The 54441-nt window shown below is 42.8% G+C and overlaps 3 protein-coding genes across 4 annotated transcripts; 1 reads left to right on the forward strand and 2 right to left on the reverse strand.

Annotated features, from left to right (window-relative positions):
- Positions 1–1424: 1424 nt before the first annotated feature.
- On the reverse strand, positions 1425–5609 carry MCAT (malonyl-CoA-acyl carrier protein transacylase). The gene is made up of 4 exons (XM_075759794.1): positions 4985–5609; positions 4671–4758; positions 4172–4389; positions 1425–3897 (listed from the first exon to the last, which is right to left on the reverse strand). The coding sequence occupies exons 1-4, from the start codon at positions 5429–5431 to the stop codon at positions 3475–3477; spliced, it is 1176 nt and encodes a 391-aa protein (XP_075615909.1). The 5' UTR covers positions 5432–5609; the 3' UTR covers positions 1425–3474.
- TSPO (translocator protein) lies at positions 5606–18112 on the forward strand. The gene is made up of 4 exons (XM_075759807.1): positions 5606–5743; positions 12913–13113; positions 16349–16487; positions 17361–18112. The coding sequence occupies exons 2-4, from the start codon at positions 12926–12928 to the stop codon at positions 17535–17537; spliced, it is 504 nt and encodes a 167-aa protein (XP_075615922.1). The 5' UTR covers positions 5606–5743; positions 12913–12925; the 3' UTR covers positions 17538–18112.
- Positions 18113–19855: 1743 nt separating this feature from the next.
- TTLL12 (tubulin tyrosine ligase like 12) lies at positions 19856–50697 on the reverse strand. Of its 2 annotated transcripts, none has more exons than XM_075759863.1 (14): positions 50492–50697; positions 43711–43880; positions 41442–41640; positions 39494–39653; positions 38721–38854; positions 34160–34236; positions 28615–28731; positions 28313–28507; positions 26379–26490; positions 25376–25527; positions 25210–25291; positions 24670–24738; positions 22309–22447; positions 19856–20388 (listed from the first exon to the last, which is right to left on the reverse strand). In XM_075759863.1, the coding sequence occupies exons 1-14, from the start codon at positions 50609–50611 to the stop codon at positions 20237–20239; spliced, it is 1878 nt and encodes a 625-aa protein (XP_075615978.1). In that variant the 5' UTR covers positions 50612–50697; the 3' UTR covers positions 19856–20236. The 2 variants fall into 2 exon arrangements, with proteins under 2 accessions (XP_075615978.1, XP_075615969.1); XM_075759854.1 differs by lacking the exon at positions 50492–50697 and adding an exon at positions 49786–49875 and having other exon boundaries at positions 20093–20388.
- Positions 50698–54441: the final 3744 nt, after the last annotated feature.

A 54441-nucleotide genomic window follows, 5' to 3' on the forward strand; every position in this document is an offset into this window, starting at 1 on the left:
CCTCGAGCCAATTTGCCCTTTAGCAGGAGGTAGGGAAGTTTTTCCTAGAAAAGCACAATTAGCACCTGGAACTTTAGTCTCCCTGAGGCCAGAAGCTGGCCAGCTGAACTGCCCACGCAACCAAAAGCCAGACCAAAGTTTCATCAGCAATTTGACTCCTCTGTTCAACTCTAATAGCAGTGTGATAGAAAATATGTTAAAGTTACTACTTGGCGAAGGGTAAAAATTCCTATCAATCAAGAGGGTCTAATAAACAATCGATGCAAGTGTAACAGAAGTACCAGCTGCCAAAAAATTGATTCTTCCTGGCTGAATCACTTTAATGCTACAAAATAATCTCAATTATTTCTAGATAAATAATCTTTATGCACAGGGAAGCAATGATAAACAGCAGACTGCCACACTGCCTGTTCTGTCTGAGAGCTGCATGGGATGACTCTGCTTTTTCACGCTCTTGCAATCAATAATGTAACATTTTGAATCACAAGAGAGGGGAAGTTCAGCCTCCAGCATGCACAGAGCAAAACAGAGTCTCAAGGAACATAAAACGCAATCACACCGACGAAGCAAGCGAAACACAAAGCAAACAGCATCCGCAACAAGAATTAGCACCAACTGGAGTACCGCGGCGAGCAGTAATGACCGGGCTCCCCTCTCACCTGCAGAGCTGAGCAAAGAGCCTCTTAGTTACGGCTCTGCACTGTGACTCAGGAGACCCACATTTAATTCTTTTTTTTTTTTTTTTAACTGCACACTTCCTCACGTGACAAGAGTTTACGGCACTTGGTTTTTTTCCCACATCCTGCTTCTGTTTGTTCCTAGGTGAGGGAACCGTGCCGACTTTTCATGTCTTAAAACACTTCCAGAAGCAGAAGGGATAGATGAGTAAGCACATAAAAGAAACACAGATAACAATACTAAGATCCAGGATTCTTAATTACTCTGCGTGCCGCGCTCCGCCTGTAGCCACAGACAAGTTTTACAACACGAGACACCCTTCCGCTCATGTACAGCCATACACCAACGTGACGTCGTGCTACCAGGCACTACAGGAAAGCAAGCCCCGAGCGCTCTCGATACAGAGGTACAATGACCTCCATCACACTTTTTTACTCAATGTAAACTGCAACAGCAACACAAAGAGTACGATACCGCTTGGCTTCTGGGTTTGGAGACACAAGGCTCACTGAGGAGCAGCCTCAGCAACGCACGGCGTGCTACCTCGGCTTAGGCTGAAACGCTGCACGGAAGAAAAGCAAACGCCCGCAGAGTGGCTACGGTTCCTTCTTGTCACTAGTTAAACAGGGCCCACTAGGGTGGGATGCTCTTAGGATACAGCCATCATCCCTTCAGCGCTCTGCACCTGATGAAGCTGCAAATGTTATCTAATATTCTGCATTTGCAAACAGAGATTTTTAGCAGGATTTTCCCAAAGAGCTTTTATTCCAGGCAAAGTGTGCAACAAAGTGAAATGTGGAAAGAAAAAAATTAAATATATATTTATAGTAAGAACAATACAAACAGAAAACAGGTCTTAAAAATTTCCACCAAAAAAGTAAAATAATTTTTAAAAAGTTCAGAAACTATAAAGCACTATGCTAAAACCAAAATTAGTGCCACCATGCCATGCTTAGTTCCAACTATCATAAAAGCCAACTTCAAAGTCACTGACATCACATTTGGTCTTAAAATACGTAGTCAGAAACTTCTAACACAGCACATAATTCAGTGTTTAATAGTACAACTGGCATTTGGTTGAGCTATTCTAACCATCTAGCGATGTCTTTAATATTGCTTTACTGAATAATTAACACCTTCCCTGTAACACAGGAGCCTTCACTGAAACAATTTTCTTCACAGTAATCCCACCTGCCTTAACTGGCAGCCTCTAACAGTCCAATGATTAAGCTGACAAATTCTTCTGTATTTTACTAATAGTTAATGTTTACACATGCCAAAAGTAGAACTTGGACTGTAAAGGTAGGCTTAGCTGCCAATTTCAGTTCACAAAAGAACTGTTTAATAATACACTCCACTGAGCAAACATAATTGAGGCTAGTATTTTTTAATTCACTTTCCCTTTCAGAAATGTGAAATTATGGAATTATTAATACTGTAATTGGAATTTATTCCGCATTTCATAACAAATTATTGCAGACGTGCATGGTCATTTAAGTAATACATCCCAATTTTTTTCCTATATATCTGTTAAAGATACCATTAAAATACCAAAAATAAAAATGAAAAAAAAAAAAGTGTTAGAGTTCATTTGACGCTTCTGGTCACACTAGAATATGCACAATATAACCTCTCCCTGCTCGTTTGCACATGATTCCCTAGCAAACACTGGTGTCTCATATTTCCTAAAGCCTTCAGTACCCCTTACAGACAAAGGGCAAACAAAGCAAGAAGACATTTTCCGTGCACCCTGCCCGCACGTGTCTCTCACAGGCAGCGCGATGTTGTAACACAACAAAACACAGTCAAAAACATCAGAGACAACCAAAATACCGACATTCCAATCCTCCTCCCTGGCAGTCTGTTACCACAGGGTTCACCCTGTCCAAAGGTGTCTCCCAAAAGATCTTTCCAGAAAGCTTCCAGTGCTGCTGTTTTCTGCTCCGTCAAGAAAAGTCACGCAAAGGGACAACTCAGGCCACGCAGCCTCAGAGGCCGGGTCCGGGACAGCACAAGCCCTGCACCTCTGGGGAGGTCGGGAATTTTGGCAAGCTGCTTCATGCAGCGAAACATTTCTTCTCCCTTAGTACAACTAAGGCGGAGGGAATGTTATTTCCATTCACGTGTGGACTACAGGCCAGTAATCATGCACTCCACAGCATTAAAAATATCAAGAAAAGCTTTATAGTTTATTTATAGTATAACCTTAAGAAAATCATGTACTTAATAACATCTTCTGCCTTACTGCAATACGGACACAAGATAAAAGAATTTTTACACAGATGAACGTCCTACAAGTCAGCAAGTTAGCAAACAGGATCACCAATGTACCAAAAGCCGTACCAACCGGACGGCTTCGCTAAACGCGCCTGCGCAGAGCCCTCCGTAACTCAGAGCCAACAGCCTGGTTCTACCCCTGTACCCCTGAAGACCCCTGCACCAAGACAGCCGAAGTTACCGACTTCAACTTGAATCCACACCCCAAAAAAATTTAAAAAAAAAAAAAAAAAAAAAGAAGAGTGGGGAAGTTGCTTGTAGGATTGAGGCCAAACAGGCAGCTATTTGGCATGTTTATTGGCAGTTTTGCAATCTCGACACAGATGGAAGAGGCAGACTTTGCTTTCCCCTTCCACACCTGAGGCACACGGGGAAGGAAAACGTTCATTGTGATTATGCACACGGTGTTCTTTTCATCATGAGAAACCCTGAGTGTTTAAAACTTCCTCTTTTGGGAGCACAGTTATTTTTAAATTAGGCAGAAAAAACAAGTTGCGTGGATTTTTCGCAAAAGGCTACTTAGGTCTCTGCTGCTTCCTCATCTTCCAGAGCATCTACATGGTTATACTGTTTCCAGGCCTTTAAATTACATTTTTTGAGAACGGCTCCTAGTTGCTTCCCGGGCCCCACTTCGTACGTGTAAGGAAATTCTGTTCCTTGCTTTCTTTCATATACAGAATGCATGGTCTGTTCCCACATAACAGGTGAAACCACCTGCTTCACTAACAGCTTCTGAATGTGCTTTGAGTGCATGTACTTTTTGCCATCAACATTGGAATAGACACAGAGCAGCGGTTTCTGAATCTCAGTCGATTTTAGGACTTCAGCCAGTGGCTCTACTGCTGGTTCCATAAGTCTGGTATGAAAAGCCCCACTGACGGGAAGCATTTTTGTACGTGTAAAATAATATTTTCGGGCATTCTCCTGCAAAAACTCCAAAGCCTACAAAAGAGAGAGAGAAGTGAGAGTCTTGCACGGCAAACGTTTACTCAGATACCCCACAAGAACCACCTCACCAGACTTAGCGCGGTAAAGGGGTTTCTTTCCCTACCCAACAACTGAGCACACGCTGGGAAAAAAACCCCCACAGAACAAATACTTTTGTTTGGACAAACTAAGGCCATACGGGTTAACCTCCACACAGAACTGCAAAGTAGAAGTTTTAAAAAATGTAACATTAAATGCAACCAAAGGGATAGTTATTCTGAAGCAATACCTGTAAGTGTCCTGCAATGACTCTGCTGTCTGGAAACAAATAGTTTGAAATTTCACATACAGGGTTTTCTATACCCAGCGATTCACAGTGTTTACGGGCTTCTGAACAGGCAAATTTGTAATTTGCCTCTCGCCGACCGATAACCGATAGCATTCCACTGGGGACAGCTTCCGACGCCTTTTGCATGGCTTCGGCGCGCACTTTCACCGCGTACAACGCTAAGGAGAAAAACAGAGATGCTCGGTAAATATAAACCCCGAGAAAACACTGTTAAAGGCGCCTTGCATTTGCACGCAAAAAAGGGCGGCCGTTTAGTCTCATGAAACATCAAAGCTTTTAATGCCGTGTTACGCACGTTAAAGCGAACAGTGGAAGTAAAAAGTAAAATTTATCCTCTAAAAACAACAAGCGGGAAGGAAATAGTGGGAACAGGCGATGCTTTGGAAAAAAGCACGGGGGTAGGGATCCTACTAAGGGGTTCAGCACATTCCACGGCCACCTTCGGCAAAGCCCAGGGCTCCAGCGAAGACCAGCGCCGCGAACTCCCCCACGCTGTACCCCGCCGCCGCCACGCAGCTCTCTACCACCTGCACGGAGACAGACCCGAGGCCAAACATCAGCCGGCTCCCGCGGGAGAGGCCCGACACGCCCCGTGTTCCCATCCCCCCGGGGGCCACCGAAGCCATGCGGGAGGCGCCTCGCAGCCGCCCAAGGGGGCCGAGGCCCGAAGCCAGGCCCGGCCTCACACCGAGGAGGCCGCGCCGGCCCGGCCGGGTCTTCCTCCCCCAGTCCCCGCCGCGGCGCGCCCCTCACTTCAGGCTGCTGGTGGTTGAGCTTCTCCACGGCGGCCAGGGAGGCGACGAACACGGCGGGCTGGCAGTGCCGGGTGCGGTCCAGCTCGTCCCGCGGCCCCTCCAGGGAGAGGGAGAGCAGGTCGTAGCCCAGCACCTTCTCGGCCAGGCGGTACATGTCCCGCACGGCGGGATACCGCAGCAGCCCGCGGCCCATCCCCACGAACTGGCTGCCCTGCCCGGGGAAGAGCAGCACCGTGCCCTCCTGGGGGGACCGCCACTGCCGCCTCGCCGCCGCCGCCGCGACCGGCTCCTCGGCCCCCACCGAGCTCTGCAGCAGGTCGCTCAGGGTCGCCGCCCGGTCCCCACCGCCGGGGAGGGAGCTGCCCCGCCGCCGCGGTACGCCGCGGAGGCCGCCGCGCGCGCTGCAGCCACCAAGCCGCCATGTCGCCGCGGCCCAGCTGCCCATGACCGCCGCCCGGCCGCCTGCGCCGCCGCGCCCCGCGTTGCCACGGGAACCGGGCGGTCCCCGCCGACAACCGCTCCCCCGCCGGGCGCAGGGAGGGGGGGACAGGGGGGGATAAGGAGGAAGGTCGGCCAACCAGCCCCGGCACTCGCTGCCCTGGGCCTAGCCCGCGCCGCTCCTCCCGCTCAGCGCCGGACGTCCCTCCTCGGGGCGGGCCCCGCCGGCGGGAGGGACCTGGGCGGCCCTGGGGGGCGGGCGCCGCCGCCGCCTCACGGCAGAGGAGGTGCGACGGGCGGCGGCAGCGCGGGAGCGGAGGTAACCCCGGGGCTGTCCTGTGCCCCTCCTGCCTGCGGGACGGGACGGGACGGGACGGGACCGGACCGGACCGGACCGGAGAGCCCGTGGGGGGAGGCGCAGCCCCGCAGCGGCGCCCGGCAGAGCGGCCGGAGGGGCCGCTGCGGCCGGGCCCGGGGCCCACCCGTCCCCGCCTCACCCCGGGGAGCCCCTGCGTGGGTCCCGGTGGCTCCCGGAGCGGTACCGCCGCCAGGACGCCGCCGCACCCCCGGGCGGCCCTCGCCTCCCCCGGGGCCGGACGGACGGCAGGGCGGAGCGCGGGCTGGCGGAGGAGTTCGAGGAGGGCGTCGTGCGGCGAGCGCGAAGCAGCGGGCGGCGGCCCCCTGCGCCCTGGCCAGCAGGTCCCTCGCGGGCAGGACGGGCCCGGCCGCGGGCGCTGGGTGGAGACACCGCCCGGGAGCGCCGGGACCCGCTCAGCCGGGCCGGTACCGCGGCTCATGGGCAGAGAGGGTTTAGTCAGGCAAACGCTGACTGCTTTCCGTGCCGCCGTTTGGCCTGGAAAGTGGTGGTTTGGCTTTTTTTTTTTTTTTGTTTGGGTTTTGTTTTGTTTTTTAAAAGGAACTAAACAAGGAAGCTTATTATTAATTCTGGTTTTGCCTATGAGTTTTCCAGTCGTTCACAGCTGTCCAGCTGTGCAAGCACACAGCCTCGCAGCTCTCAGACACGGTGACTCAACAGGAGATGCATGCTGCTCGCTTACCCCTCTGGTCTCACGGGGACCGGCAGTTCTGCCATCTCACACAATGCACATTTACTCTGTGCACTCAGGTGAAAATTATTTCAGGCTGCTATTTAAGTAAAGGTATTTTCTTTCAGTGTTGCTGTAATTTGTTTTTAATGGGACATTTCTTTAAGGGCGAAAGAAAGGGCTTGGGTTTTTTTTTTTTTTGTTCTGAATTTCCAAGTAATGCTTATAAATCAGCATGAAATACACTTTGAGCATTCAATAGTAGGATTATTTTAAAAAAAAAAGTGAAAGTTGCCATGCCAAAGTTGCAGTTGTGCAATGACTTTGCATCACTTAAGGTTATGAAATGGTATCAAGCAGTGAGTCAGACTTCTTCATGGAGCAGTTTAATAAATTAGGTCGTATGAGTTTAACTCAGCAGAAGGAAAATGGATCAGAATAGCAAGAAACTCTGTTGACTTTTTATCCGGGCTGATTCAAAAGGATCAAGGTGAGCAGGTTTTGCTCTCTTTTCTGATCTCTATCCTATGCTGCTCCATAAGCAGCCTCCAGGTAAAATACTTGGACAAGCCAGTGAGCTTTTCAAGTTAGCTGAAATATATGGGCAGTAATAGAGGATATATATGATGTATGTATGACCACATCCCACTCTGTGGCTGCCTCTACCTGTAATGTAAGCAGTAATTACTCTTCTGCTAAGCTGAGAGGAGACGCTGGGTGGCAAGCTGTCAGCTGGGCCAACTGAAGTAGGACCTCAGTGAAAACCCTGAGAGTAACTGCTGCTCTCATTGCCTTTAGCTTGTGTCCTAGAGCTTTTAGGCACCCTTACTACCAGCTGCCCCATAAGCCCCGACAGCAAGGGGCACCCCTTTTGTGCTAGGCCACCGGATTACAGTTCACCCTATCGGACACCTGTCAAAGCCCTGCGAAGATTCACAGTTGTGACCTGCACATTTGATGCTTTCAGAGGCAAAGCTCGGGGCAGAGTCCAGTTCCTGCAAAGCACGGCAGCAGCCCAGGTAGTAACGCTGTGGCTGTGAACGTGCCTCAGCGCTGCCATTTTATCTCTGGTTTGCTGTGAAGGGCGCAGACCACCTGTAAAGCGCTTGAGCATTACCAGCGGTGACACCTCATGAATGTCCCACTGCTATTAAAGCATCTCTCAGATGTGGTGCTTGTCACATTTTACCTTGTTAATACCTGGCAAGCTGAAAAGAGTCGCCCACGCTAGGCAGCATTTAAACTGGAAATGCCCAAGAGAAGCTTAACTTTTTTTAAGAATAGATGTGGATGACACTTTCCAAGTGGGTGGACAATGAAGAAGAAAAACCTAGAGCAGGAGGTTGGGTAGCTGTTGGGAAGGAAGGCAGTCAAAGGGATATTTGATCTTTAAAGTACACTGCGTTCAGAGAATTTTATACAAACATACGTGGGGAAAATTAGAAGAGATTGAGCAGTAAATGGCAAATTATCACCTGGGAAGATTTTGTTCCAGCGTGCATTTCAGTTCCCAGTATTTGAATCTACAATAAATCACAGATGTATTTGCACAACTTGTGCTCTGACATTTGATAAGAAGTGTAACCTGGGCAGTGAGATTTGTTGTCTCTAAACCTGATGAGTACACCTCATATTATATCCTTAAATAAATACCATAATTTTTAGTTATAAATACATATTATAAACATATGCTATACTTATTTGTTATATATTTATATTTTATTTCTATTATATACTATATACTGGTTTAAGTTTCTTTATTACTTGAGATTAGATAACAAAGACAACACTGCTTTTTTGTGGTAGCCGTACTCTGTGTCACAGACTGTGATACAACTTCTAGTGTTGCGGTTTCCCAGGAGTTAAAGCCACAACAGACATCAATAGTTTATGAATATAAATTAAGTATGTACCCCTTAATTCTTCAGCTGTCTCAGGAAGAAGCCTTTTCCTCAGGGAAAAATCTGCATGCTGCCTCTTAGACCTGGGTAGAAACTTATCTGCCCTCAAAAAAAAATACACAGTAGAGGATGAGAGAAAGAGTATATATCTCGGACACCCCCCCCCCCCCCCAACCTCCAGTACTTTCACAGCTTTGTGACTCTACCTCAAAACAGCGGGGACTAGAAAACCCAGAACTGTGTGGGTGATTCAACCCTGCTGAGAGACTTTCCTTCGTGTTTTTAATGTGATAGTTATAATTTAAGCCCCATGTGATTGGGTGGCCAGCACTAAGTTGCACAAGAAAGGGATTATTCAGAGGTTTATCAGAACAGAGGTATAAGAAAATGCAATGAAAGTAGCCTGCCTGCCTGCTTTCCCCTTTTTTCTTCCCTTTCTTCCTGGGAGTGCCCAGGGAAGGGACCCACCTGCCTTTTGTGGACCTGCTCGAAGCAAGTGTTTTAGTTCATTTTTCATCAGGCTGAAGCAAACCAGCTCCTCTGCCATGATATATTTAGACCCTGTCCCGGCATACCCCATCCCTTTTTTTTGGGTGCACAATGTTTTTTTCCAGAAAGAGGACACAGAAAGCTTCTCTTTGATTTCCTGCATGTTGTGCCACCACAGAGAAACAATGTGCAAAAAGATAGAAGCCCATTAGGCAGCAAGTTGCAGTACTGGGTCCTGTCCCCCTGCTTTGTTTCTCCTGTTACTTTATGTAGCTGGAACCAGCTCTGGGCAAGCTGGATGTTTTGAATACCTAGAAAAAATATTTTAACACATTTGGAAAACAAACTGGCCTGCTACAGCTCTCACTGCACTGCTGAAGCTGCCTGAAGTCAGACTAGGGCTAAATAGAAAATGGGCAGGATGATGAAGAAAATGTTGCAGGGTAGAGATAAGAGGTAGAAACAGAAATAAACAAGTTAAGTGTATGTGTGGAGAAAAGATTTCCAACTGTGGTGGTTCTTACAGACAGATACCTGCCAGGCATGCTGCAGATATCATCCACAGACATCCAGGTTTCTTCAGTATGAAAATCAGGGTGCAGAAATATTGTGCAACCAGATCTCACGCTGAAGTGGGGCTGGGATATGATCGGGAACGTAGTAATTATTTCTAGGTTGTGTAATACAGATGCAGCCAGAGGGGCTGTGTTAGCAAGCCTGTGCTGTGTAAGTTATCACCAAGTAATTTCAGGATTGTCAACTGCACACTGAAAGGAAGTCAGGGCTGATAATCCTTTATATATTCTGTGATTACTTTCAAAAAATGTACTGGGTGTTCTATAAATGTTGCACAGCTCTAGTGCTGCAGAGTTAACCAAACAAGCACTGACCAAATGCATGGACTCTCCAGTGCATCCCTGCCTTCTATTCTCTCACCAAAGACCTACACCACATAACCAGAGGAAGACAGACATGGCTTCTTCCAAACTCAGCTAGTGCTGCTCCCAGAGTTAGCTACTGCTTTTTATGGGAAACTGATATTACTATTTAATTTATTGAGAATTAAAATACAGGAACTCCCACTGCTGATGGTCAGCTGTGGTCTACTAGGCTGAGCCTACCAGCACATTCTGGTCTTGCTGTATGGCTTCGTTCCTCTTTCTCCTTGGTACTATGCAAGAGAGTATTTTGCCATGCTTGGGAAGTTCTGAGAAATACTATTGGTACAGTATACAATCAGTAGTAATAGCAGGCAAAAGACTGGGACACCAACATTCAATTCAAGCCAGTACGTTCAATATCTTTACTTCCATTTCTTCCCCTTTCCTGTTGCTGCACAATTGCACTTTCCCCCTTTGCTTTGTGCCTTCCCCATTTCTGATTTTGTCTCGTCACTTAAGAATTGCTTCAGTGTTCTTCAACTTAAGAATTACTTCAGTGTTCTCCAACACGCAGAGGGACAGATGCGTAGCTACATCATTTATTGACTAATGACTGCAGCAGAGCAGTACTTTTCCAATTTGATAGCATTTAGCACTTTCAGTTTGCAGAACACTTTCAGACTTTCTTCCCTGGGGAGGAGCTGACAGAACCCCTGACAAAGTCCAGTTGCTTCCTACCTGCAGGAAACCACCCTGATATTGTTATGTCCAAATAAAGCATAAACCCCTTTGGGTCCTTGCTTATCACTTAAAAAAAATAAATCAGCATTTGACAGCTGCACTGGAGCTGCACAGATGACCAGCACTTTACAGCATGTGTAGAGAACTAAGCCTAGGGTTCTCTCTGTAGGCAAAGCAAGAGTGACAGAGTTAAGAATTAGTGAGATCTTAGTAACTCTAAATTTCTAACTTAACCTTTGGGAATTACTTAGCTGAAGGGACCAAAGAGAATCATTGTACTTGGAGCTCTTGTTGCCATTACACCTTGTTGCACCTGCACACAGAAATTCCTTCACGTCCCAGTAAAAGCAGAGCCTTTCATGCTGTCAGTAGGGATGACAAGTAGTGTATACTGCACCTGACGGCCCGCTCCCTCAGGAAAGTAACAATACAGATCTAGGCGTAGGAGAACACGTTAACTCCTTTGCTCCATTTAAAATGCTCCCTAGTAAATAGCAAGTAGAATCCATTAGGTAGGAAGTATGGCAGCAATGACTATAGCAATGAACTATGCAGAGTTTTTTCTCCCTTCCTTGTTGTCTATCCTCCGCCCAAGAGCTAAGTGATATTATTCCAGCAGACAAGCACACTCGTTCTCCTACTTCTCCCCAACCTTAGTTCTGAATTCTTCCCTAGTTTTTCTTTCACTCTTCATTCTTTTGTTCTGTTTTTGACTTTGTTACACCACTTTGCTGCTTTTTTTGTGTGCATTCCTATTCATTGCCCTCCCACGATTCTCCCGAGGCATGCCCACAGCCCAGCAGCCTACATGCCCTTTCTTGTTTACTCCTTACAAACTTTTCTACTCCTGCGTGCTTTACCAGTCCCTCCACACTGTTTTGCCTTCAAAATTCTGCTTTGCTTCTATCACCAGGATTTTTCTTGATCTCATGCAACCTGGCTTGTGGTCCCAGCCACTGAAATCCCTTCATTAACTCTGCATAACTGTATGGGCAGACCCTTGAGTACAGGGACAAAAACCATAATGCAAGAGAGCTCCCTTGCTGGCCAAGCTTATACCTATTCTCCAAACAAATCCACTGTACCAGCAGAACTATGACAATGCAACGTCATCTGTGTGCCATTTCCTGTCAGTTTAAGCACATCTGTTATGAGTGGGATTTCCTCTTCCCTGCTCCCTGCCTCCTCATCCCAACAGCCGTAACTGTAGCAATAAAAACTTTTAGACATAGGCCAAGACAACACCCAAGTCAATAAGGCAATTTTCTTTGACAAGCCTCTGAAATGCTGGTTGCTCTAAAACTTTATTTTCCCTCCTGGGGCTTCCACAGTTGCTCTTTCCCCACTGCTGCAATTTCTCCTATGATTCTTTCCTGCCACCTCCCCCTCTTGCATAACAGATGAACAGGAATTGGGTGTATTTGTCTACTGTATATTTGAAAAGAATAACACCTTTCAGTTCTGCCCTTTTTTATCATACCTTTAATCTGTTTACATTTTAAGCAAGCTAAACACAGCTCTTCCGTAGCATTTGGCTTTTGGCGAGAAAGTCTGCAACGAAGCTTTTTCCTGATTACTTGTTTACCTTTTTTGACTGCCGCCTGTACTCTTAACTATAGCACTGTGGCCTACCAGAACAAGGCATTACTTCGTCTTACTTCTGTAGGCAAGTTAGGCAAGTTTAATCCAGTACACTTTATGGGCTTGGCAGCTAGGATTGCTGCAACTGATTGAATGCTTCATGAAGCCGCCACAGGTGTACCCGCCATTTATCCACTGAGATCTCCTTCCTTGTTTAACAAAACAACATAGAAAGTACTTATCTTCTCATTGTCCTCCCTGGTGTTTATTTTCTGAGGCAGCTTCTTAAGTGTCTGCTACTAATTCACATCCCTCTTACTAGCTATTGAGCATTCTTGGCATCCTTTGGAGGCTAAAAATGCAAGAGAAGGCATACAATTATTTTGCTTGAGCACAAGGAAAGCACACGCTCTTTTCTTAGCCTTGATTACACCATTTCATTGAGTGAATGTAGGCTTTTTGGTGAATACAGAAATACACACTTTTTGTGCATTTTTTTTTCCCCAAGTGCAGTTCATATAACATTAAACTGCTTTATTCCTCTGGTGTACTTATGGGTGAGAATATTTATGTAGGTAAAATTCAGTAATCTTAGTGCACAAAGCTGAGAGGGAAGTAAAGGCCTCACCCTCCAATGTAAACAATAGGTTCCTTTATGGGGGTGAGTATTGTCCAGCCAACCTGGTACAAGATCCATTAATTTCCGCTGTGGTCTTTCTCAGTGACAAGACTAGGCTGTGGATCGGATCCTACACAGATGTATATTTTTAAAAACTGCTACAAATGGAAAATAGGTGTAGCTGCATTTTAAAATTGCTCTGCCAATCGCCACGTTTGGGTTTGTTTCAGATTCACTGTCTCAATGGAAGTGGTACCAGCCTGGGTCCCAGCAGTGGGTTTCACACTCCTGCCCCATGCAGGAGGATTTTTAGGAAGCAAGGTAACCAGAAAGGAAATCCCAGTGTGGTATGAATCTCTACAGAAGCCATCCTGGTGTCCACCAAACTGGGTGTTTGCTCCTGTTTGGGGAACTCTCTATACATCTATGGGGTATGTTTTTCATGTTGCTTATTGTATAATGCTGGACCAGAGAACTATTATTGTATTCCTGTGGCTGTGTGTTTGTAAGAAACTGTGTCAAACTGCCTGTTTAACAGGTAAAAATGTGTTTTGGGAGTTGTGTGTGGGTTTGATGGGACATTTTGTATGCACAAGTATCCACATCAAAAGTAGGAGTTTGAAAAGCTGCCATTAATTTGCTTTCCTCATTCATTCTGAGGGGAAGACCTGCTGAGCTGGCAGCAGCAGAGCACGGCAGCACTGGGATTTCTTGTGTGTCCTTCAGTAGTTTTAGGAAAATTAAAAAAAAGGAGGGGGGGGAAGCATTAGGATAGAACTGTTCTAACAGCTCAACTAAAAGAAACCAAAATCAAAACATTCATGACCTTTCAAATAAAACTGCCAGGGTGTTAAACTGTAAATGTTTGAAATCATCTACTGTCTCCTTAACTAGTTTAAAATACCTGACAGCACAGCAGTTACTGTCAAATGAACAAGGAGTCACAAGGCCAAATACCATTCCCACAGGAACCTTAAAAGTTTAATAATACTGTATTTTGGCAGCTGTTGCTTTTAATAAGATGTAGCAAAAATATTTATAGAGGGAGGTTGTCTCAGGAGATTGGGCAGTTTTGATACTCCTCAAAGACTGCTCTAGAAGCTGTCCGTGCAATGTTGCATGTCTTTGTGTTAACTCTGATGAGCTGTGCCACAGAGGAAAGAGAGCACTCTGCTCCTAGAGCCTCAACAGAGGTCAGTGCAGCCCTCAAGCATGTGTGACGCTTTCTCCCTCTGCTGCAATTGGTCATTAAGAGCTAGCTACATACCAAGATTCAGCACCTTTATTCTTAGCTATCAAATACACATTGTTGCTAACCCCAATAGTAATAGTTTTTAGGCTGCAATATGCTTTTTATGGCTTACCCCTCCTATTTCTTCCATCATATCAGTACATTTTAAGTGATCTGTAGTTTGTATGTAGTGCTAGCTTAACTATATAAAATTTTAAAAAGACCAAATCTTTTCCAAGTTAACTTGCAGGATGACTATCTAATGTTATCTTAAATACCACACCACCTGTTGCAAGATACAGCAATGATGCAATGTCTGAAACTGTACCTGAATGCTAAATTGGCGCTCTCCCATTCTCTCATTTTGGTTTCATTTTCTTTCCAGAAAAGCTTTGTAATTTTTATAGCCTCACATACTGTCCCTCCTTTCTCATCCATATTCTCTTTTCTTTGTCCTCTTACAGAGTGTACTTTTAAAAATTGCTCTCTACTCTTGTATATTCCATGAGTTAGCATTTGAATCAGGTCATTACTGTCCTGTGAATAACAAAAATGCCTTTTATCAAAGAGGCAAGAGCTGAGTGGCTTTCCCATGAAGGGCTTCCTTCAAGTTGCCTGCACACTTTGTAATCCTTTTTCTAGATTCCTCATCATAAACCTGGATATCAAGTTAAATATTTTAAAAATCCAAATTGTGACAGGTTATCACTTTGATAAGATCAGAATCAGTGTATTCTCAAGTGGATGGTCCCAGTTATGTACTATACATGTAGCTCAGTGAAAAGATCATATTTATTACCAGGCCTTTTCTTCTGTAAGATGTGCACACACTCCTTAAATGATCAGGACATCTCATTCCTTTAGAATCTATTGAATATATTAAAAGCAAAAAATAACTAAAAGATTTAGTAAGCTTACATGCCTTTCTTGACAGTTAGCTTCCTAGCTGATCTTGGTCTGAAGTCAAAGTTAGATGTATGAACAACCATAAGGCCACACTGTGGCTCTGTAAATCATTTAGGAAGAGATTTGGGTCCTGATGCCTTTTACAAAGATAAACTGCTACATTTCTAATGCTTCCCCCCTCCCTTTTCTTTTTTTAGTAGTTTCTGCAATCAAACTGCCAAGATAATCAAAGCTGCATTGTTCAGTCCTTATGAAAGTAAAGGCCAAGAAACAAGCTTTGGTCACTAACTAGGTTAAACAGAAAAAAATCCTCCTTGTACAACCTACAAATGAAGACAAACTCCTTGCAATTACTCCAATGGATGTTTGTCAGCTAAAAAAAAAAAAATGCTTACAAGTTGGTCTCCATCTTTGCTCTACTGCCAGCAGACACATGCATGAGCCCCCTGCTGTCCATCACAGTGCACAGTCCAGCTGACATTCCTACTGGGATGGAATCACTATAGTTTCTAATTCTGAAACAAGGGTATGATTCCAGGTGCTGGCATTGTATCCAAGGATTCTACTGTAGTCACTTGGAACAGCTGTGCAGTCAGCCAGATTGAAATCTGGCTAATGTCTAAAGGGGGGGGGGGGAAATCAAGAGCAAAAGAAATAACCTTAGGTGATGAATGCTCCCCGTTCTGATCAGGCTTCTTCAGTGCAAAAGTAAACCTTACATTAGTAAATCTCCCAAATCCTGAGAATTCCTTTTTAGCAGCTTGGATTCTGGGATCCCTTCAGGGAACTGTTTTTCTGTGGCATTAAGAAGATTTGTTCAAAGTCTTCACAATATTTTTGGTAGATCTTTCAGTAGCCAGGATCCTGCAGACAGGAAGGGTGCTGGATGCTCTTTGTGGTTAATTCTTCCCACAGAACTCCTAAAATCTTTGTTCTCCCCATCTTCACCCCCTTCCTTCTGAAAAGGGACTATAGGGTTTCCCCTGCTCCAACACCATCCATTTATCCCCATACTCACCTGTGTTTTGGGATGCCACTTAATTCCTACTTCTATATTAATTTAATCCATTTAAAGTTAGTGGGTTGTGGGTTTTGGTTGTGGTGGTGGTTTTTTTGGTTGGTTGGTTGTTTTTTTTTTTTTAATTTCTTGTTAAAGCACCATCTCCCAGTACCAAAATTAACAGTTTCTTCACTATTTAGAGACTTACCTTTCACTGTTGCATCTTAGACTTGCTTCCATTTGAACAATGCTTTCTCTTTTAAGACTGAAATGCAGTAGGTCATCTGTTCCTCTGCCCCTAGGAGTCAGAAGGACCTCTAGCAGGACAGGGAACTTCTCTCTCTCCATATTGCTATCTGCAGTAGGTGACCAACCCTGTGCAGTCAGTCACTCTGCCAAGTAGTACCTGGATATCTACTTTTCCAAATGAATTTAGACCCTAGCACTGAAGCAATTCCATTTGCTCAAGAAGGTGCAGTTGCTTTCTAACCCAAAGTAATGAATTACACCTTGCATTTGCTTTCTCCAGATATGGCTCCTACCTGGTATGGAAGGAATTGGGGGGCTTCAATGAAAAGTCAGTGGTTCCTCTGGGTCTGTATGCAGGGCAGCTGGCATTAAACTGGGCATGGACTCCAGTATTTTTTGGAGCTCACAAAGTGGGATGGGTAAGTAGAAAAGTAAGTTTCTTAATCATAGGCTTCTGCTGTTATTTGCAAGGCGCTAAGATAAAAGTTTTGTGTCATTCTTTTCTCCCTGAAAATGAGCCTGAGTACAGAATATGGCTCGCAGAAGTTTTCTAAAATTCTATTTAATGCATCCTAGCAGCCACTTGAGAGAATTTACATATCTACAACATCCTTAAATATTTAGATTTCAAGAAGCTCTTTCTGCTACCCTTTGATAAGAGCTTTGTGTGACTAGAAAATATAAACATTCATGTCTCACTAGAATTCCTAGGTATCTCTGGCAAACAGCAGTGATAAGAAGCTTATCATAACATTACTCATTAATTGGCACCCATTTTAGACAAGACATTTTCTGCAGTCTGATGAGAAACAGCTTGCCTCAAAAATAAAAATCAGTAATAAAAGTAAATATTTCCCTGGTTCTCTAAATATATATGCAATGCTGTAACAGTGGAAGACTTTGCAATCCACCATTGATTCATTCATGCCACATCCCTTCAGGTGGCTTCTATGACATGAAAAGACTGGATAAGCTTACTTAGCTAAGTGACTTGCTCAAAGTCACACTGGGCTTGTAGTGAATGTGGCACTTCCTGCTACCAAAAAAAGAGGGTACGGGTGAGGGGGATTTTATTCTCCTGTAATGCCCTTTCCTGTGACTGTTGTATCATTTTATGAGACCACTCCACCCATAACTCAGCAGAAATCTATCTGGCTGGTTTTCTGAGAAGTAATTAACTCACACAGGGATCCCACAAGTGCCAGAGCTAAGTGGAAAGAGCCACACAAAGACTATCTAGTCAAGAAAATGCAACAAGTAAAACCAACACTAACCACCTTGCTGTGTTTCAGGGGTTGGTGACTCTTCTGCTTACGACTGGTACGGCAACAGCTACTACTGCTTCCTGGTATAACATCCACAAAACAGCAGCTTATTTGATGGTTCCTTATTTAGCTTGGCTAACCATGGCTTCTGCACTCAATTACCGTATCTGGAAGGACAATCGCAGCAAGAAACAACCTGAATAAAGAGTTCTCAGGGAAAAAACATTTTTTTTCCACAAGACTTTTCTAAATAAAATTAAGGCCATAACTTTATTTTTAGCTAAACTACTTTTATGACTAGCTTGCTAATTACAAGTTGACAAAGCAGTAGTTGTTTAAAACAAATATGCCTTTACTAGGCATACAAAGGTGTATGCATGACTGGGTTTTATAGCAAACTAAAAGATAGTGCTGATTGAAAAGTACTAGTTTTCTGTATTACAGCATTATATTTTATATGCCAACAGCATTTTAACTGTTACCAGAACTCCAACTTCATTATGTTGAGAGGAAGAAATCCAGTGATACATCAACACAGCTTCCAGAAAGCTACTCCTAACAGTAACAGGCATGATTGTGGCCTGAATCTTTCATGTTTACCAGTAGACACAGTGCTTTAATGCTATGATGTGTCTCACTACAGCAGCCAGATATTTATCATCTTCTTATTGTACTCTGGAAACATTTAAGATCTATCTTGTTCACAATTTGTGCCTTCGCACTTTGAAGCATTGTACAATCTAGTGTCAGCTAAATGCATTAAACTACATGTAAACTTACTAACCTTGTTCCTCTGTTTTTATTGTTTTTAAATGGTTTTGAGAAAAAAAACCTGAAGGCAATAAAACTACTATAGCCTTAAAGATAGCCCCTTCATCTCTTCTCACCATTGCAATGGGAAAGACAAAATGGGAAATTCAGAGCACCTGGACAGAGGGCCCAAATATTCAGCAGCCCCCTGCACACACCTGAGGCATCACTGGCCAAACAGCACTAACACACTTCACCTGGACCCTCAGTGTGATGCCAGTTCACCACTACACCTTGACAGTGAAGGTGGCAGCCAGGCCACAGGTGGGTCTGTTGCCCAGCAGGGCAGTACGGTTCACCATAGCTACCACTGTCTCCTACCTGCTCCTTCTCACTTTAGCTGCTTAGAAATTGAAACAGGGTTTCTCCTCTTCAGGGTTACAGTAGCTGGCATAGTAAGATCTGGGATGCTTAGTTCAGCCAGTTGCTTCCTATAAGCTAAAACCATCTCTCTTGTCTAAGAGCAACAACAGACTATTTCTGCCCACAGCTTGTGGTCCCACTGCACAAATCTGACTACTTTTAAAAAGTCATTCTTCTGGTTTGCTAAGTGTGACATCACTTTTTCTTTTGTGATGAGGGAAACCTTCCCCTTCACTCTAGATCCACAGGCACTTTGTTACATGTTTTCAGGTACTTGGAAGGCAAAAAATGCCTTTTACCTTCCTACAAGTGACAAATGCATCTGCTGTGCAGCACTGCATGTCCCCTTCCATCCAGTTTCAGGCACGTGTTACTATATTCTGTATCACAGGCAAACATTTTCCCTGCATCAGTAGTCACACCACCTACGTTAAGCACTTCATGTTTCTTTAACCACATTTAAGTAAGGAGTTCTGACTCGTGACCATGAAACCAATACAGCTGTCAGCACCACTTCTGGCTGTGCAATCCAGCTCCACCTGTGTAGTGACTGAATTTTCATAAGACACAGATGGTTTATTCCTCCAGCCTGTGTTCCAGTCCGTAGAAAGAAGTAGGTTTCTGCAGACCAGCCTGAAATCGCCTAAAATAGCCCTCTCCCTTCCTGATCATGAATTATCACATTGCATATTTGCAAAGCTTGAAGCAAGGTTTAGAACATTTATACAGTTTTACAACTATACTTCGCTCTCAAGTGGATCCTGATTGCTGCAACTAGCTTAAAAAAATACCACCCACATAAAATACACTTGATGACAGCAATATTTTTGCAGCTTGTACATACAAAGCAACGCAAATATAACCTAAAATTGCTAAATTTCAGCTGGTTACCCTGATTTGAGGAAGGAGGAGAGATTAGGACTGATAAATTTCAAACTGACACCCCACTCCCAAATAAGTCTATCTTAGGTCATAAACTCTGAAGTCCAAAGACTGCTTGAGGCTTCTAGCAGAGTTTCCCGGGTCCCTTTCATTCCTTCAGGCTTCTTCTGCATTTCTGTGCTGCTCTAGACATTCCATCCTTCTCACTTCCTGCCTGCCCCCTTCTCAAAAATCTACTTTCTTTAAGGGGCAAGTTAAGGATGACAGCCAGCAGTACAGGGTTCCTAAGTACTGTGGGTTTTGTTTGCCTTTTTTTAAATGAAAAAGTAGGAAGAGCCATCAAATCTTTCATCTCATTACCCTAGTAGTTCACTGGACTTAAACAACATATTATGTTCCCATAAGAACATTTTAGATCTTTGTGTAAGAGGAATAGATAAGACAGACATATACAAACTCCAACATGATTCAGTAAATTATAGTTTTAATGTTGACATGGGGAACTTACGCAATGTCTCCCAGCAAGCAAGCAATCAGGCTACCTGAGAAACAAGTCAATTGCTCCAGTTACTGTCCTATTTTGAGGTCTCCCATATTCCATAAACAAGACATTTGGTCAACACAAACTAATGATTTATAGAACTAAGCAAGACAAGGAAAATGCAGACAAAATGATTACCAATACAGTGTATGGTATATGCATATTCTTCTGATCTGGTTGTTGGTTTTTTTTTTCCTGGGTTACCAGTATAGGAAAATAGTTGCATCTGCAGCTCATAGAACTGAAATATAAATCTTGCTGTTAAGCATATCTGGGAAGGAAATTAATAGAATCAAGCCTCCTGTGGCTAGACAATGCACGTCACATGACAGCTGTCTGTTTCATCCAGAAACAGGGTGCTGAAGACATCATTAAAAAAGGTAGGGTGGTATTTGCAGGCTCTATCACAGTCAGGATTAAAGTTCACCTCCAAGATCTGAGGCTGCATAATTCTTTTCCCTGTAAAGGAGAACACAAACATTCCCTCTTAATACAAGCTCTATAGAGATCCTGAATCACTACCTGTCTTTAAGCTAGAAATTACAGGAAATGACTGGAAAAAGTCATCTCTTATGGCCCAAGCTGGCAATTTGGTAGGGTGTTTTTATTGCAGTGGGTTTGTTGTGGGTTTTTTTTTTTTCTTCTTCTTTTGAGGGTCAGTGGTCTGTTCTACCATCACTATCCAGAGGACAATTATCCAACAGATTCTGCAGTCACTGTGCTAATCCAATGCCTCATTTAGAATGAGAATTTGCAGCAATTTAATAGGATCTCCTTAATACAGCTGTCTTGCTTGACAGTCTGAAACATCTTCCAGAAAACTCTGCTTTTCCTTTCACATTTCAGTACAAACCTTCCTTTCTTAAAGCTCTTAGATATCTACCTTTCTAGTTCTAGCAGTCCTGTTCCTTTACACTACAGCCGCTCCCACCTGCCACTTCATCTCACTCTTAGAAGGAAGTCAGGAAGTTTAATTTTCTCTTAAAACTTCAACAGTACAGTTCAGAATCAAATGCATTCTGTACAAAGAGAAACAAAGGATTTTATTTCCTGTCTGGTGTTGAGATCATAAGTGAGGGTACAAGTAGGTAAACCATACTCTGCTCTGCAGAGAAGCAATTAACCTATTTGTCCACAGGCCGCCTACAGCATCTCAGCTGTGACTTTGACACCCATGCCCCCATCTTCAAAAGGCTAATGACCTGTGCAGCTCATGTTCAGCCAGGGCTGTAATATGAGGTTGGTCCTTTTACTACAATAGTTTTCCTCAAGCTAATAATAATAGTGAGTTGCTTTGCTTCTCCCATTCAAGACAACTCTCAGGTGAAAGAGCATTCAACATGGATGTAGCAGACCTAGATTTAAACTCTTGCTCTACTTGATCTGAACAGGAAAGGCTCAGTTCTACACCTTCTTTTTCTCAATCATTTCCCTCCATAAAAATGATTTGATATTTACAGAACCAGCCACTACAACAGCGGGCTAGGGACACCCACCCAACATACAACATCTAATCACTCCTCCAGCAAACCTGGGCACAAGCAAGTAATTTCTTCTGTGTCCCAGGGACTACAATGTCACAAGAAAAGAGTACACTCAGTTCTGTTTAATACTCCCCAGCAGTCCTTCTTGTGTTGGTGCCCCTGCTGCTTTTCTACCTAGAAGAGACACATCTGGGCTGAGCACACTTAACAGAACATTTTTGAGCCTCCTGCTAAGATAATAAAGAATTCACCCTGTTTGGCAAATTTTGGTACCAGTCCTCCGCAAGTGGCTGGAAGAAAGGCTCCAGGTGGTTAGTGCTGTGGCACTAACCTGAAGCAGCTTCACATACGTGCTCTTGCCGAGACTTGACAACAACTGAGTGACAGTCCTGAGGACATCAATGGTACTGAAATAGTGAACGTGGTCACTTCCTTGCTTTAATAAGTAACTGTGCATTTAAGACAGATAGCAAGATGTCTCTCTAAGGTTTTCATGGAGACAGGTATTTCAGACATTCTTTCACTGTAAATGGGAAAGCAAGCTTGCTGCTGTCAAGAGTGACTAGATTGCTGCACAGTTGGGTTTTTTTTTTTGTGTGGGGGATGGTAGGGTTTTGTTGTTGTTTTTTCAAACAGAGAATGGCAGTAGCAGGGACACAAGGGAAGCTAGGACTCAGCCAAGCACAGTTAACAGCTCCATCATTAGTGCTAACCAGCATAGCAGATGCTAACCCCACAGATCTGCAACTCCAGATACGCTTTGAGGTCAGCAGGAGGCACAGAGCACACAGCTCACACTGCTTGAAAAGCAGTAAGAGTTCAGACAGAAGAAATAAAGTTCTGAAAATGTCCACAAATATAAAGAATTCAACATTCAAGGAAATGAGCTTCTCACCATCTCTGCTGGTGTCCCATTTAAGCATCAAGTCAATGGCATATATTGCTCTAGATGACGGATAATCACAGATGCCAAGAGGCGCAGGTTTAGCTGAAGCAACTTGGAACAATTCAGCAAATGCCTTAAAAATACTTGCCTAATAACAGAAAAAGGTCTCAATGAGAAGTGAGATTCTATAAAAGCAATAAACATTTTTAATCACTTTATTCATGCAGCTTTTTAAAAAGTTTGTATAAATTACACTAGCCAACAGATGAAAATCTGCACAGTATTAGCTTCAAAATGTACATTTACACCTCAAGACAACACAGGGAAAGCACCGAGCACCTGGCAATATCCACGGACTTTTCTGGGGATCAAATCTGTACTGTGAAAATCCTGCAAATAGGGCATTTAATATTAGAATTAACTCTCTACTCAGGCATTATGTACAATATTGCCTTTATGGGCAGAGGAGGGAAAAAGGGAAAACCCAGGAGAGTTCTGTGAACACCAACGGTACAACTGTGATGTTCTGACTTGCCTGCCTATCAAGTTGTATTCTAACTTCATTTTGCTTTGCAATGAAAAATCTTCTACCCACTTACACTCCTCTAAAAAAGGTGCTGGGGACATGGAGATTAAGAACCTACTACATTGGTATTTTGAGAAACAATCAGATGTCCAATGTGAAAGTGAAATAAACCAGAAAGAATATACAAGTGTGAATGTTAGCATTGAGTCTATACTATTCCTTCTGCAAATGAAAAGATGGTGTAATACTTCATAGTCTGCACACAGGGCAACTTTGGGTAACCTACAGTACATGTGTCCCTTTTTCACCCCTGCTAGTCTCTTGCAGACTATTTTAAACCTAATGCTGCAAAACTCATCATACTTGAGTATCATTGACTGGATAGGAGGTTCTAGTTTAAACTGATGTAAATTGTTTATGGAAGTCAACCCAAAGTTGGGTAATTTATTCACTTTTGAAAGCATATGCACACATAAATGGTCAGGTACCATTCATTCTGCACCTTCTACCCCAACAGACACGGAAGAATGCAACAATTCAGTTTTGTGCATGTTTCTGAACCATCTCTTCACATTCAGCTTTTTCTTTCAAGCATGAATTAAAGAAAAAAAAAATCAGTAAGAAGGCCATCATCAGCTGCCTTGCACATTTTATGGAACTACAGTATTTGGAGCCTCCTCTTTGCAGATAAAAGATGCCCTAGTATTAGGGAACCATCTGCTTTCTTGTGAAAAGTCATTAATGCAACAACCAGGGACAGGGCTCTGGCCAGCTCACTACCACAGAGAAGCTGGGACAGCAGCTGGAAATTTTGCATTGCAGTCAAGATTTAATTTAACAAACAGGGGTTCTAACTCACTAGCTCAGAGATAGTACATTGGTGGAGGAGGGTCTTTAAGAAAAGAGAGACGACCAGCCTAACTTGTTTTCTTTTAAATATCCTAGAGTACACAACCACAGCCTCTTCACCACCCAATCTGGCAGCATAACCCTTCCAGCATAGTACACCTGGAGCAGGGGCAGTGCTTATTTCTATCAGCCACTTGGGCACAGCTGGGCACATCCTTATTTTGTGAGTGAGCACCAGTGCACTGCACAGCAAGCTAACCTGAACCGTACAGGGAAATCTTTAGACTGACAGCTCTGTTTAAAATAGATAAATCAAAACCTGTGATGCAATTCCACTGAGATTACTATATACTGTAATTTCCTGTTTATTTTCCTACTTGTTCTGACAGCTCCTTATCTGGTGAAGTCATTTGGAACAAAGGAAGCAAGAGCCCAAATACTTCAGTGGTTCAGCTTTTCAGAATCAGAGTTAATATTCTGTTGAAGAGTAGTGAAGGCTTTGAAAACAACTTTTCCAGAGTCATGTGAGCAACATCTGTAGTGATTAGCACATTTTATATTCTGGACCTCCCTGTCTTTTCTCATGAAATACTAATTCTTCACAACCATTGGCTCAGATTATTGGCAACCTTCTGCAAAAGAGATGGAACTCCCAAGAAAAAAAGATCCTGCTCCCAGGATCCTGAGAGTAGTCAGGACTGGCTTTATTACTAAGTCCAATATAAGGAATTCTCATAGTGTAATCATGAAATAAAATTCTCAAATGCTAACAACCTAACAACAACAAAATGTTTGAGGGGGAATTACACTAAGTTACTACATGCTTCTGAACTAAAGGTTAGCATTTGCTGTCCTTTGTGGAACTGATACACATGAAGTATGTCTTATGAATAAAAAACCCAACAAAAAACTAGCACCACTTTTGGAAAAGCTAGTTTGCCGAGTAAAAAAAGATCCATGAACATTTACAAAAGAAACATGAATTGCTGACTTACTTGTACCATTGTCCAAGGATATTCAGGATATTGTTTTTCAAACAAAGGAATAAATTCTTCACAGTGTACCTAAAACAGTTTAGCAACATCAAAGACTGTTTCGATTAGGAATGACTGAGCTATCACATGACAAAGACAACGGATCATCAAGTACTTTTTTACCAATCATACAAACCCAGGTAGAGAACTAGAGAATTAGACAGTTCCTGAATACCTTCCTTGTTCCAGTATTTCTTGTTATAAAAGATCACACTGAAGTCTTTGACAATTATTAGCTGCTGTTTTAAAAATTATTTTACTGATCTCTATCAATGTGGGTTATATTCAGGATGTAGGTTTGTATTACCTTACATAATCACAGATGATTAGGGGTCCAGAGGGGAAAAAGTCTAGGAAAATATTTGTTCAGGGTACTTTCAACACCCTGACTGCTTGTTTAAGTGGATGTGAAATACGTTATTTAGCAACAGTCACAGAGGAGGGACTAGAAGATTTTCTAACAACAGAAAGGTGAGGGAATGTTTTGGACTGTTTTCTTACCTGTTTTAATGTTACACCGGGAGCATAATTCATGACTGTGAAATGCTTCTCATAGTCATCCAAGTCATCAAGTGAAAATGCCCTAAGGAATAAAACAATTCCTTAGTTTCCAAGGTATCAGATTTAATTCTAAGCCCCTCCACACTAATGAGGAGAATGTAATTACCGATTTGAAAAGCGCAGCCAGAATACATCATAGGTATACAGCTTGAGTGGTTTTATGGACCGCAGCAATACAACATAACGGATGTCAAATTTAACCATCCCCACATCTTCTCGGTGAAACAAGACTGGATTCTCAATATATTTGCACACTACCTATAACAAAGGAAAAAAACACCCACAGTAAACATAATTCAACTGAAATGAAAACAAAGTGTCACTGGATCTTGATGACTTAAGGTGTTCTTGTACACATTTCAGTTTTTCTTTAGAAATATGCACGAATACACAGTGTTGTTAGGCATACAGGTACCTTTTATCAAACTCTTTCACATCAGGGTAAGGCAAATGGGAGGCCAGAATATACACATTTTTGAAAAATCACAAAATTAATTTTATTTATAATTTCAGTGACCTTATTTTTTTGAGCTAGAAGTGTGAAGCAATTCTTTGTGCATTTCTCTGTTCTCAAAAATACATGCAGTCCACCCACCAACAGAAATAAAGCTGAAGTGACACTCTGACATATGACCACATATTGTAGACTGACTATAAAAAGCTCCACGATTCATGTACTATTGGCAAAGATGGTACTTTGTGCCAATGAACAGAGCTGTGGATCAGCAACAACAATCAATCAGGGGACAGGAGCAATAGTGTTCCAAAATTTATGACCAATGCTAACTGTAGCTAATGTGCATTCATCTGCCAGCCTGAAAATTAGCATTAAAGAAGCAATGGACTGCAGTATTCATTACTGTCAGGGCAAGTTTTGGGTGTTTTTTTTTTTTTTTTAAAAAAAAAACCACCAGTCTTGGAATTCATCACTGCAACAAATGACCAATTCAAATCTGAATCAATTCTGAATTGATTGAAACTGTATGTTTATGGCCAGCATATAAATTTTGAAGAAAATAAACCTTCCTCCTTTGTATTTTTAGACCTTCTGTGAAGGTACTTTTTTAAGCTCTCCCCTTTAAATCACATTCAAAACCATGCTCTCTAACCTTTGGGCTGCTTTCCCTATGCCTGATGATATTGTTAAGGCTGTTGGTGATGTGGGTATCCAGGCTTCTGGCCAAATTCCACGGCTTGCATATCCAGTGATTGTCCTCTCCTCTGGGAGGGGGAGAGAGAGAAAGAGAAGCCAACACCTGTAAGTATCCACCTCATTCATCTGTCTGAGCATCCACTTGCCCTGATCTATGTAGTCCCTTGAATAAATATATTCTAAAGCTGTGGGCTACAGTGCAAGAAGTAAGGATGTTTGACTGACAGCTGGGAGCAGTAAGCCCGTGTAAAGGAGAGAAAAGGCAGTGGTAGCTTTCACTGATCTTTTCAGTTAGGGTCTAGCATGCTCTCACTATTTCCTCCTTCTGCACCTGATTCCTTCCAAAGGGTGACAGAGCACTGGAAGAGGCTGCCCAGAAAGGCTGTGGAGTTTCTTTCTCTGGAGATATTCAAAACCTGCCTGGACACTATCCTCTGCAACCTGCTCTAGGTGATTCTGCTCTAGCAGAGGGGTTGGAGTAGATGATCTCCAGAGGTCCCTTCCAACCCCTACCGTTCTGTGATTCTGTAAAAAGGAGAAAACAACCCATCAACACCGCAGCATCATCACTAACACACACAGGTCACAGTGAGGAAATCATTCTGCCAGGAGCCTGAGAACATTCTGGCAGGGTATTGTGCAATTTTCCAAGTTGATTCCCTAATAACACCTCCAAATCATTCACGTTAAATGACACCGTAACTCATCTCTTTGGGAAGAAATCACACAATATCTCAGCAGTTCATATTGCAAGAACGGTTGGACTTGATGGTCTTAAAGGTCTTTTCGAACCAAAATGATTCCATAAGATGAAAGCACACCACCACCTTCTCACTTTCTTGTACCTAGTCACATCAAGGGGCAAAATGATTTGAAACACCCTTGAGGAAAAAGGGTAACATGCTGGCCTTTCAGTGTACCCTTCTGAGTAAGAGCAGCATGACACTTGATGTCTTCCTTTCCTCAATCTAGTAAAGCATTCTGAGCATCTTCTTGAGCTTCATGATAAACAGCATCAACTGAGCTGAAGTTAGCAGTGTTAACTTAAGAGGGTGTCTTTTGTTTATTTGAAAATTTGTATCTCCTCCATTCCCTACATACACATTGCATTCACGGCCAATCCTTGATATTAAAAAGAAATTAACACACCACACAGTAGGGATACATGGTAGGAGCGCTCTCTCCTGGTTATGCCAGTCAATAACAGAAAATTTAGAGCAAAGAATGGCCAAATGAACTGCCTGGCAGGTGGCACTGCAAACAAGCCTCACTAAAGCAACCTTTCAACCAGAATACTCCATGCCAGGTGGAAGACATTATTCCACTAGTAGTACCTAATGCACTCTCTCTTACCAAAAGAAAATCTTAGTTTCCATCCACTCCAAGGCAGCTGCAACAGCAGAAAGACTGTGGATTTAAAACCCTAAAGCTCCACAACTGCTTTAGGCTAACACTAAAATTCAATTCTACTTTCACAACCTTATAGAACCCAACTACTTTAAACATTTTCCACCCTGGCTGAAGTGCAAGAACAACTGCTACTGATCCCCTGGAAACTGCCTCCAACATTTGTTGCAAACACACTTCGATCCTTTGTATATCTGCTAAATACAAGAGGCAAGATCTTGACTAGACAAAAATCAACAGCCTTCAAATCTGTATTCAAATCATAGTGAAGTTTCTGTTTCAAAATGCATTACTTAACTACTCTTACATTAAAGAAAATACCTAAGTTTTAGTTTCCAGGTAAAATTCATTTGAACATAAAGACAGCAAGAGCAAACTCATGGTGGCATAACAGCTGCCAAGCCCAAAAATGCAGGCTAGTGGTCTTTGAAGAAAGTGGGATCAAGAAAGCACAAAATATAACGAAGTGGAAACATGAGACACCTTCTGTTGCGTTGCTGAAAGTAGCTGATGAACTGAGGCAACTCTGTTTGGAGGTTAAAAGTACGAGGCAACCATCTTGGCCCATCCGGTCCTCCAGCTCGTCTAGAGATAGATGCCAGGCAGTCTTTGACAGTCAGGAGGTTCTCACACGGGAACTGATTCAGCATTACCTCAGGCCTTTCCTCACTTAGCTTCCTACAAAACAGAGTAGTTGTTGGGTGAAGGAGGCAGGCTGGGGAGGCCTTTGGGAACAGTATTTATGGCAACAAAAGAATTTATATTATCAGGGGAACAATTGCAACCTATAATCTTTGAAGTGTGAGAAGTTGTAGAGGATGTCTGCTTCTCCCTCGTTGTCTGTGAATACAAAACGGGGATGCGTCAAGTTGTTGAGGACTTGCTGAATATCTGTGAAAACCCTAGAGGAAGAAAAAGGCATATGAAGAAAAATGTAAGTTTGGTTTCTGAAACTGATCAACTCTTGCTGGAACAGAAAAAAGCTTGGCTTCCTACCAGAATTATGCTTTACCCATACATACTGTGTGTGACAATCTCTTCTTAACCCACAGAAATGTTTTAAATTTAAGTGGGATAGACTAAAAAAAATAAATTGTGTTCTGAGACAGAAATCTCAAGGATAGTTTAGCTCCTACAACTTTCACAAAAATAGCAATTCAGAAGACAGTGACTAAGTCCCTGATAGTGAAGCACTAACATGAATTCACTATTCTACATGAAAAGTCTTGAGTGAAAAAGGCCTTGTAAATGCCTTTGTTGCTAGAAGAACCCTAAAAATCAACCTGCTGTCATTCATAAAACCAAAATTAATAGGAATTCTTGTCAGTCGATAATTCAGTAGCTTCAGAAGACTATCTTCAGAATTTCACACGAACAGAAACATTTCCAAACAAAACATATGAAAGTATGAACATCACTTACATGCACGAAGTACACACAACTTTGAGGTTTAATACAAATCCCCTCCCAGTCCTCTTAAAAAACCACACCAAACCCCAGCCCAAACCTGATATACATTACAGTACATAACCAATAATGAGGCAGTGTGTTGCACATCTTAGGAAATTTCCCTCTGAAAATCAGTGGCTTGGCCATCTGACATGCTACAACTAGCAGATAGCAATACAGGTTATTTTGATGATTTTAGGGTTTAACATGAGGTCACTTAATTCAGAATTTAGCATGATGACTCAAAATGCAAGACTGACATAGAAAACAGTTCTCACGGTGAGGGAACGTTTGAACAGACTAAGCAACTGCTAATTTTTTTTTACATAAGAAACCACTATATTCTTTCTCCTCTCCAGACCTATTCTTATCAGTTGTGTAACTTTTTTTCTCCTCATCTGCTACTAACCAATTGGAAGATATATTCCCGAGAGAGACTTCTCTGTAATGATGAACTGTATAAAGCAGCCCAGTCACATGACTTAATTGTAGATGAAGAGAGTCAGCCTGGCATCCCTGTTGAAAGTAGTCACCAGTCTTTCCCCACTGTTGCAACAGAGCAAAGTTAGTATTTTCACACAGCCCCACTAGCATTTCTTTCTGCAATATGTGGTTTCTTGGCTTCTCCTTGTAAGTCTGCACACTAGGGGAAGGTACAATACCAAATTTGATGTACTGGATGCAGTATAAGTTCCACCAAACTAATTTCATATACAAGCTATCCAAACATCCCACAAAGACACTAGTCCTGTGTAGCTGGATCCAAACTTAGCTAACAGATCTTAGTATCAAGAGATCTGCATAACGGACCTATTCTCCTTGTTAAATCCACTCAAATGGGAGCAGCAATAGTTTTTTTGGTTTTTTCCTTCTTGTGATTAAGCCCCTTTAGCATGGTATGGAAATATTTTGCCAACGCGTTAGACAATTTTTTGTGGCAGAGCACTGGAATGCTGGCCTTCAGGATTTCCAGCTTTTGCTCCAGGCTATGCGAGCAGTATCTAGTTTCCAGCTCAGGAAAAAGGTTAGAAGTAACACAGCCAAGTACAGAGTTTGGTACACCAATTCTCAAAAGCAATATGGTTGGTTAAAACTTGTATAATGTTATACATTTGGAGTACGGCCACGGTTAGAATTGGGCTAAGGCTGTACAATCATTTGTTTTAGTTATCTGCAAAAACAGCCCAGTTACAGTTGCTTTCTCCAAGACAGAAGTGAAACCTTGTTTCAAAATTAGTGTTACACTGGAGCTATGAAGAGTAACAGATAGGACTCCATATATGAATACCAGCGACCTTGAATGAACTTACAGGTAAAGTTCAAAAATAAGTTTTTTTCTCAGTTTTTTTTAACTGAAATTAGTGGAAGTAACTCAGCAGAGGATCTCTGGGAGTCAAAAGAGTAAGACTTCCTTCTCCTCCAGTTGCAGCTACAGTGAATACCTCTGGAACCTCTGTTTCAGCACCTGATGGTTCTCACAATTCTTCCCACTACGGTAACAATGAGGCTGAACTATAACCTAAGATGTTAAAACAGATTAATCAGTGCTTAAGGCCAAAAATACAACCCCTGTGGCAAACTCCCTTACTCCAGCCAGAAAGAGGCAATAATATGAAAAATGCTGCTGTAACAAAGGCCTAAGGCCAAGGCATTTGGTCTTACCCAGCATGGAAGGACGCCAGGAGAGCCTGGCAGCATTTGATAAGATTTATTGGAGTTATTCCACATCATTCTCTTGACATCATTTAAGCAGTCAGAGGCTCACTCCCCTCCACCACCTTTTTATTCCATGTTTCTAAATACATTAGTTAGCAATACACTCCCCACTGCTGGCTGGGCATCAGCTACTTTTCTCAGTTGAGGAGTAGAGTGTTCCTTACACAAATTGAAGATTCATCTGAGAGGTAGGTCACCTCCTTTCGCACATCCAAAAATCCATTTGCCCCCAGTGGTAATTCACTTAAATGCTCTACATAAGCTCTACACCACACAGAAATACAAGTAGTGACCTGCATTCAGGCACTCCAAACAGCAGACTTAAAGATAGATTCTGGTACTTCCCCCCCCCGCCCCAATTAACTATTAAAAACAAAGAACCCTTTCCTAAAAAAAAACAAAAAAACTTCTCTTTCAAAAATTTCCCACTACAACACTTCTGCCTTTATAGATACACAGAAGATAACTATATTATAGAAGATACCGCTATCAAAGACTAATAGAAAGACTTTTGTTTTTCCCCAGTAGCTTACAGTTATACACAAGATTTCACGGAAGTGATACTCACATTAACAATAAAAAAAGCGCCTTTTTTCTTAATCTTGAAGTCTTGCTAAGAAATTCATGTGCCAGAGCACTCTGGATTATGTATCTTAAGGCTTGCTTATACAATACAGAAACGCAGCACAAAAGAAATGGGAATTCAATCTATCTTTGCTAAATGCAGAAAGACTACGGAGATAAACTGGTGGAGGTTAAGATTAGAGAGAAAATAAGGCCACTCCACTTACTCCAAGTTAAGTTACACCATCCATTCTATACACAATCCTCTTACCATAAAAGTCTTGGGACAGTCAAAGGCTCAGGAAGGCAGAAAATTTAGTTTCAAGAATGAGGATGTCATAGAAACACTATATAAAAATTAACATATTTCACTGCCAACACCTATCACTGAGTTTAGTGGTCAGATTCCCTTAGGTTCTTTAGTACATCCAGTATTAACACACACATTTGAAAAACATCAGACCTCTGCACTGAAGAACACAGACTATAAGGGCAGGCACCTGACACATACTGTGCAATTTCCCCCCGCCCCTGTCATATAGAAGTCTAGTATGGATGCTATAAATTCTGGGATAAAAGAAGATAGTATTTAGTGGAATTGTGCAAATAAGTTAAAACATATTAGATGTTATTTAATTTACTCAAAGCATTTAAAGCTAAGAAGCAGTTATGAGAATCAACTCCCAAAGCACAGAGCTGACAAGACCAATCAAAACTGAGTTGTCATCTCATAACAGCTCTTTGGGCATCTTTAAAAAAAAAAAAAAGACTGATGTAGCTGAAGAGAAACTTGAAAGAGAAGATCAAGAGAAAACAATGATCAAGCCCAACACATGAATTTTGTCTTTGAAACATTTAGTTCTTTTATCCACCTTTTTTTCAAGCCAGCATATCAGCACAGCTCAATAGAACCATCTCCCTAAGGCAGCAGTTACTATTAATGCTACGAGACTTACTTGAACCTATAATTTTGCTATATCAGACTACATGTACTTGCTCCTCTGCTTTTCAGGATTCAGGATAAACATCTATTTTATCTTCCCATTCTCTTAGCTCTACTTGGAAACAAGATGACTGAGAATTTGTCCCAGGTTCCAAACCTTGTAACCTCATGCTATTAATTTCTTCTGAATCCCCTAAAACAGTGGCAATGTCTACCCAGCTTTACACATTCCCATCTGCCTGCCCGTGGTGACATCCTTAAAACCTTTAAAGCTTTGAAAGAGGCCAAGAGCACTGGAAGACTGCAACTCCCACTAGGCCATCTGGACTCTGAAATGCTACCCTGCTCCTGAAGGAACTTTGGTAGATGAAATTCAAAACACTAGAAGGACCTTCTGGCCTCCTGTGGAGGCTAAGCTGCTCTCCTTTCTCCTCTCCAGAAAAGAGCTCAATAAAGACGACAACAGGAAAACCCTTAGGAGTACATGGACAGGGTGTTGATGACATTCCTTAGAAGCAGAGCAGGAAGGATTTGGCATGTGTTTCCCTTCTTCCCTCCCCACCTCCCTGATGTGAATGCCATTCACCTGAAATATGAGATGCAAAATAAAGAAGTAGCAATGAAAAGCCAGTCGACATTTCCCAACATCCTCACTGCTTCTTTCCATTTCTATTAGAAGCATCTACCTTTGACTCCCTTATCTGAAATAGAAGCAAGTACACTGGATGAAAAAATAGCTTTTTCTTATCCTCACACCCTTGTAACCAGAGATTTCAACTGCATAATGAAATCTAGACTATCACTGAGCAAGTTAACAAATGCCTCTCAACTCAAAGTTGACTTTGATTGTCAATAGTTCTTAAGTAAAGTTGATCTAGTGAATAACAAATCCCCTCAAAACAAGAAGCTGGGGTGTGGGTATACCTACCAAATATGTTTTAGCCTAACCTCATCCCTTAAGCAAATCATTGCAAGCAAGAACTCGAATCCCAGTGTCAGACTACAAACACCCTGGAGTGCAACTCACAGCAATGCTACATAATATTGTTTTTCTGGAATAAAACTAGTAATAAGGCAGTCTAGCCATGCAGTGCCACTGCTTTTGCTCACAAAAATCCCTTATCTTTGCACTGTTCTTCCAGCTTTCTTCTGGAATAGTTTCACACCATACACTCCATTTTTGTAGTAAGGCACATATCGAATTTAAAACACCCGAAGTTTTGACAAGATTCCTCTTTGGCAATCTCATCTGAAGAAGGGGAATAGTCTGTTACATTCACACAGCACAGAGAAGCACGTGTACCCCTACAGACGTGCACAGCACAACGCAGAAGTCTTTAGTCTTTCTTGTATACATTATACTCCTTAGCGAAAACAGTGTTACAACATTACACAACTTTTCTGTGACCTAGAAGGTGGCACTTATTAAAAAAAATAATCTAAATTTATTTTTAGAAATTCTGTAAACAACAATCCATTTACTCTGAAGAATCCAACAAGAACAACTAGTAAGTCAGAATCTTAAGCAAGTGGCCGCATATAAACACACCTTCAACTTGCCTCTGTTGTTCAAAGCTGGAAAAGGGTGTTCAGCCTCAGCACACTGCAATTATTATACTTAATCTTGGTAAGAAAGCATTTTGTTTGCAGATACGTACTTGAAAACTTTGTCTTTGTCATAAACTGGTGGGTTTATTGCTATAGGCAGTTTTTCCTTGTTTTCTGCTAAAATAGCCTAAAAAAAACCCAAAAAACCCACAAAAAGTTAATACTAGGCAGAATAAATGAACAGCCATAGGTAAAACTCCACAATATTGAGCAGATATGAACAACAGCTTAGCTCAGACCGAATTTTAAAATGTGCATAATCAGGTTTCTTAGGAGAAACAGGAAATTCCTGTTTCTTCTAAGCATTAAACAAAATATTAAGTCACAGATGATCATATACATTAAAAGAAAAAGTTACAGTATTTCCAACAAAATAGAAGATTGACCATTTAGTTATGATGATTTATTATAGATAATTAAAAAAATTATAGGAGGCTGGAACCTAATACTGTGAAAATGAGCGAAATGCTTTTTGCAGTCTTCAGCAGTAAACATGCTTGAAAAATCTCACTTCATCTCTTACAACACCTCTGACTGATAAAGGAAAATACACATTTGGATCATTGCTGATACCCTGCCAAAGGAAGTAGCTCACAAACTCTGGGATGAGAGAAGTGCATCTTGAGAAACCAAAGTAGCTGCTGTTCTGCAACAGCTCCCTGAGTTTCAGCTGCTGCAGGCTGTCCTCATAACCTGTAGTGGTGCAAAGTCTGCCCAGCCAAAGACATATCTCTTCACCTTTAAGGCTGTTATAGGGAATACAATCATACATAACTGGTAAGTGTAAACAAAACCACAAGCATAATCAAGAATCTTAGACATCACCTTCTAAAATAGATTGGACAATACAAAATACTCCTGCAGTCACCTAAGAAAGGGAGCCTGTACTTTTAAGAGGAGAAGACTACAATTCTCAAAGGAGTTACCAAAACATTCATTATTGTCTTTTCTGCAACTCCAACACAGGGAGCTGTTGCAGAACAGCAATTACTCTACTTCTTCCATCCCAGATACTTCATTAGAAGCTGACTCCCCTGACACTGGTTTCTGCAATCATTGCCCAATCATTACCCATAGTACCATTTAAGTTACAGCCTTTGTAGTCTGTGTTGGAGACCAGAATTAGGTAACAGAACAAAAACCAGGTAAAAGTTAAGCCACAATGTTGCTGTAACAACTCTGTGATTCTTTTAAGTAGAACACTAAAGTCTTCAGGTTTATTTAAAGGAAAATTAGAATAAGAAATATAACATCCTTATCTATAGTAAAAAACAATAACACAGCCCATTTAACAACACGATTACTTGCACATCATAGTAAAGCAGTTGCAGAAATTGTACAGTGATAGCAGCAAATGATTTTGAAACAGTATGACTTGCATAAACATTTAGAAAAATTTTCACACAATTGTATTTCCCTGCAGAACTGCTAGCTCACATATTAATGCTGTAAACAGATCTCTGAAGTTGTACTTTTTTGCACATGCAGCTCTGTTTATGTGAAAATAGGGGAACTGGAAGTGTCAACAACATGGTATCTCTTTGTAGCCATCTCACTTTTGGTGTTTAAGGATGTGCTACGCCCTAAGCTATTCTTCACTAGTCTGTCACCAGTTAAGACTTTAATCCACAGCTAAACGTTCTAGAGTAAAAGAAAGCTCTGCTGGCTAGGTCTAGCATCAATATTTTGCTGTCATCTCTTATCAATAGCTGAGTGGCATAAACACAGTAAAGGAAAAAAATGATACTTTGAGAAGACATTTTTAAGGTGGGGTGGTAAAGGAGGATACTGCTTGTCCAATCACAGTTCTTTAATTTGACCTGATCATCCCAAAACAGAATTTAAACACATGCAAAAAACCCTGTCTTATCTGAGATCCAGGCACTTTTGCCAAGAGAATACCTGTAAGACATGAACTATGGGTGCATTGCTGTTCCTCATCTATAAATGCAAAGTACATCTATCCTTCTTCTGAAAACACAAAATCCCAACCAACCAATCTACCTTAGGTTACAAGACAGTCTACCTATTTTGAGTGTATATTTTTATTTGGCAGAAGGAGGTTAACTTCATTTCTGACTAGATACTGTTAATCACAAGCTGGATCTAGCACTTTCTATCTATCCTCTATCATAGAATCAAAGAATGGTTTAGGGTTGGAAGGGACCTCAAAGATCATCTAGTTCCAACCCCCCTGCTGCAGGCAGGGACACCCTCCACTAGACCACATTGCCCAAAGCCCCATCCAACCTGGTCTTAAACACTTCCAAGGATGGGGCCTCCACCACCTCTCTGGGCAACCTGTGCCAGTGCCTCAGCACCCTCACAGTAAAGAATTTCTTTCTAACATCTAATCTAAGTCGACCCTCCTTCAGCTTAAACCCATTACCCCTTGTCCTGTCACTACAGTCCCTCATAAACAGTCCCTCAACCATCTTTCCTGTAGGCCCCTTCAGGTACTGGTAAGCTGCAATTAGATCTCCCCAGAGGCGCCTTTTCTCCAGGCTGAACAACCCCAACTCTCTCAGCCTGTCCTCACAGGAGAGGTGCTCCAGCCCTCTGATCAGCTTTGTGGCCCTCCTCTGGACTCTTTCCAACAGCTCCATGTCTCTCCTGTACTGGGGCCCCCAGAGCTGGACGCAGTACTCCAGGTGGGGTCTCACAAGAGCAGAGTAGAGGGGCAGGATCACCTCCCTTGACCTGCTGGTCACACCTCTTTTCATGCAGCCCAGGACACGGTTGGCTTTCTGGGCTGCAAGCGCACACTGTCGGCTCATTGAGCTTCCCATCAATCAATACCCCCAAGTCCTTCTCCTCAGGGCTGCTTTCAATCCATTCCTCGCCCAGCCTATAGTCGTGCTTGGGATTGCCCCAACCCACGTGCAGGACCTTGCACTTGGCCTTGTTGAACTTCATGCGGTTTGCACGGCCTGTTCTCAAGCCTGTCAAGGTCCCTCTGGATGGCATCCCTTCCCTCCAGCGTGTCGACCACACCACACAGCTTGGTGTTGTCAGTAAACTTGCTGAGGGTGCACTCAATCCCATCGTCCATGTCGCCGACAAAGATGTTGAACAGTGCCAGTCCCAGTACTGACCCCTGAGGAATGCCACTCATCACCATTCTCCACTTGGACATTGAGCCGTTGACCACAACTCTGAGTGCCACCATCCAGCCAATTCCTTCTCCACCGAGTGGTCCATCCATTGAATCCATGTCTCTTCAATTTAGAGACAAGGATGTCATGTGGGACAGTGTCAAATGCCTTGCACAAGTCCAGGTAGATGAGGTCAGCTGCCCTTCCCTTATCCACCAATGCTGTAACCCCATCACAGAAGGCCACCAAGTTTGTCAGGCACGATTCGCCCTTAGTGAAGCCGTGTTGGCTGTCACCAATCACCTCCTTCTTTTCCATGTGCCTGAGCATAGTCTCTAGGAGGGTCTGCTCCACAATCTTGCCAGGCACGGAGGTGCAACTGACCAGCCTGTAGTTCCCCGGGTCTTCCTTTTTACCCTTCTTAAAAATGGGGGTTATGTTCCCCCTCCTCCAGTCGGCAGGAACTTCGCCAGACTGCCAGGACTTCTCAAATGTGATTGTGAGTGGCCTGGCCACTTCATCCGCCAGTTCCCTCAAGACCCACGGATGCAACTCCTCAGGTCCCATGTGGACTTGTGCACCTTCAGGTTCCTTAGATATTCTTGAACCTGATCTTCTCCTGCAGTGGGCAGTTCTGCATTGTCACAGAAGGCAGGGACTGGGAGCTAGGCAGTGTGGCTCAAGCATTTGCCAGTGAAGACTGAGGCAAAGAAGTTGTTGAGTACCTCAGCCTTCTCCATATCCTGGGTAACCAGCTTGCCTGTTTCATTCCGGAGGGGACCCAGAAGGAAACACATAAGAAACACATAGCTGGGGTATAGATTCATCTTTAGAAGCTGCACTTTGAATGCTGTTAGTGGCCAGTACAGCATCCTCATAGGCATCAGGTTTCTTCATTTTTGTTAAAAAGATAATCTCATGCAAACTCGCTTCATGAAAAGGAGATTCCAAACAACATTAATTTCACATCCTTAAAAATATCACAAACTTTTGGTAGAAAGGCAAGCTCACAACAGAACAGACAAGTACTTTATAACAGTGCCATCAAATTAAAGATGTCTCTGCTCCGATATTTAATGGTTCTAAACCATGACATTGAATAGCCAAGCTGAAAAATACAACCACTCTTAAAATACTAAAAGAAATCTCTCTAATTCAAGACTGACCAGAAATGTTACAATAATAAATCCAATCGTTAAGCATATCAGAGAATGTATCAATACCTAACTGGAAGATGAGTGCCTCATACCAAGTACCTTGTAGCACACTTTTTTAATAAGTGACGTAATACCACAGTAACATATAAGAACTTATTTGCGTTACTTCAGTTTTTAAACAGTTGAATATTAAATGTAAGACATTTCCTGCTTTCTTTGAAATTAGTTTTTTTAATAGCTATACTCTGAATCAATCATTAAACCTAAAAAGCAGCAAAACCAGAACTCTTGCAATGTTTGTTAGACACGGTCTCTTCTTAAAAGAGATAAAATATGTGATTAACTTGTTAAAATTATACCTGGTAATGCTCATCTGATGGCTCTGGTGTAAAACAGTTGACATCCAATACTTCAGTAGGCACCCATGGTAACAAAATACACTGCCTGATCAAACGATCTGTTTCCCCATAAGCATAATCACGAGTCACTTCATCTGCAGCAGAACAAGGAGAAACTTTAGGAACTGCCTTTCATTCTCCACTGAAAGTCTTCCTCTGGCATATCATACAAATCACAGTTGAACAGTTAATAATACAACTTTTGTGATTTAAATGTAAAATTAGAGATAAAGAACTAAACAAAAAAGGATATTATTCAGAGTGCAAAAATTAGTCTGAAACTATCTGACCTATGTCACTTTAGACAGACAGCTGAACCCTTAACTCCTCCACATGATGGGGCCATAAGGTGGCCTCCAACCAAGATTACAGGAGTAAATCATTGGCCTGGCATTTCCCAACTCCCACTACTTGACTTCCTGATTCTAAGCTACAAACATGGACTTTCAAGGAATTTTTTAAAAAACTCTCAGATGACTGAATCAGTAGTTTCACTAAGACAGTGATACAAGATTTAAGTTCTCTGTCAAACAAACATTAGCAACATTTTTGGACTGATAAAGGTCTCTATCTCACATAAATTATGGAAATATCAGGCAGAGAACTTTTAAATTTGATAGCGTTACAAATATGCAGTCACATATTTGTTCTACTGTGAAGTGCTTGATAATTTGTAAGAATGTGGCCCATCTTCTACTGTGAGCATTAAAAAAAATACTCAGACACACACTTACCACCAGTTTCAAGGTCTCTCAAAGGCCAGAGAACAGTGTAAGCAATTTGTTGAGGCATATAAAACAGAGGTGCTGTTGCAAAACTAGGCTGATCTGAATGCTGAATGCGTGATCCAAATTCATCCATAATGTACCAGACAGGAACCTTCTCCTCCGCAGTCTGTACAATTAAAGAGAGTGAGACATCCTGCACACATCAATCGCTAGAAAAGCGCCGCAAGACAGAAGGTGCTAGCAGCACCCCCTACACCATTTCTCTGTTTCCTAATATAGGCAAGACTACGAGCAGGCACTAGGTACAGAGTAACACTCGCATCCCTGCAACTCCAAGGCTAAGCCAGCCTAGCTTCCAGCCACTGCTGGGAACAGCCTGTTCCCACCTCAACTGCATGGTCCCACCCTCTTTCTTACTACTGCTATTGCCTGCCAGACCCACCTCCCCTGTACCAAACTAGGCAGTTCAGGGAGCTGAATCAGCAGAAGGCTGTTTGGTAGAATTAGTTTTCCTTCAGTTGCTATCAAAATCAGTTTGCTAAAAGGACATTGAAGTTTACAGCTTAAGAGTGAAGGACAGCAGGACTGTCTCCTGCAACCACAGCTGGCTGTGAGAGTGCTGAGGTTGCATCATCAAAGAACCCCTTCCTGTAACACTTGTCATGATAAAAATCCTGAATGAATTAAGTTTTAAATTGCTTCGTAGTGCTACTGTTGCCTTTTTACAGAGGCAGAAATGCAGCACAGAGATTAGACTTCAGATATTCAAGCAATCCAGTGTCAGAAAGTGGAACAGAAGATGGGTTCAATTACAGGTTGAATTAATTGTCTTCTAGGAAATCATTTGTCAAGTAGTAACACAGATAATTCCACCTGACTCACAAGCCATTCGTGACAAGAATATGGGAAACAAAGACATAGGGTAGAAAGATTGAGAGATATGGTTCAGATCTCCCTTTTATTTAAAGAAAAAGAGAAAGTAGTCACAACAAATCCCTTTCTTGTGGATTTTTCAGGCCTGCTACCTGTGAGCTAAACTAATACCTTAATTGATAAAGATGACCACTCCAGAGAACAACCTCAAGCCTCTGAGCTAATAGGTGCAGGTTGGTCACGCTCACACTGCTCAGGGCTTAGCCCAAGGAGTTCACCTTTCTCCTCTTTAATCCAAAAGACTCACAATAGCCTAGGAGCTACTTTGCAGACCCTACAAAAGGGGTTTTTAACTGAGCCCTCAGGCTCGTATTCCCTCAGAAGTGGCATGTATGCACCTGAAGGTGTTTGAAGGCTCAAGACATGCTGGTACACTGCTGAAGGACTACGTAGGGCGGAGGGACCAAACCTGGTGTGGCCTTATCCACACTACCTAAAAGTAGCAGCCCTTGGAGTAAGCCATGCCTAGAAACATTTATGCTCCACCTTCAAGCTAGTTGGTTCTCACCTGAGCTAACATTTACACAGTATGGACAATCAGTTGCCAAATACAAACCAGGAAGTTAAGTTATTTGACAGTGTAGATATATTCCTGGTATGTAAAGCACTCTATACAGGTGAAGAAAACCCTGAACATAGCTGAGAAACACACACTTGTATGTCAGACAGTTGATTCATGAGAGGTTCTTTCCTTCTCTTTCTATGAGAAAGTTTGAGTAGAAAAACCCCACTAACATACAAACAGATCTCCCCCTTCTAGACCCCTTCTTCTGCAGCACACTCTTCCCCTCTACATAAAACCCCCCTCAAAGTTCTCATCAGAAAGCTGGTAGCAAGCCGCCGGGCGTTTTAGCCCTACATGGCATTTGCTCTCCTTCCAAGTAGGAGTTTATTCTGAAATGCCTGTAAAGGACTTTCTTTTTATTGAAAATGTATCTTTGTTAATAGATATATATTGGAACGTCTTCATTAGGGACTGCTCAGAACTTTTTAGCACCCTAATTAGGCTTTAGAGTCTTACCCCTTGAGAAAGCTGGTAGGTCTGGTTGTACTTCCACATTTCCTGCAACACTTGCTCAATACTGCCCTCATCTGGGATCTCCCCATGAAAATCGATTCCCATGAGATTTGTCATTCTGTGCAGTAAGCCAGGTACGTGAAGCAGCTGCTGGCGGGCATGTTCAACACGGTACGTCCAGGCGTGGTCAATGAGGAAAATGCTTAAAGAGAATTTTGGTAACATTACAATGTTTTGGTTTTTTTGGGGTTTTTTTTTTTTTTTTTTTTTACATGCATATAGACAAGTGTTCTGTGAATACAAGCTATGTTTCCTCGTAGATGGTTTGGTAAGTCTTCACTTATTCCCAAAGTCACCCCTAGAATACACATGGTGACATTACAGGTTAGGAACAACTTCCCAGCAATAACTTACACTGGTTTTGTTCTAGAAAGCTTATTTTGCATTAGTTAGTATTTCCATGAAAATGAGGAGCGAACACAGAACAGGGCACTCAGTCTGTAAGACCAGTTCCTTTAAAGGCTGGAAACACAAGAGTTTCTTCCCTTTTGATCATTATTACCTCCACTATCACTGCATCAACCTGATACTCTTGCCTGAAGAAGGAAAACAATACATTATTTTGCAAAAGCGTTTGAGGATCTTGTTAGCAATGAGCTCCATGACAACTACTGTCATCTGTAACACTAGGTGGATTGGTCTGATCATCAAAAGCCTGTGTCATTTGCTATTAAAAAAAAGGATTACATTTTAAGGGGTTTTTTTATTGTTTCTCTTTGGGGTTTTTTTGGGTGCTTCTCCCCTGCCCCTAGTCTTTCTAGAAAAAACGCATTGTTTTAAAAGAATTACCAATCTAACCCAAAACAAAATCATACACAACTGGCACAATTTCCTTTGACAAGTTTAACACTTGTTTAGGCTACATGATTTTTACAAAAAACACATCGTTATTCAAACAGAAGGCTTCTCCACATTTTGATTTTATCCTCTTAAGAATTCAGATTTCTCTCTGACTTGGTTCACTACTTGCTACCCAAACAAAAAACCCAACAACCCCACCCAAACAAAACCATCCCACCACCCATATTTCAGAAAATTAGAAACATGTCAGCTGTCACGCACACCAAGTATCCTTGAACAATTATTCTATCTCAGATTCCACATACAGAAGAAACCTCATTTAATTCTAAAATTAAAGGCTCCAGAGAACGCTAAGGTCAAGCTCTTTGGAGATGTTAGCAAACAGGCATGTTGGTGTTCTGCTCCTGCATTCACACACATCTGAATGCTGCATGGAAGCCCAAGATTATCGTAAGACCTGTTTTGAACTTTATAATTTAAGTGTGTTCTCAGATTTATAAAGACTTAGGTTAAAGCAGGCATGTAAAGGCAGATACCTATGCTCTATGTTGTTTTTACTCAACAAGGCTAAATTTAGATCTTTAGAATTTAGACTTCGTATGTTTACCTAAGACTTAAGAAGTATGAAAGCGCTGGCAAAAGAAGTTTTAAAGAACTGAGCAGAACTGCGTTTAGATCTCCAGCAGAGTTGACTTCATCTCACTGCCATTTATTAATACATGACAAATAGCCTGTTCTATGTTTGAAATCATAAGAACACAAAAAGCTGTGTTGTAGCATTAAGTTGTTTCTTATGCAACTTTTTTCTAGTTTTATAGCTGCATACCAGTCTCATATTCATGACAGATAAGCAGATTCTGAAGAAAGCCAACAGGAACTTGACATACTCATTTATATATGCATGCGAAGCATGCAGTTTACACTCTTGAATTGTATTTTAGCCAACTGGAGAAAATTTAATAGTCCATGGATCATTACTTTGAAGCTACTTAGTACCTCCTTAGCCTGAGATTTGTGAAGGTCACAACTATTTCTTCAGGTGTCGTCGTCCCCCCCGCCCACCCCCTCCCCCCAGGCACACAGTCTTACAGATACAAAGCTTGTTTTATTTCTGCAGAACTAATTTCAAGGTTGTCTTTTCTGTATTTTCTCCCTCAGTTTACTAAAACTGATTTCTAAGCATCTTCCTGCATGGTTTAAAGGGAACAACGTTAAGACACTCGCACTCCTAGTATCCTTTGCAAGCTATGTCTCATAGTATGCATTTTTCCTCAAATGGGCAGCTATGCTTTAAACTAAGAAAAGAGGTTTGATCCTTTTCAGAAATCAAGTTTTAAAACAAACTGTCGGTACCATTTTACGGTTTAAGACCACTCAAAGACTGAACACTAGTTCTGAAATCACTACTCACCTATTGGGATTGGACGCTTGAAGCCCATTCTCATTTGTTATGATAACTTTGAAACAAGGTTCATTTCCAGGATTTGGTTTCTTTTTTAATTCTTCCATTTCTTCATCACCTTCTTCTTCATCCACCTCTTCTACTTGCATTATCCCAAAGTAGTCACCAGCATCAAATACCTGAGATTGAAAGCACACAAAGTATCATGCACTTGGTTGAGGCAGTACTCTGATGTGCGTAAGACAACTCTGAAAAGCTGCTGCAGATAATTTTCGCCAATCCGATAAAAATTGGCATTTTTAACTTAACAGCTAGATGAACAACAGCATTTATTCTTTCACATTTTAATACAGCTGTTTGTTTGGGAAGTTTCTTTAGCTAGTATTGGCAAGAAGCTATGTTGGTTTCTTTGGTACCAATAGGTCTACTGATGATCGTCTAGTAGTTTAACTCCTCATAAAGATTTGTAGAAGCTGAAAACAGAATATCTCTGCTCAACTTTACTAAAATCAACAATTTAAGACCTGCAAAAATACAATCTCTTATTATGGCATGTAAAGCTTAAACTCAGATGTTACCCAGGCTCTGCATCTATACTGAAGTACATTAAGGCCCCTAAAGAAGGAAAAGAGCTTCTACCAATTGAGTCCTGAACCAGTTTAAAAAAATCTCAGCATGTCTCCTTCCTCCTTCTTTCCCTATGCAAGGAACTGCCTGCCCTCACTCACCTCCAGATGAGTTGGGAGATTGCTTATACTGCTGCAAGTTAAGGTCTATACACTTACCTCTACCAATGTGCTGAAATGGGTTTGTTTTCATCATTCTTGCCTACTCTGGACATAACACCTTCATCTAGAACCTACATAAATTAAGGAGGTCACTACACAGGTTTCCCCAAAATCCCAATTTTTTCTGCCCACAATCTTGCCAAATGGTGGGCTTGCGTGTTTCACGGAACCAAGACTCTGCTGACAACTGTTGTGATTTCCAAATGAATATGTGCTTTTAAGAAGAAAAAAACACATGTAAAGTATTAGAAGAGAGACTTTCAAATCCTTTCAGAGTTATTTTGCTACGTCACTCACACATTACATAACAAACCAAGCAGGAGCAGACAAGTCATTTATCTCAATCCAACCTCACTACAAAGTAACGGGAAGGGAGAAAGATCTAGAAGTGTGACCTCTAAAGTTATGGTTTAACATGTCAAGCCCAAGTGCACCTAGCCTCTGATGCCACATTATTAGAAATCATTACTTCTAGACATTGACAACTTATGAGCTGTAAAATCCCAGTGGCAGCAACAAGCTTCTACTTGTTTGAGTGTTCTTCAGGATAATTATTTTTGCTAAGCCCCAACAAGAAGGTGAAAGAAATCAACTCTACACCTGTAAAGCAAGGCCACCTACACAAAGTAGACAGCTGCCCAAAGACAGCTAGCAAGGGAGGAAGGTGGTGGGAAAACAATACCCACATGATACCACAGACCAGATCCAAGTAGAGAAGTACCTGAAATTCCCTTCAGAGGATCAGAGGATGGTATTTTCCTCTGGGCTCTGTGTGCATGTGTGCAAAAAGAAGATGCCAACAACGTGTTGGCTAACTCCATGTATACATTTTTCTTAAAGTGAAGAAAATTACATTGTCAACAACCTCACTGGAGATTAAAAATGCACCTATTTTAAAAAAAAAATTAGGAACTTACTATCACCCGCTTCAGTGGCTATCAAAATACCTAGCAATTCTAATTTATTCCTAGTTTTCCAGTTTTGCTAGAAGAGGACAATTTTACTCAATAGTAAACAATATTACGACCTCTTGCTTTAACAATAGTAGCCACCAACATTTCTTCAAGTCTCTGCTCGGTTGCCTGTGGAATCCGTAGCCATTCTAAGCTGAGGTAACGGCAGGTGGTCCCAGCAACAGGAAGAGTCCTTCTTTGTGCAGCAGTCAATGGCCCTCACAACTGATTTTTCTCAGATCAGGTCCCAGCTGGATCAACTTCCCGATCTGGCTCACCGCACAAGTCCTAATCCCGGCACATGGCAGGCAGCAAAAAAAAAAGTGCACCAGTGCACACACGTTCCACTCCTCCCTGAAGTAACGATTCACTACTGCTGCTGCTGGATCAAGAGCTATCCTCATCAAGCTTATTAGCTAGCAGAAGAAACCTCAGCTAAGTGACTGGAAGTCATTAGAGAATTCAAACTGTAAGTGTGATTCACTGGAGTCCACTTGACACCTGCTACGGTATGGCACTATGTATGCCTTCTACACTTGACGTTCTGTCTTAAGGGGTTTGTGAGAGTGGGGTTATGAGGTGAGCCAGCTGCTGACTCAGAGATTAGCCTTCACCTGCCATGGGCTCCACCCATTTACCAAACACCCATGATGAATGTTAGAACCAAGTTCTTCTACAACTAAGGGAAGCTGTTGGCTTTATATTTTATTAAATATCAACTCAAGGCTTAAAAATGAAGGCACTCCCAATCCCCTAAGCCAAAGTTTTGATCTGTCCCCCCAAGAGCATCAGCTGCATGAGATCGCAGCAGCTGCATTTAGCAAAAGTCTCTACTTTTAATACCTTTTCAGCAGAGGTTATCCTAAAGAATTTATAACCTTGAAAAAGTGAATTAGGTGTATTTGTCATCTGAAGCAATTCACTTGTTGAGCAGCAGCTCAAAACCACCTTAATCAGTAGCTTTCTGTGAGGTTTTTGTTGTCTTTTAAATTCATAATTGATGACGCAAACACTTCAGTAGTGAACTGATAAGTTTGGCAGAAGCGCCTCGTCGGCAGTGTGGACACACAGCCTGTTGAGTGGGTGGATGACACTGCTGTCCTCCTCTCTTCCTCCCTCCCTCGGAGAGAGTCTGTCATATTGTGAACCTACTAACACAGCAGCTCCATTAAAGGAATCCTAAGCTACTTAAGCAAAAAACAGCTGGATAAGATGATGCCACCAATTTGAAAAGTATAACCTTTTGCTTGAAGCAGAATAGGGAGAACTCACATGGAGTACTCCACTAGAGTAAGTGATAATCTCTAGAAGATAGCAAAGGGGTAGCAACACATTTCAGTGGCACAACTATTTGCAAGCAAAACAGGCTTGGGCAAAATCACTCCCTCTTCATATTCAGGTGCAGCTCCAACCTAACAAATCTAATGAAGCAGAGAATGTGATAACAAAGCAGGCACATGTCATGACAATTACCATGCACAGGCATCTTCAGCAAATTCTTTTTAGGCACATTGCAAACCGCTTTGAAGATAGCCTCTGGGCAACAGGCTGCCCTCCCTTACTCTGGAAAACAAAGTCTAGTAGTATTGATCATGCTTCATTCCTTCTAGTAATTAGTTAAAAGCCTCCATTTCTAACTGAGATGAAACTCTAAGCAGTCCTTTGCCAGTGATATGTCGGGGCCACAAAAATCTTGCTGCAATACACAGAAGCCTGCCATATAACTTAGCATAAGAGAGGAATAGAATAAAAAAAGATTATGAATAAAAGTAGATGCAAGCGCTGCATTTTTCTGCATATTTCCCAGGCTTATAAACCAGACTATACACAGTTTCTCCAGTAACATAAGAAACAACTACTATATTGGAAATACAATTGTAGGGTTTATAGTAAATTATTACACATGCATATGTTTTGTTTTACAAGTTTCTGCCAGAAACACAGAAAATGCAAAATAAATAAATAAAGGCAGGTTAATTGATCTAGCAGATATACTGTCTTTTGAATGAGCAATTTAATTCATGGTTATATGATGCTCTCAGAAGGAAACCTGCTCCAGCAGATCTCAAGGTAAATGGAAAAAAAAACCAAACAAACCACACTTCACTTCTCTTGCAGGCTTTAGCGTACACATAGGAGGGAGGGTGCATTCACTCTGTATGTCGAAGCATGTGTCTGTGTTGGAAAACAGCTGCCTGGGCTGGGTTCTAGAGGTACTGATGTAAGAGATTTTTATCTGTGTTATGGATGCAAATTTTCCAAGTTCTATGCTAGAAAGTTTTAATCTTTGCAACAGGTTAGGACAAATGAAAAATTCCTCCCACCTTCACGCGTGAAACAAGGAAACTCATATTATGCTCCATGTTGCACTGACTTCCCCTCCCACAGTTTTTCTTTATTACCTAGACTCCCAAAACACTTTCATCCTTTCCCTTCACCTCCTTGCTTTCTTTGCTGCTGCTCCTTCAGCCACTCCACATGGTTCAATTCTAAGTACTGTAGCTCTGTCTTTACCTCCTCAAGAGGTCATCCCAGTCCACAGAACTCCTCACAGTAATTTTCCCTGGACATCCCAAACATCTCTGTATCCTTTTGCCCTTCTTCTAGATAAAAGCCAGAAGCTGCAACAGTAGAGACAAGTCCCATCAGCAGCCTAATTTATCTTCCTAATCACATTGAAATCATTAAATCTCTCTCTCCGCATGCAATGGAACACTTAGTACCAAAGAGCATGCTCAGCCACCACTCAAGAAAAATGAAATAGAAGGAACAGCCCGCCACCTTAGGGCACATGCTTTCTTCATCCTGCCTTTCTCCACCCTAGCCTCTGTAAAAAGATCAGGACCATAGGTCTCCTCTCACTCTACTGTCTTGTCTTCTAGATCTCACACACCCCAAAGTTGGTAACATGGAAGGATATCAGCCACAGAACACAAATATTAAGCCTACGTTATGTCACAGCACAATTCCATAGTGTGCCAGCTACCTCCAGCTTCATAATACTGGCATATGGCAATGCAACAGCTTGCAACTTTGTGTTTCCTTACCAGCTTTAGGCTACCTTCTATTTCATCCTGTTCTAATACACCCCTTCTCACATCTTCCTATTTAAGTAGAGCAGTAGATACTCCCTGCTTCAAGTCACTTGCACATATGCTTGTTGAGAAAGGTATAATACAACTGGAAATTTGTGGCTGGGCATATACTTGAGTTATTATCGATTTATTTTCTCTGTAATACACATGTATTTCTGTTATTAAAAGTACCAGACACCCAACAGTTAGAAAGCAGTAAGAACGTATGCAGACCCTTCCTGACTGTATGTTCTATAAACAGATTATATCATGAGTTCCTATGCTTCCTTCCTGTCGCAACTTTAAAGTTGAGACAGGGAAAAGAAGCATTCAAATAATTAGAAATCAGTTTAATTGTACAAGTGTGTTAAACTACAGTCTCCTCTCGTTCCCCCCCGTCCTATACTTCCTGTTCAAACTTCTCATCTCGCTTGCTTCTCCACTGCTCATCATGCCCTCCTGCACCCCACTGCTAGTTTTCTCCCCATACCTTGAGGTTCTCATCAGATCTCTTTGTCTCCCCAGGACTTAGAGTTCATCTCATTCTTATTTCCTTCTCCAGGCAGACTCCTCCAGACTCCCTGGAGCACTCTCAAGTCTCCAGATGACTAGTTTCGGGTTGTGTCTCTTTCCTGCCTTAGTTCCTTGTTTCTTTACGCCAACAAACCCAAGACAGCTTTCCTCACCACTGAGGTCGGCTGTGTGTGTGCAAAATGAAAGAGACTCCTAAATTCAACTAGTGTCTTAACAAGCTCTTTGTCCAAAATAACTCCTTTTCTCAACTTTGTTTCTCTTCCCTTTCTTACCACAAAGCTCCAGGGAGCAAGCAGATAGTTGTTAAAAACATGGGTGAAAAGGGATTCTCCATCCTGGAGCGTGCCTGTGCCCCCATACTCACTCTAGTTCAGGGCCAGGTCCAGAGACTCCTGGTGTCAGCTTCACCTGAAACATACCCAGCCCCTGCAAAGGGATGGTCTCTATACCACCTGTGCAGGGCTACAACAGCAGAATTCAAAAACACTCACAAAGGGCAATGTCCCCAGATTTATGTCATTGCATCTATGAGTGACAATTTTACAAAGGCTTACAACTTGCACAAAATTTGGCCTGATAAAGTCACACAGCACCGCCACTCTGAGATGCTCTACAAAGTAGTTCTTGCATTGTTATTATTTTAATCATTGCCAGAATGTTCTTCTACCACAATCCCCATTCTCTGAAAGAGCTGAACAGCTTTTACTCAGATAAGGAATAAATGAACAAACCAACCAGCCAAAAACACTCCCAGAAAACAGCCTGAGACTTGTGCCTGTGCAAGATGAGCCAACTGAGTTAGCTCTGCACAGTTATAAGTGACAGAGAACAGCGTGGAAGTGAAGAGAACTGGGAAAAGAAAAAAAAAAAAGATCATGTAAAGGCCAACCCAAACTACAGTGCATTAACATATAACAATGTCCTGATTTTAATACTACCACTGCAAACTCATCAGCCCTCTCCAATATTGGATGTCCAGTTACCAGGATCCCCAAGCACTTTCCTGCTTTACACTGACAACAATAAGATGAAATCAGATACACACGATACACCTAATCTCTTTTACAATCCTAAGCTGCTGCTTCGGTAACACGGCTGGCACGAAGCCTTTCCCACTCTCCCCTGCTGAGCAACCTCTCGGCTCTCCTCTCCACTCGGGCTAGGAAATGGGGACCCGCTCCCCACCACGGCTCGCGTGAGGAAAGCCTGCCCCCCTCACTTCCCTCACCATCGCGGGGGGGTGGGGGCTGCTTCATACCCAGCTGGGGAAGGGAAGAGAGCGGACCCCACGCCCCACCACTGTCTCCTCACTGGAGGATGCCCCTTCGGCGAGAAACACCGCAGAGGGCGGCGGGAGGGATCCCCCAGCCCCCGTGGTGTTTCCCGCCGAAGGGGCTGCCCTCAGCGCCATTCCCCGCGGCAACGGCCCGCGAACACCTACCTCGCCACGCAGTTTGCGGCACAGGCTCTCCCAGTAGCACGCCGGGACCCTCGACGCGCGGAGCGCGGCCCCATGCAGGGCCACGAAGGCCGCCAAATCCTCCTCACCATCTCCCGACATGGCCAGGCACCGCCGCCAGCCGCTCCCGCTGCCCGCCCCGGCGCAGAGCAGAGCATGCCGGGCGGAGGCGGCCCCTAAGAGGGAGGGAGAGAAGGGGGGAGCTGCGCGCGCGTGGCGGGGCGCTGCCGGGGGCGGGGCTTGGCCGCGCTGAGGGGCGGCGTTGGTCCTCTCAGGGGGGCTCCGGCCTCTTTCCAGTCACCCCCGAGGAGAGGGAGTGTGAGGGGGTTTTGGTCTGTCGAGCAGGTACGGGTTCTGCTTGTGCTTTGTTCCTCTCTTGCCCTTAGGCTTTAATAAAAGCACAACATTCGTGGCGCGGTGCTGGCCACAAGATTTTTGAGTTTCCCGGTGTTTTACAATGAAGGGGTCCATTTTGGGCCAGCCTCATCCATGAGAAATGTGCTCTTCAAGTTGTGTGTGCAGAGGAAAAACTAACATTGTGTGTGGTGCTGGTCGTTTTTTTAAATTCAAACTTAAAAAAACAAAACACCAACAACTTTGACAAGTTAATTTTAACATTAGGCTTCCTAAATATCTGTCAGTTTAAGAAGGAGGTGTGTTCTTTGCAGGCACCTGTAGCAGGAAGGTGGCTTCTCAGTATTTTTCTTGGGTTGTTTAGAAGACATTTCTAAGAAAATCCATTCCTCCTCAGATTTTTTAGGAAATAGCCTAAACCAGTTTAACCTGAGGCTCCCTAAACATTGCTGGTAGCTTTGGTCTCAACTTGAGGTATGGTTATAAAGCTACAAGAACAAAGCAAGGTGTCTGATGCTGGCAGGCGCTCCCATTGCAGGCTAGGGCTTTGCTGTACCTGCTGTTGTGGCTAGCCAAGCGCTGCTGCTGCTGGGACAGCCTGCATTGCTCCTTCTGTGGATTGTCTGCTCCAGGGACTGTGGAAACTGCTTTTCCTGCCAGCCTATCCTCAAATCAAGCCAGGTTCGGCACCACTCTGGGAGGGACGTCCTACAGCCCTGCAAATAAAAGGCAGGTTCTAGAAACAGGAATTTAGGGTCAGTAGCTGGTGAAGAAAGACTCAAATTCAGAGTGCAGTCACTGTAGAATGTACATGAATGCCACATAGAAGAAATACCTCTTTGCTCACTGCCCTGTCTTGTGTTGCTGGACTGGTATACTATGTAACTACCCAGAGCAGCAATCCCTCTCTCCATGTAATCGCAGAGTTACCAGGTGGAGGGTCTGTAAATTAAAGTGCTGCTAAAGAAAGCAGAAAGAGATTAAAAATGATGCCTGCGTGCTGTAACTATACATCAGTCTTCTGCAGTTGAAGATCTAGCACAATCCTCAGGTTGGATATCTGAATAGTAAATGCAGGCAAATCTTCCTTTTTGCCTGAGACTGTGTCTGTGTCACCACGTGCTGTGTTCCCACACTTCCCAGCATAAAGGCTTTACTAGGATGTCGCTAAGCAGACCTACCTGGTTAAACAGCAGAAGATCAAAAATTAGTTGTATTTCCAGTGTTCTTGACTGGGTTCCTGTCATACTACACTGAGTTTGAGGATGTCTTTGCTAATATTGTGGTTTGGAAAAAGAGGATGGCTGTGGTGGTGATCTTGCACTAGTATTATAGAATGTGGAGACTAGATCACTTACCAATCCTCATGGGGACCTTGCTTACTGAAAAGGTTCTCAGTGCCGACCTTCCCTCATTTCAGTCTTTGCCATAGACTCAATACATGATGGCAAGTTATATATGCACACAACACAATACAGTTCTACACAGCCTATATCGACTATAGCAAGTTACATGACTTGGTTTTTTGCATAGAATTTGTTCACTACACAAAATGTTGTCTCAAGCTGGGAGTGTTTACTACTGCTAATTTGAACTGGTTGTTCGTTTACTTCTTTTTTTTCCAGATGACTTTATAAACATGATAAAGTTCCCAGAAAGTATGTAATAATAATTTTATAGTTGTCATAGTTTAACCCAGCAGGCAGCTAAAACGACGACACAGCTGTTTGCTCATTCCTCTCAGTGGGATGGGGGAGACAATTGGGGAAAACCCCCTAAAACTCGTGGGTTGAGACAAAGACAGTTTGGAAGAACTTAGGACAGAAAAGGAAGATAATAATAATAACAACAACAACAACAACCACCAAGTGATGCGCAGCACAATTGCTCACCACCCACAGACCACCAATGCACAGCTAGTTCCTGAACCATGGTCTAAACCCCCGGCCAGCTTCCCCCAAGTTATATATTGAGCATGATGTCATATGGTATGGAATATCCCTTTAACCAGTTTGGGTCAGATGTCCTGCCCAAGTTTCCTCCCAGCTTCTTGTTCACTCCCTGCCTCCTCACTGGTGGGGCAGTATGAGAAGCTGAAAAGTCCTTGACTTAGTGTAAACATTGCCTAGCAACAACCAAAATATAAGTGTGTTATAAACATTATTCTCATCCTAAATCCAAAATACAGCACTATACCGGTTGCTAGGAAGAAAATTAACTCTATCCCAACCAAAACCAATAGTTAAGTTAAACTTTTTAATTACCTGTGTTGGTTTTGCGTGGCAAGGTTTTGGTAGCGGGGGGGGCTACAGGGATGGCTTCTGTGAGAAGCTGCTAGAAGCTTCCCCTGTGTCTGATAGAGCCAATGCCAGCCGGCTACAAGACAGACCCACCGCTGGCCAAGGCCAAGCCAATCAGCGCCTCTGTGATCACATATTTAAGAAAGAGAAAAACAGTTAGAGAGCACTTTTGCAGCCAGAGAGAGGAGTGAGAAGATGTAAGAACATCTGCAGACACCCAGGTCAGTGAAGAAGGAGGGGGAGGAGGTGCTCCAGGCGCTGGAGCAAGATTCCCCTGCAGCCCGTGGTGAAGACCATGGTGAAGCAGGCTGTCCCCCTGCAGCCCACGGAAGATGATGGTGAGCAGATGTCCACCTGCAACCCATGGAGGACCCCACGCTGGAGCAGGTGGAGACACCTGAAGGAGGCTGTGACCCCGTGGGAAGCCCGCACTGGAGCAAGCTCCTGGCAGGACCTGTGGATCCGTGGAGAGAGGAGCCCATGCCAGAGCAGGTTTGCTGACAGGACTTGTGACCCCGTGGGGGACCCACGCTGGAGCAGTTTGCTCCTGAAGGTCTGCACCCCGTGGAGGAGACTCACGTTGGAGAAGGCCGTGAAGGACTGTCTCCCATGAGAGGGACCCCATGCTGGAGCAGGGGAACAATGAGTCCTCCCCCTGAGGATGAAGAAGCGGCAGAAACACCACGTGAGGAACTGACCGTAACCCCCACTCCCCGTCCCCCTGTGCCGCTGGGGGGGGGCGGAGGTTGAAGCCGGGAGTGAAGTTGAGCCCGGGAAGATGGGAGGGGTGGGGGGAGGTGTTTTTAAGATTTGGCTTTATTTCTCATTCCTCTACTCTGTTTTGCTTAGTAATAAATAAGATGAATTCCCTCTCTAAGTTCGGTCTGTTTTGCTCGTGATGATAATTAGAGAATGATCTCTCCCTGTCCTTGTCTCGACCCGTAAGTTTTGGTTTTTTTTTTCATTGTACCTTTTCTCCCCTGTCTAATGAAAGAGGGGAGTGATAGAGCGGCTCTGGTGGGCACCTGGCCCTCAGCCAGGGTCAACCCACCACATTACCTAAAAAAAAAAAAAAAGTCAATCTTTTTCCCTAGACAGACCACATAAGAAAAGTGGGATGTATTTTCATTTCTTTGTTCAGTAGAGCCACAGTGATCATGCCCTGTCCAGAGGCAATGGGAACGTGATCCTGCTCCAACATGAGATTTACATAATTCTTGTTCTCACCAAGCATAGGCAGGTGTTTTCTCAATGCTTGTTTGCACTTCCACCTCACTT

The sequence above is a fragment of the Balearica regulorum genome, chromosome 1 (assembly GCF_011004875.1).
Source record: "Balearica regulorum gibbericeps isolate bBalReg1 chromosome 1, bBalReg1.pri, whole genome shotgun sequence".
Taxonomy (NCBI): domain Eukaryota; kingdom Metazoa; phylum Chordata; class Aves; order Gruiformes; family Gruidae; genus Balearica; species Balearica regulorum.

Excerpts from the sequence above, each read along its gene's own strand:
- MCAT (XM_075759794.1), bottom strand. The coding sequence starts at position 5,431 with ATGGGCAGCTGGGCCGCGGCGACATGGCGGCTTGGTGGCTGCAGCGCG. Across the intron at positions 4,390-4,670 it reads AGCCCTGGGCTTTGCCGAAG|CGTTGTACGCGGTGAAAGTG; the intron begins GTGGCCGTGGAA and ends TTTTCTCCTTAG. Across the intron at positions 3,898-4,171 it reads TCATTGCAGGACACTTACAG|GCTTTGGAGTTTTTGCAGGA; the intron begins GTATTGCTTCAG and ends TCTCTTTTGTAG.
- TSPO (XM_075759807.1), top strand. The coding sequence starts at position 12,926 with ATGGAAGTGGTACCAGCCTGGGTCCCAGCAGTGGGTTTCACACTCCTG. Across the intron at positions 13,114-16,348 it reads ACTCTCTATACATCTATGGG|ATATGGCTCCTACCTGGTAT; the intron begins GTATGTTTTTCA and ends TGCTTTCTCCAG. Across the intron at positions 16,488-17,360 it reads GAGCTCACAAAGTGGGATGG|GGGTTGGTGACTCTTCTGCT; the intron begins GTAAGTAGAAAA and ends GCTGTGTTTCAG.
- TTLL12 (XM_075759863.1), bottom strand. The coding sequence starts at position 50,611 with ATGTCGGGAGATGGTGAGGAGGATTTGGCGGCCTTCGTGGCCCTGCAT. Across the intron at positions 39,654-41,441 it reads CCTACCAGCTTTCTCAAGGG|ACTGCGGAGGAGAAGGTTCC; the intron begins GTAAGACTCTAA and ends TTAATTGTACAG. Across the intron at positions 20,389-22,308 it reads ATGGGACACCAGCAGAGATG|GGAAAAGAATTATGCAGCCT; the intron begins GTGAGAAGCTCA and ends TCTCCTTTACAG.